Below are 72,089 nucleotides of genomic sequence, written 5' to 3' on the forward strand. Positions count from 1 at the left end.
CGTGGGAAGAGAAACCTCACCAGCTCTTTCCTCCAAATGTCGGGAGAATTGCCTTTTGGGGGGAGACAGGTTCAGGTCAGAGAAAGGTGCTGATTCCTTGGTTGGCCTTGGTTGGCGAGTGATGAGAAACCGAGCCAATGGTGTTAATAATTCTCTGGACCAGTGAGAGAGGGGATCTCAGTGAGACAACAGGTTCTGAGGGGGGGGGAATGGGGGTGTCAGCAGATTGGATACTGCCTCCCTCTGATGCTCCAACACCAGCTGGGGGGGATGTGGGGGGTAAGGTGGGGGAAGATCAGTTGCAGCATGAAGGGGCCGGACAGGCAGGACTGAGATGAAGACCGGCTCTGTCCTTCGTAGGTCTGGGAATCTTCGGAATTCTCTCCCGCCCTCCCACTCAGAGTTGCCCCGTTCCGGAGCACACTTCAGACTGGGATGGGCCAGGTTGTCAGTGTCTTGGAGATTGAAGGAGAGAAAGTTGGGGGAGGGGGGGTGAAGCCCAAGGGCACACCTGGTCGTATTCAGTGGCGGAACAGGCCCGACGGGCCGAATATTTGGAAGGCTCATGGAATGTTGTTCCTTATTTCAAGGATGTTGGGAATATAAGAGTTGGGAAGTCCGACTGCAGCTGTACAAGGTGTTGGGGAGACCACATCCGGAAACCTGGGAGCGGTTTTGGTCCCATTATTTAAGGAAAGATATTATTTCATTGGAGGCAGCTCAGAGAGATGGGGGGGGGGGGTCACTGGGAGGGAGGGATAGTCTCATGAGCAAAGGCTGAACAGGTTGGGACTCTACCCGCTGGGGGTTTAGAGAGAATGAGAGGGGGATCTGACTGGAACAAACAGGGGGATGGACAGGGTCAATGCTGAGAGGGTGTTACCCCCCTCCCCCCCCCCCCCGTTTCCCCCCCCGTTTCCCCCCCCCCCCCCCATAGGAGAGGCTAGGACCCAGGGGGCACCGTCTCTGAATAAAGGGGCACCAATTTCAGACGGAGATGGGGAGGAATCCCCTCTCTCTGAGGGTGGGTGGGTCTTTGGAACACCCTTACCACGGAGAGCCGGGGGTAGGGTCCTTGTGTATAGTTAAGGCTCAGATAGATTTCCGATCAGTCGGGGAATCATGGGGAAAGGGGAGGTGGGGAATGTCGGTTCAGCCACAATCATGTGGAATGGGGCACCAGGCTCGATGGGCCGATGGGTCTCCTCCTGCTAATATTTCAAAGAGTTTTGCAGAGTGAATGGGCAAAAGGGCAGGAGCAAGGCAAACTCAGTGAAATAGTGGCAGGTCATCCCTTTATACGTAGAGACCCTGGCATTAAAATAACGACCAGGACTTCATATCCCAGTCAGCAGGGGCCGAAACGGGCCCGTAACCATGGTTTCAGGATTTGGTGATATCTGTCTGAGGAAGTCATGAGGATGATCGGGGAATCAAAGGGTCCTTACACTAATTAACTATTCACCGCAGACTTCCTGTAATAATGAACGCTGATTGCATTGGAAAATCTGCATCAGAGCACAAATCACACACACTCGAATGTTTTCAACTCTGATTGAAGGCATTCACATGAGAACCGCAATACCACAGGGGTGGAGCTGCGCTGTCAGAGGGTCAGACTGAGGGAGCGCCGCACTGTCGGAGGGTCAGTGCTGAGGGAGTGCCGCACTGTCGGAGGGTCAGTGCTGAGGGAGTGCCGCACTGTCGGAGGGTCAGTGCTGAGGGAGCGCCGCACTGTCGGAGGGTCAGTGCTGAGGGAGTGCCGCACTGTCGGAGGGTCAGTGCTGAGGGAGCGCCGCACTGTCGGAGGGTCAGTGCTGAGGGAGTGCCGCACTGTCGGAGGGTCAATGCTGAGGGAGTGCTGCAGTGTCGGAGGGTCAGTGCTGAGGGAGTGCCGCACTGTCAGAGGGTCAGTGCTGAGGGAGTGCCGCACTGTCAGAGGGTCAGTGCTGAGGGAGTGCCGCACTGTCGGAGGGTCAGTGCTGAGGGAGTGCCGCACTGTCGGAGGGTCAATGCTGAGGGAGTGGGGCACTGTCAGAGGGTCAGTGCTGAGGGAGTGCCGCACTGTCAGAGGGTCAGTGCTGAGGGAGTGGGGCACTGTCAGAGGGTCAGTGCTGAGGGAGTGCTGCACTGTCGGAGGGTCAGTGCTGAGGGAGTGCCGCACTGTCAGAGGGTCAGTGCTGAGGGCGTGCCGCACTGTCGGAGGGTCAGTGCTGAGGGAGTGCTGCACTGTCGGAGGGTCAGTGCTGAGGGAGCGCCGCACTGTCGGAGGGTCAGTGCTGAGGGAGTGCTGCACTGTCGGAGGGTCAGTGCTGAGGGAGTGCCGCACTGTCAGAGGGTCAGTGCTGAGGGAGTGCCGCACTGTCGGAGGGTCAGTGCTGAGGGAGTGCCTCACTGTCGGAGGGGCAGTGCTGAGGGAGTCGGCACTGTCAGAGGGTCAGTGCTGAGGGAGTGCCGCAATGTCGGAGGGGCAGTGCTGAGGGAGCGCTGCACTATCAGAGGGTCAGTGCTGAGGGAGTGCCGCACTGTCGGAGGGTCAGTGTTGATGGAAACTGACTCCCTGTCCTGGGAGTGTTTGATGGGGGACAGTGTAGAGAGAGCTTTACTGTGTATCTCACCCCGTGCTGTCCCTGTCCTGGGAGTGTTTGATGGGGGGACAGTATAGAGGGAGCTTTACTCTGTATCTAACCCCGTGCTGTCCCTGTCTTGGGAGTGTTTGACGGGGGACAGTGTAGAGGGAGCTTTACTCTGTATCTAACCCCGTGCTGTCCCTGTCTTGGGAGTGTTTGACGGGGGACAGTGTAGAGGGAGCTTTACTCTGTATCTAACCCCATGCTGTCCCTGTCCTGGGAGTATTTGATGGGGGACAGTGTAGAGGGAACTTTACTCTGTATCTAACCCCGTGCTGTCCCTGTCCTGGGAGTATTTGATGGGGGACAGTGTAGAGGGAACTTTACTCTGTATCTAACCCCGTGCTGTCCCTGTCCTGGGAGTGTTTGACGGCGGACAGTGTAGAGGGAGCTTTACTCTGTATCTAACCCCGTGCTGTCACTGTCCTGGGAGTGTTTGACGGCGGACAGTGTAGAGGAAACTTTACTCTGTATCTAACCACGTGTTGTCCCTGTCCTGGGAGTGTTTGACGGGGGACAGTGTAGAGGAAGCTTTACTCTGTATCTAACCCCGTGCTGTCCCTGTCCTGGGAGTGTTTGATGGGGGACAGTGAAGAGGGAGCTTTACTCTGTATCTAACCCCGTGCTGTCCCTGTCCTGGGAGTATTGATGGGGGACAGTGTAGAGGGAACTTTACTCTGTACCTATCCCCGTGCTGTCCCTGTCCTGGGAGTGTTTGATGGGGGACAGTGTAGAAGGAGCTTTACTCTGTATCTAACCCTGTGCTGTCCCTGTCCTGGGAGTATTTGACGGGGGACAGTGTAGAGGGAACTTTACTCTGTATCTAACCCTGTGCTGTCCCTGTCCTGGGAGTGTTTGATGGGGGACAGTGTAGAGGAAGCTTTACTCTGTATCTAACCCTGTGCTGTCCCTGTCCTGGGAGTGTTTGATGGGGGACAGTTTAGAGGGAACTTTACTCTGTATCTAACCCCGTGCTGTGCTCCAATGCTGCTGAAATGTAATAAAAGATGATTCATTTTGAGTCCATTTAATAATGAAATGATTTCTTTATTACACCTGGTGGCACCATTGTTCAATGTTTTATTGTGACTTCAATAATATTTCGACACACATTGCCTTCGCTGAGTATTAATGTACAAATTCACCTTGCTTCAGATCACTGGGCAATTAATGTCTTCGTGTTAATTATTGTCGAACACGGAGAACGTGCAGTGCAGACTTACTGGGGACATCCCAGAGATAAGAGTCTTCAGCTCATGATGCGAGAGACTAGGAGAGCTTGGGATAATTCCCGTCGGAGCGGGGAACGTTAAGGGGGGAGATTGAATCGGGGTGTTCAGAATCCCGGGGGCTTTTCGATGGAGTTGATGGGGGGGGAGATGCTGTTCCCTGGGGCCGGAATGTCAGTCACTTGGGGGGACATGGATTGGAGAGAATCCTACTTCCTTCAAGAAATGCTTTCCACAATCCGACTTGCGGCCTGCGATGGTGAAGACAATTATGTCAGTGCAGAAACAAACCATTCAGTGGGTGTCAGAGGCCATTGGGTCCATCGTTTCCATGCCAGCCCACTGCTCAAGCAGTTCCTAATCAACCTCTTTGCTCTGCCCTTCCCCCGCACTCCTAAACCGAGCCGTTAATCCATTTTCCCAATAGTTATCACCTTTACTGTTTCTCCTCTGCGCTGGGAGGGTAAAGAATTCCAAACTTCTCTCCTCACATTCCATCAGTGAGGCATATTACTCCATAACACCAACCAACGCTCCTTCCTCCCACACCCAGCCTCTCTGAGACAGTTATGTTTTTCCAAGTTCAATGCAGGTAGTTCTATTATAACGCTGGAGTTGGGTTCCAGTGAAAACTTGCTTAATAGATGTAACAGGAAAAGTGGGGCTAGGGACAGACCAGCAAGAAAATAACACTCATGATCGCTCAAACAAATCACCCAAAATGCCTAACACAAAGACTGGAATCCCTACAGTGTGGAAACAGGCCCATCGGCCCAGCAAGTCCACACTGAACCTCCGAGGAGTAACCCACCCAAACCCATTCTCCGACACAATTACAGCACATTTTACCCCTGACTAATGCACCCTAACCTGCACATCCCTGGGCACTATGGGACAATTTAGCACGGCCAATCCACCCTAACCTACACATCCCTGGGCACTATGGGACAATTTAGCATGGCCAATCCACCCTAACCTACACATCCCTGGGCACTATGGGACAATTTAGCATGGCCAATCCACCCTAACCTGCACATCCCTGGACACTATGGGACAATTTAGCATGGCCAATCCACCCTAACCTGCACATCCCTGGACACTATGGGACAATTTAGCATGGCCAATCCACCCTAACCTGCACATCTTTGTGACTGTGGGAGGAAACCCACCCAGACACGGGGAGAACGTGCAAACACCACACAGTCAGTCGGCCTGAGGCTGGGATCGAACCCAGGTCCCTCGCGCTGTGAGGCTGCTGTGCTAACCACTGAGCTACTGTGCCACACCAATAGCACTGCTTGAATGAAGGTTTAAATCATATGTATTAACGACATGAAAGTAAGTTTAACACATGATGTTGAAAAGATATTGTTAATGCAGGGACAGAGAGTCATCATCAGCACCTTGAGGTGTAGATGTGGTTTGCACAAGTAGAAGGCTGGAGGTGGCTGTCTTCTGACTGTTTCTTGGGGGTTGGTTCAGATTGTGTGACATGCAGATCCAAGAATAAGTTGGAGAGGTAAATGGTGTGTGTAAAAGTAATACAGAACTGCAGGGATTCTACAGGAACTATACAAGAAAATTCTTGTCTCAGAGAGAGAGCAATGAACGTTCATTCGTTTAACTTCTGCAATGAAACTGCTTCATGTATAGTGACATCACTCTCACATGCTCTGACTAACATCGCAACATGCACAGGGCAGCGTGTGCAAAAACGGTCGCTGTTGGAATCGTGCTACTGCAAAGAGAGGTAAGCCCTCTCGAAAATAACACTCCCTAATTCATTGTAAGAGCAGAACCTCGCTGGCTGAAACACGCTTTACATGAGAACTGCCTGTATACATTTGTAATTAAATAAACTCCACTCGATTTCCCTCTTAGCCTGTTTTAAAAATGAAAAAGTCGGATTCTAACACTTGGGAAGGGAAAATCCCGGAAGGAAAGAATTGGAACTTCTGAGTTTGCAGGGGACGACTTCATCATTTCAGAAAAAAAGAGAGCTCCAGTCATTCCTAAAAGATGGATGCCCAGTCAGTCCCCATCGAGTGTCAGCGAGACAGTCCGACAAGTCCTATTTTTTTTCAGCCAGAGAAGGGGGGATGTTGAACATTCTGTCGCGATCGGATTAAGTGGGTCATCACGGCTGACCCCTCCCGCGGAGTGCAGCAGGTCAAACCCACGAAGGTGCTTCAATTTTAGACGAAGGTGGCACCGTCGCGGTCAGTCGATGTCTTCTGTTGAACATTTCACCACTTTCCCGTCGTTCCTGACCAGCCAGAGGTTCCCCAGATCCCAGGACGCGTGGTTGAACCGTAGGTTTCCGATCTGTATCTTGGTCCAACCCCAGCCTGTGGGTCTCTCAGCGGTGATTCCCTTTCTGAGGAGGAGGAGGTAAGGATACAGTGAGAATTTCGAGTCATTTCCAACATGCACTCCGAACCGCGACCCCCCCCTGCAATGCAAGCAAAACCCCTGGGACATCTCGGCATTATCAACTGTTCCAACCACCCTGTAAAGATCCTTGACTGCTTTGTCTAACATCTCTAATCTCACTTGCGGGACTAGGTCAGAAATAGCACAGGCTATGAGTGAGTAGTCAAGTTTATTTAATTATAAAATTGCATTAAGTAGAATCCCGACAGGGTGGAAACAGGCCCTTCGGCCCAACAAGTCCACACCGACCCTCCAAAGAGTAACTCACCCAGATCCTTTCCCCCCTACCCCATTACTCTACATTTTATCCTAACTAATTCACCTAACCCACACCTCCCTGGACACTATGGGACAATTTAGCATGGCCAATCCACCCTAACCTGCACATCCCTGGACACGAAGGGACAATTTCCCATGGCCAATCCACCCTAACCTACACATCCCTGGACACGAAGGGACAATTTCCCATGGCCAATCCACCCTAACCTGCACATCCCTGGGCACTATGGGACAATTTAGCATGGCCAATCCACCCTAACCTACACATCCCTGGACACTATGGGACAATTTAGCATGGCCAATCCACCCTAACCTACACATCCCTGGGCACTATGGGGCAATTTCCCATGGCCAATCCACCCTAACCTGTACATCCCTGGGCACTATGGGGCAATTTCCCATGGCCAATCCACCCTAACCTACACATCCCTGGACACTATGGGACAATTTCCCATGGCCAATCCACCCTAACCTACACATCCCTGGGCACTATGGGACAATTTCCCATGGCCAATCCACACTAACCTACACATCCCTGGACACTATGGGACAATTTAGCATGGCCAATCCACCCTAACCTACACATCCCTGGGCACTATGGGACAATTTAGCATGGCCATTCCACCCTAACCTACACATCCCTGGACACTATGGGACAATTTAGCATGGCCAATCCACCCTAACCTACACATCCCTGGGCACTATGGGGCAATTTCCCATGGCCAATCCACCCTAACCTACACATCCCTGGGCACTATGGGGCAATTTCCCATGGCCAATCCACCCTAACCTGTACATCCCTGGGCACTATGGGGCAATTTCCCATGGCCAATCCACCCTAACCTGCACATCCCTGGGCACTATGGGACAATTTAGCATGGCCAATCCACCCTAACCTGCACATCCCTGGGCACTATGGGACAATTTAGCATGGCCAATCCACCCTAACCTACACATCCCTGGACACTATGGGACAATTTCCCATGGCCAATCCACCCTAACCTACACATCCCTGGGCACTATGGGACAATTTCCCATGGCCAATCCACACTAACCTACACATCCCTGGGCACTATGGGACAATTTAGCATGGCCAATCCATCCTAACCTGCACATCCCTGGGCACTATGGGACAATTTCCCATGGCCAATCCACCCTAACCTGCACATCCCTGGGCACTATGGGACAATTTCCCATGGCCAATCCACCCTAACCTGCACATCCCTGGGCACTATGGGACAATTTCCCATGGCCAATCCACCCTAACCTACACATCCCTGGGCACTATGGGACAATTTCCCATGGCCAATCCACCCTAACCTGCACATGTTGGAATTTGGGAGGAAACCCACACAGACATAGGGAGTACATGCAATCTCCACACAGACAGTCACCCGAGGCAGGAATTGAACCTAGGTCACTGCCACTGTGAGGCAGCAGTGCTAACCACTGGGCCAACGTGTCACCCCATAGAATAGCAAATCTCCTCAGTTGAGGGTATTGAGTCCCAGCTGGCTGGCCACACCAGTGTACTGTGCACAAGGGTGGCATGGTGGCTCAGTGGTTAGCACTGCTACCTCACAGCGCCAGGGACCAAGGTTCAATTCCCACCTCAGGCGACTGTCTGTGTGGAGTTTGTACATTCTCCCCGTGACTGTGTGGGTTTCCTCCGGGTCTCTGGTTTCTTCCCACGGTCCAAAGATGTGCAAGTCAGGGTGGATTGGCCATGCTAAATTGTCCCATAGTGACCAGGGATGTGTAGGTTAGGGTGGATTGGCCATGGGAAATTGTCCCATAGTGCCCAGGGATGTGTAGGTTAGGGTGGATTGGCCATGGGAAATTGTCCCATAGTGCCCAGGGATGTGTAGGTTAGGGTGGATTGGCCATGCTAAATTGTCCCATAGTGCTCAGGGATGTGTAGGTTAGGGTGGATTGGCCATGCTAAATTGTCCCATAGTGCCCAGGGGTGTGCAGGTTAGGGTGGATTGGCCATGCTAAATTGTCCCATAGTGACCAGGGATGTGTAGGTTAGGGTGGATTGGCCATGCGCAATTGTCCCATAGTGCCCAGGGATGTGCAGGTTCGGGTGGATTGGTCATGCTAAATTGTCCCACAGTGCCCGGGGATGTGTGGGTTAGGGTGGATTGGCCATGCTAAATTGTCCCAGAGATGTGTAGGTCAGGTGCACTAGTCAGAGGTAAATGTAGAGTAACAGGGTAGGGTGTGGGTCTGGGTGGGTCACTCTTTGGAGGGTCAGTGTGGACTTGTTGGGCCGAAGGGCCTGTTTCCACACTGTAGGGATTCCAGGATTCAGGTAAATAAAGGGGGACTTGGTGACCGAGTACTGGTCTCTGTGCAGTTACTTTGTTGGATTAATGATTTGGAGTATAGGGTTCAATTTCTAAGGATGGCAGATGGTGAAGCTGTTGTTGAGTTTAAAGCGACATTATAAAGCTAACCTAATGGGGACCGTGTTACCGCGTTTAACACAGAAATCCATCTGGTTCACCAAGTGCTCAGCTCCAGGGAAGGGAATTTGCCATCCTCACCCAGTCAGGCCTGCGTGTGACTCCAGACTGGTGGCAATGGGACTCACATTTAAATGCCCTCTGGGCCGTGGGCGGTCTAAAAATTCAGAATCAATGCCGGTGAACGTGAGAGGAGAGAGAGATCTTATCAGGATTACTGTTGTATCGAGCACAACCCCCACCGCCCCCCTCCCAATAATAGAAACATCGAAAGTAGGTGCGGGAGTAGGCCTTTTGGCCTTCTGAACCTAGCCCCTGACCTATGATCATGGCTGATCATCCAAGCAATCAGCCTTTCCTCCATATTCTCTGTCCTGTTCAGCCCCGAGTGCTAATCTAATTCCTTCCTGTGAGCATTCAATGTTTTAGCCTCCAGTCAGTTCGGTGTCAAATAATTCCACAGGCTGCCCACTCCCTGGGTAACGACATTTCTCCCCATCTCTGTCCTATCCTGTACCCTTACATTGCCTCATGCCCTCCTGGGAACATCCCTCCTGTGTTTACCCTGTCTAACCCTGGTCGGGTTTCACAGATTGAGACCCTCCCCTTGTTCCTCTGAAACCCCAGTGAACATAATCCGAACGGATCCGGTACCTCTCGGCACGTCAGTGCTGCCATCCCGAGGATCAGTCTGGGAAAGCCTGGCTGCTCTCCCTCTATCGCCAGAACAGTCCTTCCCCAGAGACGGAGACCTCCCCTCACACTGCACACACAATACCCCAGGGGGTGGTCTCACCCTGTCCAACTGCAGCAAGACATCCCTGTTCCCATCCTCCCATCCTCCCACACTGAAGGCCAAAAAAAACCCCATTTCCCTGCTTTAGCGCCTGCTGCCCCTGCACGTTTACCTTCAGCGACTGGTGCACCCAGGTCCCTCTGCACACTCCCCTCTCCCAATTTATCCCCATTCATATCACAGGTTGCCTTCCTGGTTTTGATTGCTCTCAAAGCAGGGAACCACACATCTTTGTTTAAATTCATTCCTTCATTCATTCCCGGGATGAGGGGGGTCACTTGCTGGGCCAGCATTTGTGGGTCATCCCTAATTGCCCTGAGGGTACAGTCATAGAGATGTACAGCATGGAAACAGACCCTTCGGTCCAACCAGTCCACGCCAACCAGATATCCCAACCCAATCTCGTCCCACCTGCCAGCACCTGGTCCATATCCCTCCAAACCCTTCCTATTCATATACCCATCCAAATGCCTCTGAAATGTTGTCATTGTACCAGCCTCTACCACTTCCTCTGGCAGCTCATTCCATACACGTACCACCCTCTGGGTGAAAAAGTTGCCCCTTAGGTCTCTTTTATATCTTTCCCCTCTCACCCTAAACCTATGCCCTCTAGTTCTGGACTCCCCCACCCCAGGGAAAAGACTTTGTCTATTTACCCTATCCATGCCCCTCATGATTTTATAAACCTCTATAAGGTCACCCCTCAGCCTCCGACGCTCCAGGGAAAACAGCCCCAGCCTGTTCAGCCTCTCCCTGTAGCTCAGATCCTCCAACCCTGGCAACATCCTTGGAAATCTTTTCTGAACCCTTTCAAGTTTCACAACATCTTTCCGATAGGAAGGAGACCAGAATTGTACGCAATATTCCAACAGTGGCCTCACCAATGTCCTGTACAGCTGCAACATGACCTCCCAACTCCTGTACTCAATACTCTGACCAATAAAGGAAAGCATACCAAACGCCTTCTTCACTATCCTATCTACCTGTGACTCCACTTTCAAGGAGCTATGAACCTGCACTCCAAGGTCTCTTTGTTCAGCAACAATCCCTAGGACCTTACCATTAAGTATCTAAGTCCTGCTAAGATTTGCTTTCCCAAAATGCAGCACCTCGCATTTATCTGAATTAAACTCCATCTGCCACTTCTCAGCCCATTGGCCCATCTGGTCCAGATCCTGTTGTAATCTGAGGTAACCCTCTTCGCTGTCCACTACACCTCCAATTTCGGTGTCATCTGCAAACTTACTAACTGTACCTCTTGTGCTCGCATCCAAATCATTTATGTAAATTACAAAAAGTAGAGGGCCCAGCACCGATCCTTGTGGCACTCCACTGGTCACAGCCCTCCAGTCTGAAAAACAACCCTCCACCCCCACCCTCTGTCTTCTTTTTTGAGCCAGTTTCTGTCTCCAAATGGCTAGTTCTCCCTGTATTCCATGAGATCTAACCTTGTCAGAGGTAGTTTCTTTCCTCAGAGAGTAGTAAGGGTATGGAATGCTTTGCCTGCAACGGTAATAGATTCGCCAACTTTAAGTTGTCATTGGACAAGCCTATGGACGTACATGGAATAGTGTAGGTTAGATGGGCTTCAGATTGGTATGACAGGTTGGCGCAACATCGAGGGCCGAAGGGCCTGTACTGCACTGTCATGTTCTATCATGTATATAGTCTTTTGAACTGTGGGAGGAAATCAGAACACACTGCTGAAGGCACACAGACAGTCACCTGAGACTGGAATCGAACCTGGGTCCCTGGCGCTGTGAGGCAGCATTGCTAACCACTGAGTCACCATGATTTTTTGTTTGGGACGATGAAGACGTTCCTCATCTCTGTCCGAAACGACCCTCTGCAATGGCGGAAATGGAACCCAGGTCCCCAGGACATTACCTGGGTCTCTGGGTGAGGTGTCCAATGATCGGACCAGCAAGACCATCGCTCCCCCGTCATCAGATGCACCATCCCACATCTGCCACAAACGCTCAACCTGACCCAATCACAAATGGCGGGCCCCAATATTAATCGTGTCGTAGTTTGTACTGATGGGACGTTTCCCCCTCCTTCCCCCCCCACCTCCACAGACTCAGGGTTTACCTCATGTAGAGCTGTTTGGTGACACTGATCCCGAAGACCCGGCCGTCGCTGCCCACCTCGATGTTCTGGAACTTTCCGAAGACGCGGGTCCAGCTGGTGCCGATGCAGGCGGTGGGCTTGACGTTGAGGCGGTGGTAGACATCTTTGGCCAGGGTCACCCCCCAGCAGCCCAGGGGCCCACAGGAGTAGTAGCGCATCCGACTGCCCACGCTGCTGAAGGGGATGGAGCGATTGGCGACAGCGTTCTCCACCTCTCGCTTATTGATGCAGAACGTGGCCCCAAACTGGTCCACACCGGCTACAAACTGGTCACCGCCGGCGTCGAGCTGCATCAATTCACCGTCTGGGGTGGGTTGGTGGGGGGGAATGGAGAGAGAGAGAGAGAGAGATAGAGATAACGGGGTCAGTGAACATCCAATTGTCTCCGCCCACACCCTCCCCCAGTCGCCCCGCCAAAACTCCCGGCAGGCTTCACTTCCAGGCCTGGCAGCCTAGGCCGAAGTTACCATGGCAACCCACTTTGGTCAACTCACCCTCTGGTTCCAGCATCTGTCCCCCTCTCCAACACCCCTCCCCCCCCCCCAACAACTCCATTCCCGCTCCCCTCATCCCCCCCATTCCCCCTCTCCAACACCCCTCTCCCGCCTCCAACTCCCTCCCCACTCCCCTCCCCCTCTCCATTCCCCCCCTCCAAATCCCTCTTCCCCCTCTCCTTTCACCCTTTCCCATCCCTCTCTCCAAACTCCCACCCCCAACTCCCCTCACGCTCTCCAACTTCACCCCCCACTCCTGCTCGCTCCCCTCCCCTCCCCTATCCACCCTCTTGCCGCACTCGCCTCACCCTCTCCATTCCCCCTCTCCAACACCCCCCTCCTCTGGCCTCCCTGCCCCTCACCAAACCCCCACCCTAACTCCCCTCACGCTCTCCATTCCCATCATCCTCTCCATTCCCCCCTCCAACCACCTGCCCCCACTCCTTCACCTTCCCAACAAACCCCAACTCCCTCCCTATATCCCTCCCCTCCACTCCCTCTCCAACCACCCACCCCCAACCACCTCACCCTCTCTAATTCCCTGCCCCACTCCCCCTCCCACCCTCCATTCCCTCTCTCCAAGCTCCCCCACTCCACTCACTCTCTCTAATACCCCCTTTCCTTCCTGCTCCCCACCCCCTCTCCAACCCCGCTCCCACTCCCCTCATTCTCTCCAATGACCGTCTACTGCCACACCCCCACCACTCCCCTTTCCCCTTTCCCCCCTCCCCTCACCCCTCTCACACACTCCCCTCTCCTGCACTCCCCTCTCCCCTCTCCACTCTCCCCACTCCCCTCTCCCCCACTCCCCTCTCCCCAATCCCTCACTCCCCTCTCCCCCCACTCCCCTCTCCTCTCCCCCCACTCCCCTCTCCCCCACTCCCCTCTCCCCAATCCCTCACTCCCCTCTCCCCCCCACTCCCCTCTCCTCTCCCCCCCACTCCCCTCTCCCCACTCCCCCACTCCCCTATCCCTCTCCCCACTCCCCTCTCCCCAATCCCTCACTCCCCTCTCCCCCCCACTCCCCTCTCCTCTCCCCCCACTCCCCTCTCCCCACTCCCCCACTCCCCTATCCCCTCTCCCCCACTCCCCTCTCCCCAATCCCTCACTCCCCTCTCCCCCCCACTCCCCTCTCCTCTCCCCCCCTCTCCCCTCTCCCACTCCCCCACTCCCCTCTCCCCACTCCCCTCTCGCCCTCTCCCCCACTCCCCCTCTCCCGTCTCCCCTCACCCCTCTACCCTCTCCTGTCTCCCCTCTCCCCTCTCCCCACTCCACTCTCCCCTCTCCCGTCTCCCCTCTCCCCTCTCCCCACTCCCCACTCCCCTCTCCCGTTCCCCTCTCCCCTCTCCTGACTCCCCTCTCCCCTCTCCACTCTCCCCTCTCCCCCACTCCCCTCTCCCCTCTCCCCTCTCCCGTCTCCCCTCTCCCGTCTCCCCACTCCCCTCTCCCTCTCCCTTGACCCCTCTCCCTCTCCCCACTCCCCTCTCCCACTCCCCTCTCCCCTCTCCCCACTCCCCTCTCCCCTCTCCCCACTCCCCCTCTCCCCTCTCCCTTGACCCTCTCCCCTCTCCCCACTCCCCTCTCCCCTCTCCCCCTCTCCCCACTCCCCCTCCCCTCTCCCTTGACCCCCTCTCCCCTCTCCCCACTCCCCTCTCCCCTCTCCCTCTCCCCCTCATCCATGCTGACCCAGATATCCCAACCCAATCTAGTCCCACCTGCCAGCACCCGGCCCATATCCCGACTCACTCTCCGCTCTCTCTCACTCTCTCTCCCCACTCCCCTCTCCCCTCTCCCCTCTCCCTTGTCCCCTCTCCCCTCTCCCCTCTCCCCTCTCCCTTGTCCCCTCACCCCTCTCCCCTCTCCCCTCTCCCCACTCCCCACTCCCCACTCCCCCCTCCCCACCCCCCACTCCCCACCCCCCCCACCCCACACCCCCCACCCCACCCCCACCCCCCACCCCACACCCCACACCCCCCACCCCACTCCCCTCACCCCACACCCCACCCCCTCACCCCTCACCCCTCACCCCCACCCCTCTCCCACTCCCCTCTCCCCACTCCTCACACCCACTCCCCACTCCCCTCTCCCCTCTCCCCTCCCCCCACTCCTCTCTCCCCCCCCCCACTCCCACACCCCACTCCCCTCTCCCCTCTCCCCTCTCCCCACTCCTCTCCCCACACCCCTCCCTTTCCCTCACCCCACTCCCCACTCCCCCACCCCCTCCCACTCCCCACTCCCACACCCCTCTCCCCACACCCCACACCCCTCTCCCCACTCCCCACTCCCCTCACCCCTCTCCCACTCCCCACTCCCACACCCCACACCCCCCCACTCCCCACTCCCCTCTCCCACTCCCCACTCCCCTCTCCCCTCTCCCCTCTCCCCTATCCCCACTCCCCACTCCCCACACCCCTCTCCCCTCTCCCACTCCCCTCTCCCCTCTCCCCTCTCCCCTCTCCCCACACCCCACTCCCCTCTCCCCTCTCCCCTCTCCCCTCTCCCCACTCCCCTCTCCCCTCTCCCTCTCCCCACTCCCCTCTCCCCTCTCCCCTCACCCACTCCCCTCTCCCTCTCCCTCTCCCCTCTCCCACTCCCCACTCCCCACTCCCCTCTCCCCTCTCCCACTCCCCTCTCCCCACTCCTCTCTCCCACTCCCCTCTCCCACTCCCCACTCCCCTCTCCCCTCTCCCCTCTCCCCTCTCCCCACTCCCCACTCCCACTCCCCTCTCCCCTCTCCCACTCCCCTCTCCCTCTCCCCTCTCCCCTCTCCCCTCTCCCACTCCCCTCTCCCCACTCCCCTCTCCCCTCTCCCCTCTCCCCACTCCCCTCTCCCTCTCCCCTCTCCCCACTCCCTCTCCCTCTCCCCTCTCCCCACTCCCCACTCCCCACTCCCCTCTCCCCTCTCCCACTCCCCTCTCCCCACTCCTCTCTCCCACTCCCCTCTCCCACTCCCCACTCCCCTCTCCCCACTCCACTCTCCCCTCTCCCACTCCCCTCTCCCCTCTCCCTCTCCCCTCTCCCCACTCCTCTCTCCCACTCCCCTCTCCCACTCCCCACTCCCCTCTCCCCTCTCCCCTCTCCCCTCTCCCCTCTCCCCACTCCCCACTCCCCACTCCCCACTCCCCTCTCCCCTCTCCCACTCCCCTCTCCCCTCTCCCCTCTCCCCTCTCCCCTCTCCCACTCCCCTCTCCCCACTCCTCTCTCCCACTCCCTCTCCCCTCTCCCACTCCCCTCTCCCACTCCCCACTCCCCTCTCCCCTCTGCCCACTCCCCTCTCCCCTCTCCCCTCCCCCCACTCCCCTCTCCCCTCTCCCACTCCCCTCTCCCCACTCCTCTCTCCACTCCCTCTCCCCTCTCCCACTCCCCTCTCCCCACTCCTCTCTCCCACTCCCCTCTCCCTCTCCCACTCCCCTCTCCCCTCTCCCACTCCCCACTCCCCCTCTCCCTCTCCCCACTCCCCTCTCCCCTCTCCCCTCTCCCTTCTCCCTCTCCCCTCTCCCGTTCTCTCCCTCCTGATCTCTGCGATGGAAGCCGCCCCTGGATATCTTCCTTCTCAGCCTCCCCTCTCCATCACGGCCCTCACCCACATCTCCACCCTCTCACTGCCCCTTCCCTCTCTCCCATTTCTCCTCCCCTCTCCTCCTCCTCTTTCCCTCACATCTCCCCTCTCCTCTCTTCCTCTTTCTTTGCCTTGACCCCTCACCCCATCCCTCTCTCCCCTCTCCTCCTCCCTATTTCCCTCACACCATCCTCCTCCCCTCCCCATCTCTCCTTGCCTTCGGCCCCTCCCAACCCCTCCCCCGCTCCTTCCCCCTTCCCTCGCACCACCCCCTTCCCTCATCTAACCACCTCCCCATCCCCTTCCCCTCTCCCTTCACCCTTCCCCTCGCTTCCTCCCCCTGTCTCCTTTTCCCCTTCCCTTCCCCCCCTCACACCTCCTCCCTCTCCCCTCCCTCTCTCGCTCTCCCCGTCTCACCCAGCCCCACACCCCCTTCCCTTCTGCCCTCTCCACTGTCCCCTCCCCACTGTCCCAGTCCCCTCTCCCTCTTCCCACCTCCGTCTCCCATCCCCACCCTCCTCCTCGATCCGTTTCCCCAGTCCCCCCTCTCTCCCCATTGCTCCAGTCCCTCCCCTTCTGGGATTTTGCTGTGCACACCTTTCCCGCCTTCACACTTCCCACACTTCAAACGGGAACTGTGAGGAGCTTGTAAGTGGCGCTAGTGCAATGCAATTTCCTCAGAGAGCTGTTGTTGCACTCCTGACTTACTGAAAATGGAAATCCAGGATCCTCCAACAAACCGGAAGATTTTTTTGTAGGGGTCAACCCCCCAGATTCCCGCTGGACCCACAGTGACGTGTCGGAAGGATCCGGGGACCTTCACCCAGGAATCTCCGATCCTGGTGTAAACGGATCCCGTCGTGTTCACTCCGAAAACCATTCCAATTCCTGCATCAATTTGCTTCAGTGTTCCCCCAATGTCGGAACATCTCGGAGCTGCAAACAGAAAACACAACGTGCTGAACGTGGAAAACCCAAGTCCTCAACTCAACTCATATCCCAGGCCTCACTCACACTCATCCTCCACCTGACTGCCTCACTCCCTCTCTCATTCCCTCTCTCTCTCTCTCACTCTATCCAACTCTCTCACTCTCTCCATCTCTCTCACCCTCTCACTCTTTTCATCTCACTATCTCCATCTCACTCTCTCCCTCTCTCTCTCTCCATCTCTCTCTCTCCATCTTTCTCTCTACATGTTTCTCTCTCCCTCTTCATCGTTCTTTCCACCTCCCTCCCTCTCCCTCTCACTCTCTCCATCTCTCTCTCTCTCTCTCACTCTCCATCTCACTCTCTCCCTCTCACTCTCTCCATCTCTCTCTCTCTCTCACACACACACATTCTCTTCATCTCACTCTCTCCATCTCTCTCTCTCTCACTCTCCATCTCACTCTCTCCCTCTCACTCTCTCCATCTCTCTCCCTCTTCATCTCTCTCTTTCCGTAACTGTCCCTCACTATCCTTCACTGTCCCTCACCATCCTTCACCGTCCCTCACCATCCTTCACCGTCCCTAACCATCCTTCACCGTCCCACACCATCCTTCACCGTCCCTCACCATCCTTCACCGTCCCTCACCATCCTTCACCGTCCCTCACCATCCTTCACCCTCCCTCACCATCCTCGTCCCTCACCATCCTTCACCGTCCCTCACCATCCTTCACCCTCCCTCACCATCCTTCACCCTCCCTCACCATCCTTCACCCTCCCTCACCATCCTTCACCGTCCCTCACCATCCTTCACCCTCCCTCACCATCCTTCACCGTCCCTCACCATCCTTCACCGTCCCTCACCATCCTTCACCGTCCCTCACCATCCTTCACCCTCCCTCACCATCCTTCACCGTCCCTCACCATCCTTCACTGTCCCTCACCGTCCTTCACCGTCCCTCACCATCCTTCACTGTCCCTCACCATCCTTCACCCTCTCTCACCATCCTTCACCCTCCCTCACCATCCTTCACCGTCCCTCACCATCCTTCACCCTCCCTCACCATCCTTCACTGTCCCTCACCATCCTTCACCGTCCCTCACCATCCTTCACTGTCCCTCACCATCCTTCACCCTCCCTCACCATCTTTCACCGTCCCTCACCATCCTTCACCCTCCCTCACCATCCTTCACCGTCTCTCACCATCCTTCACACTCCCTCACCATCCTTCACTGTCCCTCACCATCCTTCACCCTCCCTCACCATCCTTCACTGTCCCTCACCATCCTTCACCCTCCCTCACCATCCTTCACTGTCCCTCACCATCCTTCACCGTCCCTCACCATCCTTCACTGTCCCTGACCATCCTTCACCGTCCCTCACCATCCTTCACCCTCTCTCACCATCCTTCACCGTCCCTCACCATCCTTCACCGTCCCTCACCATCCTTCACCGTCCCTCACCATCCTTCACCCTCCCTCACCATCCTTCACCGTCCCTCACCATCCTTCACCGTCCCTCACCATCCTTCACCGTCCCTCACCAGCCTTCACCGTCCCTCACCCCTCACCATCCTTCACCGTCCCTCACCATCCTTCACCGTCCCTCACCATCCTTCACCGTCTCTCACCATCCTTCACCGTCCCTCACCATCCTTCACCGTCCCTCACCATCCTTCACTGTCCCTCACCATCCTTCACTGTCTCTCACCATCCTTCACCGTCTCTCACCATCCTTCACCGTCCCTCACCATCCTTCACCGTCCCTCACCATCCTTCACTGTCCCTCACCATCCTTCACCGTCTCTCACCATCCTTCACCCTCTCTCACCATCCTTCACCGTCCCTCACCATCCTTCACCGTCCCTCACCATCCTTCACTGTCCCTCACCATCCTTCACCGTCCCTCACCATCCTTCACCATCTCTCACCATCCTTCACCGTCTCTCACCATCCTTCACCGTCCCTCACCATCCTTCACCGTCCCTCACCATCCTTCACCGTCTCTCACCATCCTTCACCCTCCCTCACCATACTTCACCCACCCTCACCATCCTTCACCATCTCTCACCATCCTTCACCGTCTCTCACCATCCTTCACTGTCCCTCACCATCCTTCACTGTCCCTCACCGTCCTTCACCGTCCCTCACCATCCTTCACCGTCTCTCACCATCCTTCACACTCCCTCACCATCCTTCACCCTCCCTCACCATCCTTCACCATCTCTCACCATCCTTCACCGTCTCTCACCATCCTTCACTGTCCCTCACCATCCTTCACTGTCCCTCACCATCCTTCACCCTCCCTCACCATCCTTCACCGTCCCTCACCATCCTTCACCCTCCCTCACCATCCTTCACTGTCCCTCACCGTCCTTCACCATCCCTCACCATCCTTCACTGTCCCTCACCATCCTTCACCTTCTCTCACCATCCTTCACCGTCCCTCACCATCCTTCACCGTCTCTCACCATCCTTCACTGTCTCTCACCATCCTTCACCGTCCCTCACCATCCTTCACCCTCCCTCACCATCCTTCACCGTCCCTCACCATCCTTCACCCTCCCTCACCATCCTTCACCCTCCCTCACCATCCTTCACCCTCCCTCACCATCCTTCACCGTCCCTCACCATCCTTCACCGTCCCTCACCATTCTTCACCCTCCCTCACCATCCTTCACCGTCCCTCACCATCCTTCACCGTCCCTCACCATCCTTCACCGTCCCTCACCATCCTTCACCCTCCCTCACCATCCTTCACCGTCCCTCACCATCCTTCACTGTCCCTCACCGTCCCTCACCATCCTTCACCTTCTCTCACCATCCTTCACCGTCCCTCACCATCCTTCACCGTCCCTCACCATCCTTCACCCTCCCTCACCATCCTTCACCCTCCCTCACCATCCTTCACCCTCCCTCACCATCCTTCACCGTCCCTCACCATCCTTCACCCTCCCTCACCATCCTTCACCGTCTCTCACCATCCTTCACTGTCCCTCACCATCCTTCACCGTCTCTCACCATCCTTCACCCTCCCTCACCATCCTTCACCCTCCCTCACCATCCTTCACTGTCCCTCACCATCCTTCACCGTCCCTCACCATCTTTCACCGTCCTTCACCATCCTTCACCGTCCCTCACCATCCTTCACCGTCCTTCACCATCCTTCACCGTCCCTCACCATCCTTCACCCTCCCTCGCCATCCTTCACCGTCCCTCACCATCCTTCACCGTCCCTCACCATCCTTCACCGTCCCTCACCATCCTTCACCGTCCTTCACCATCCTTCACCGTCCCTCACCATCCTTCACCGTCCCTCACCATCCTTCACCGTCCCTCACCATCCTTCACCGTCCTTCACCATCCTTCACCGTCCCTCACCATCCTTCACCGTCCCTCACCATCCTTCACCGTCCTTCACCATCCCTCACCGTCCCTTACCATCCTTCACCGTCCCTCACCATCCTTCACCCTCTCTCACCATCCTTCACCGTCTCTCACCATCCTTCACCCTCCCTCACCATCCTTCACCGTCCCTCACCATCCTTCACTGTCCCTCACCATCCTTCACCGTCCCTCACCATCCTTCACCGTCTCTCACCATCCTTCACCGTCTCTCACCATCCTTCACCCTCCCTCACCATCCTTCACCGTCCCACACCATCCTTCACCGTCCCTCACCATCCTTCACCGTCCTTCACCATCCTTCACCGTCCCTCACCATCCTTCACCGTCTCTCACCATCCTTCACCGTCTCTCACCATCCTTCACCGTCCCTCACCATCCTTCACCGTCTCTCACCATCCTTCACCCTCTCTCACCATCCTTCACCGTCCCACACCATCCTTCACCGTCTCTCACCATCCTTCACCGTCCCTCACCATCCTTCACCGTCCCTCACCATCCTTCACCCTCTTTCACCATCCTTCACCGTCCCTCACCATCCTTCACCGTCTCTCACCATCCTTCACCCTCTCTCACCATCCTTCACCGTCCCTCACCATCCTTCACCCTCTCTCACCATCCTTCACCGTCCCTCACCATCCTTCACTGTCCCTCACCATCCTTCACCGTCCCTCACCATCCTTCACCGTCCCTCACCATCCTTCACCCTCCCTCACCATCCTTCACCCTCCCTCACCATCCTTCACTGTCCCACACCATCCTTCACCGTCCCTCACCATCCTTCACCGTCCCTCACCATCCTTCACCGTCCCTCACCATCCTTCACTGTCTCTCACCGTCCTTCACCCTCCCTCACCATCCTTCACCATCCCTCACCATCCTTTACCGTCCCTCACCATCCTTCACCGTCCTTCACCATCCTTCACCGTCTCTCACCATCCTTCACTGTCCCTCACCATCCTTCACCCTCCCTCACCATCCTTCACCCTCCCTCACCATCCTTCACCGTCCCTCACCATCCTTCACCGTCCCTCACCATCCTTCACCCTCCCTCACCATCCCTCACTGTCCCTCACCGTCCTTCACCGTCCCTCACCGTCCTTCACCGTCCCTCACCATCCTTCACCCTCCCTCACCATCCTTCACCGTCCCTCACCATCCTTCACCGTCCCTCACCATCCTTCACTGTCCCTCACCATCCTTCACCCTCTCTCACCATCCTTCACCCTCTCTCACCATCCTTCACCGTCCTTTACCGTCTCTCACCGTCCCACACCATCTCTCGCTGTCTCTCACCGTTCCTGCCTCAGTCTCTCTCTTCTTTCACTTTCCCAGTCTCTCTATCTTGCCTGTCTCCCTCTCTCCTCTCCTTTTGTCTCTCTATCTGCTTTTACATCTTTGTCTCCCTCTCAGACTCTGTCTCTTTCTCTCTTGCCACTCTCCCTCCCTCCGTGTCTCTGTCTCACCCTCTGCGTTTCTCTCACTCTCTCTCCCTCAGGCATTCCCTCTGCCTTTCTTTCCCTCGCTCTCTCTCGTTCGAACAATCTCCCTCCCCATGTCTCTCTCTCCCTCTCTCCATCTCTCACTCACGGTCTATCTCTCACAATCCCTCTCAAGTCGCTCTCATCAGAATAGAGAAGGCGACAACTGCTTTGGTAGCAGGTCTGGGGACACAGGGGAGACGGGATGAGGTGGAAAAACAGGAGCAATTTCAGGAAAGGCCAGACAAGCGGCTAGGGAATGCTGCTGCGACCGGGAGAGAGACACTGGAATCCAGGAGGGGAGTCACTTTGGGAAGCGGATTAGCAGCAGAGTAGGGCAGCAAGGAATTCTGGGAGATTAAGACTGGCCGCAAATGTCCGATATTATCCACTTACCCAAACCGAGGGCAAAGTGAGGCAAGAAAATGATCAAGAGAAGTTTCATCCCCCGTCTCTCCCCTTCAGTCTCTCCGCGATTCATGAAGTCGGCTGAATTAGTGACCTACCCAGAGAAAAACACAATGATTAGGAAGAACAGCCTTCAACAGTGCCGCACTCCCTCAGCACTGACCCTCCGACAGTGCGGCACTCCCTCAGCACTGACCCTCCGACAGTGCGGCACTCCCTCAGCACTGACCCTCCGACAGTGCGGCCCTCCCTCAGCACTGACCCTCTGACAGTGCGGCACTCGCTCAGCACTGACCCTCCGACAGTGCGGCACTCCCTCAGCACTGACCCTCCGACAGTGCGGCACTCCCTCAGCACTGACCCTCCGACAGTGCGGCACTCCCTCAGCACTGACCCTCCGACAGTGCGGCACTCCCTCAGCACTGACCCTCCGACAGTGCCCACTCCCTCAGCACTGACCCTCTGACAGTGCGGCACTCCCTCAGCACTGACCCCCCGACAGTGCAGCACTCCCTCAGCACTGACCCTCCGACAGTGCGGCACTCCCTCAGCACTGACCCTCTGACAGTGCAGCACTCCCTCAGCACTGACCCTCCGACAGTGCGGCACTCCCTCAGCACTGACCCTCCCACAGTACGGCGCTCCCTCAGCACTGACCCTCTGACAGTGCGGCACTCCCTCAGCACTGACCCTCTGACAGTGCAGCACTCCCTCAGCACTGACCCCCCGACAGTGCAGCACTCCCTCAGCACTGACCCCCCGACAGTGCAGCACTCCCTCAGCACTGACCCTCTGACAGTGCGGCACCCCCTCAGCACTGACCCTCCGACAGTGCGGCACTCCCTCAGCACTGACCCTCCGACAGTGCGGCGCTCCCTCAGCACTGACCCTCCGACAGTGCGGCACTCCCTCAGCACTGACCCTTCGACAGTGCGGCACCCCCCTCAGCACTGACCCTCCGACAGTGCCCACTCCCTCAGCACTGACCCCCCGACAGTGCAGCACTCCCTCAGCACTGACCCCCCGACAGTGCAGCACTCCCTCAGCACTGACCCCCCGACACTGCAGCACTCCCTCAGCACTGACCCTCTGACAGTGCGGCACCCCCTCAGCACTGACCCTCCGACAGTGCGGCACTCCCTCAGCACTGACCCTTCGACAGTGCGGCACCCCCTCAGCACTGACCCTCCGACAGTGCGGCACCCCCTCAGCACTGACCCTCCGACAGTGCGGCACTCCCTCAGCACTGACCCTCCGACAGTGCGGCACTCCCTCAGCACTGACCCTCCGACAGTGCGGCACTCCCTCAGCACTGACCCTCCGACAGTGCCCACTCCCTCAGTGCTGACCCTCCGACAGTGCGGCACTCCCTCAGCACTGACCCTCCGACAGTGCGGCACTCCCTCAGTGCTGACCCTCCGACAGTGCGGCGCTCCCTCAGTGCTGACCCTCCGACAGTGCGGCGCTCCCTCAGTGCTGATCCTCCGACAGTGCGGCACTCCCTCAGCACTGACCCTCCGACAGTGCGGCGCTCCCTCAGCACTGACCCTCCAAAAGTGCAGTACTCCCTCAGCACTGACCCTCCGACAGTGCGGCACTCCCTCAGCACTGACCCTCCGACAGTGCGGCACTCCCTCAGCACTGACCCTCCGACAGTGCGGCACTCCCTCAGCACTGATCCTCCGACAGTGCGGCACTCCCTCAGCACTGACCCTCCGACAGTGCGGCACTCCCTCAGCACTGACCCTCTGACAGTGCGGCACTCCCTCAGCACTGACCCTCCGACAGTGCGGCACTCCCTCAGCACTGACCTTCTGACAGTGCCCACTCCCTCAGCACTGACCCTCTGACAGTGCCCACTCCCTCAGCACTGACCCTCTGACAGTGCCCACTCCCTCAGCACTGACCCTCTGACAGTGCCCACTCCCTCAGAACTGACCCTCCGACAGTGCGGCACTCCCTCAGCACTGACCCTCCGACAGTGCGGCATTCCCTCAGCACTGACCCTCTGACAGTGCCCACTCCCTCAGCACTGACCCTCCAACAGTGCGGCACTCCCTCAGCACTGACCCTCCGACAGTGCGGCGCTCCCTCAGCACTGACCCTCCGACAGTGCAGCACTGCCTCAGCACTGACCCTCTAACAGTGCCCACTCCCTCAGCACTGACCCTCCGACAGTGCGGCACTCCCTCAGCACTGACCCTCCGACAGTGCGGCGCTCCCTCAGCACTGACCCTCCGACAGTGCAGCACTGCCTCAGCACTGACCCTCTAACAGTGCCCACTCCCTCAGCACTGACCCTCCGACAGTGCGGCGCTCCCTCTGCACTGACCCTCCGACAGTGCCCACTCCCTCAGCACTGACCCTCCGACAGTGCAGCACTCCCTCAGCACTGACCCTCCGACAGTGCGGTACTCCCTCAGCACTGACCCTCTGACAGTGCAGCACTCCCTCAGCACTGACCCTCCGACAGTGCCCACTCCCTCAGCACTGACCCTCTGACAGTGCCCACTCCCTCAGCACTGACCCTCTGGCAGTGCCCACTCCCTCAGCAGTGACAGTAATTGACTGGGAAACGTCATTTGACAATTGTGTCTGACAGTATCACTTGAGACATAGAGAATTATAATCTTACAGCACGGAACATGGAACATTCCAGTGCAGTCCAGGCCCTTCACCCCTCGATGTTGCACTGTCCTGTGAAATCATTTCGGAAGCCCATCTAACCTATACCATTCCATTCTCATCCATATGTTTATCCAATGACCATTTAAATGCCCTTAATGTCGGTGAGTCTACTCCTGTTGCAGGCAGCGCATTCCATACCCCTACTACTCCCTGAGTAAAGAACCTCCCTCTGACATCTGTCCTATATCCATCACCCCCTCAATTTAAAGCCATGTCCCCTCGTGCTAGCCATCACCATCCTGAGGAAAAAGCCTCTCCCTGTCCATCCGATCTAACCCTCTGATTATCTTATATGTCTCAATTAAGTCACCCCTCAACCATTTTCTCTTTAACGAAAACAGCCTCAAGTCCCTCAGCCTTTCCTTGTAAGACCTTCCCCCCATACCAGGCAGTATCCTGGTAAATCTCCTCTGAACCCTTTCCAAAGCTTCCACATCCTTCCTATAATGCGGTGACCAGAACTATACACAATACTCCAAGTGCGGCCGCACCAGAGTTTTGTACATGGCCTCATGGCTCCGGAACTCAATCCCTCTCTCAATAAAAACCAACACACTGTATGCCTTCTTAACAGCCTTATCACCCTGGGTGGGAACCTTCAAGGACCTTCTATGTACCTGGACACCGAGATCTCTCTGCTCATCTACACTACCAAGAATCTTCCCATTAGCCCAGTACTCTGCATTCCTGTTTCTCCTTCCAAAGTGAATCACCTCACACTTTTCCATATTAAACTCCATTTGCCACCTCTCAGCCCAGCTCTGCAGCTTATCCATGTCCCTCTGTAACCTTTGGCACTATCCAAACTCCACTGACCTTCGTGTCGTCTGTAAATTTACCAACCCATCCTTCTACACCCTCATCCAGATCATTTATTAAAATGACAAACAGCAGTGGCTCCAAAACAGATCCTTGCGGTACCCCACTAGTAACTGAGCTCCAAGATGAACATTTCCCATCAACCACCACCCTCTGTCTTCTTTCAGCTAGCCAATTTCTGATCCAAACCACTAAATCACCCTCAATCCCATACCTCTGTATTTTGTGCAATAGCCTACCATGTGGAACCTTATCAAACACCTTACTGAAATCCATATACACCACATCAACTGCTTTACCCTCATCTACCTGTTTGGTCACCTTCTCAAAGAACTCAGTAAGGTTTGTGAGACACGACCTACCCTTCACAAAACCGTGTTGACTATCCCTAATCAACTTATTCCTCTCTTGATGATTATAAATCCTATCTCTTATAACCTTTTCCAATACCTTACCCACAACCGAAGTAAAGCTCACTGGTCTGTAATTACCAGGGTTGGCTCGACTCCCCTTCTTGAACAAGGGAACAACATTTGCTGTCCTCCAGCCTTCTGGTACTATTCCTGTAGACAATAATGACATAAAGATCAAAGCCAAAAGCTTGGCAATCTCCTCCCTGACTTCCCAGAGAATTCTCGGATAAATCCCATCTGGCCCAGGGGACTTATCTATTTTCACCCTTACAGAATTGCTAACACCTCCTCCCTGTGAACCTCAATCCTGTCCAGTCTAGTAACCTGTATCTCAGTATTTTATCGACAACATTGTCTTTTTCCAGTATGAATATTCTTTTAGCGTTTCCCCTATCGCCTCAGACTCCACACTCAACTTCCCACGACAGTCCTTGACTGGCCCTAATCTTTCCCTAGTCATTCTTTTATTCCTGATGTACCTACAGAAAGCATCAGGGTTTACCTTGATCCTATCCACCAAAGATTTCTCATGTCCCCTCCTGGCTCTTCTTAGCTCTCTCTTTAGATCTTTCCTGGCTAACCTGTAACTCTCAAGCGCCCTAACTGAGCCATCACATCTCACCTTAACATTAGCCTCCTTCTTCCTTTGACAAGAAACTCAACTTCCTTACTAGATACAGTTCCCTCACTTAACCACTTCCTCCCTGCCTGACAATATCAAAAACCTGCAGTCGCTGTTCCTTAAATAAGCTCCACATTTCAATCGTGCCCATCCCTTGAGTTTCCTTCCCCATCCTTTGCATCCTAAATCTTGCCGAATCGCATCGTAATTTCCTTTCCCGCAGTTATAACTCTTGCCTTGCGGTATGTACCTATCCCTTTCCATCGTTAAAATAAACATAACCGAATTGTAGTCACAATCACCAAAGTGCTCACCTACCTCCAAATCTAACACCTGGCTGGGTCCATAACCCAGTACCAAATCCAATGTGGCCTTGCCTCTTATTGGTCTGTCTACATACTGTGTCAGGAAACCATCCTGCACACATTGGACAAAAACTGACCCATCGATAATACTCAAACTATAGCATTTCCAGTCAATATCCGTAAAGTTAAAGTTCCCCATAACAACTGCCCTGTTACTCTCACTCTTATCGAGAATCATCTTTGCTGTCCTTTCCTCGACATCTCTGGAACTATTCAGAGGCCTATAGAAAACTCCCAACAGGGTGACCTCTCCTTTCCTGTTTCTAACCTCAGACCGTACTACCTCAGTAGACAAGTCCTCATCAAACATCCTTTCCACCCAAATGGAGACAGAACTTCTCTGTGCTGACCAAACTGTCCATCCACGTTGACCCCATTTCCCTGCACTCGGCCTACATCCTTTCCGATCCGAATGCCTTTTAACTGTTGTTAATGGACCTACCCAACCACTTCCTCTGGCAGCTCATTCCATATGCGCGCCACCCTCTGTGTAAAAAGGTTGCCCCTCAGGTTCCCTTTTATTCTTTCTCCTCTAAGCTGAAACTGATGTCCTCTAGTCCTCGATTCCCCAACCCTGAGGAAAAGACTGAATGCGTTCACCCTATCCATGTCTCTCATGATCTTACTCACTGCTAGATCCCCCCCCACCCCAACCAGCTCTCCTACGCTTTAAAGAAATAAGTCCAATCTTGTCCAACCTCTCTCCCTATAACTCAGACCCTTGAGTCCCAACGACATCCTTGATAATTTCCTCTTTCCAGTTTACTAACATCCTTCCTGTAGCAAGGTGACCAAAACTGAACACAATACTCCAAGTGCAGTTCAATAATTTGGAATTAATTACTGTAATGAAGGAATGTTTTCTGGTAGACTGTACCTTGCCGTTTCTTTGGAGAGTGTGTTTTGGAGTGAGTTTTCAGTAGAAACATTGAAATCAGGGACAAGAGTAGACCAGTCTGCCCAACTATTGTTCTCCATCCCTCAGTAAGATCATGCCTGGCTAATTACTCCATGGTTATACTTATTCCCCAGTACCCTTTCCAGTTCAAACTATCATCCTCCAGGTAGCATCTGAGGAGCAGGAGAATCGACATTTCGGGCCTAAGCCCTTCATTATGCCTGAGACGTCCATTCTCCCGCTCCTCGGATGCTGCCTGACCTGCTGTGCTTTTCCAGCGCCGCTCTCTCGACTCTGATCCCCAGCCTCTGCAGTCCTCACTTTCACCTGTTACTCTTCGAAATGTCAGTGGTTACAAACCCTGGTGTTGGTCTGGCTACCCATCTCAAAATGGCAACCCATCTCAAAATGGCAACCCATCTCAAAATGGCTACCCATCTCAAAATGGCAACCCATTTCAAAATGGCAACCCATCTCAAAATGGCAAACCATTTCAAAATGGCAACCCATCTCAAAATGGCAACCCATTTCAAAATGGCTACCCATCTCAAAATGGCAACCCATTTCAAAATGGCAACCCATCTCAAACTGGCAACCCATCTCAAACTGGCAACCCATTTCAAAATGGCAACCCATCTCAAAATGGCAACCCATCTCAAAATGGCAAACCATTTCAAAATGGCAACCCATTTCAAAATGGCAACCCATCTCAAAATGGCAAACCATTTCAAAATGGCAACCCATCTCAAACTGGCAACCCATCTCAAAAGGACAACCCATCTCAAAAGGACAACCCATCTCAAACTTGCCTCAATCACATTGATGTCCTTCTCTCAGGACAGTGAGTAAATGTCACTCCAGATGCAGTTTCACCAGTGCCCTTATGAACTGACGCATCACCTCCCTATTCCTGTTCCCCTCACAATAAACCGTTCAATTCTATAAGCTTTCCTAATCACTTGTGTTACCTGCACCATAACCTTCTGTGACTCATGTACCATGTCACCCAGATCTCTCTGTGTCTCAGAGCTCTGCAATCCCTCAGGGAATGATCTCCCTTTCTTATTCTTCCTGCCAAAATGGACAATTTCACATTTTCCCCCATGTTACTCCATTCACCATCCCTTTGCCCACTTGCCTAACCTATCTCTACCCCTTTGTTATCCTCCTGGATCTGCTTCTGTTTGCCATATTTAAAATTCATTTTAAAAAAAAATTCATTCACAGGATGAGGACGTCTCTGGCTAGGCCCAGCATTTATTGCCCATCCCTAATTACCCAGAAGGCAGTTAAACATCAACCACATTGCTGTGGGTCTGGAGTCACATGTAGGCCAGACCAGGTAAGGATAGCAGTTTCCTTCCTTAAAGGACTTTAGTGAACCAGAGGGGCTTTTCCAACAATCAACAGTGGCTTCATGGTCATCATTGGACCCTTAATTCCACATGTTTATTGAATTCAATTATTTAGTTATTGGTCAGAGTATTGAGTATAGGAGTTGGGAGGTCACATTGCGGCTGTACAGGACATTGGTTAAGCCACTGTTGGAATATTGCGTGCAATTCTGTTCTCCTTCCTATCGGAAAGATGTTGTGAAACTTGAAAGGGTTCAGAAAAGATTTACAAGGATGTTGCCAGGGTTGGAGGATCTGAGCTACAGGGAGAGGCTGAACAGGCCGGGGCTGTTTTCCCTGGAGCGTCAGAGGCTGAGGGGTGACCTTATAGAGGTTTATAAAATCATGAGGGCCATAGATAGGATAAATAGATAAAGTCTTTTCCCTGGGGTGGGGGAGTCCAGAACTAGAGGGGCATAGGTTTAGGGTGAGAGGGGAAAGATATAAAAGAGACCTAAGAGACAACTTTTTCACTCAGAGGGTGGTACGTGTATGGAATGAGCTGCCAGAGGAAGTGGTGGAGGCTGGTACAATTACAACATTTAAGAGGCATTTGGATGGGTATATGAATAGGAAGGGTTTGGAGGGATATGGGCTGGGTGCTGGCAGGTGGGACTAGATTGGGTTGGGATATCTGGCTCGGCATGGACGGGTTGGACCGAAGGGTCTGTTTCCGTGCTGTCCATCTCTATGACTCTAAACGATTTTGTTGAGAATAAAGAAGGTGTGGTTAGTGAGTTTGTGGATGACACCAGGATTGGTGATACAGTGGGTAGTGAAGAAAGTTATCTCCATAGGGATCAGATGGGCCAATGGGCTGAGGAGTGGCAGATGGAGTTTAATTTGGATACATATGAAGGATTGCATTTTTAGTAAAAGAAACGGGGGCGAGATTTACACAATTAATGGTAGAACCTTAGGTAGCGTTGTAGAACAGAGGAAACTAGGCATTCAGGTACATAAACCTTTGATGTTTTCATCACATATAGACAGGATGGTTCAGAAGGGGTTTAACACACTTCCCTTCATTGCTCAGCCCTTTGAGTGTAGGAGTTGGCGACGTCAAGTTGAGGTTGTACAGGACATTGGTGAGGCCTCATCTGGAATACTGTGTCCAGTTCCGGTCACCCTGTTATAGGAAGGATATTATTAAACTGGAGAGGGTTCCGAAGGGATTTACCGGGATGTTAACAGGTATGGAGGGTTTGAGTTATAAGGAAAGACTGGGGCTGTTTTCCCTGGAGCGTCGGAGGCTGAAGGGTGACCTTATAGAGGTTTATAAAATCCTGAGGGGTATAGACAAGGTGAATGGCTGGTGTCTTTTCCCTAGGGTGGGGGATTTAAAGACAGGGAACATATCTTTAAGGTGAGAGGGGAAAGGTTTAAAAAGGATATTAGGGGCAATTTTTTTTACACACAGTGTGGTTCATGTGGGGAATGGCCTTCCTGAGGAAGTGGGGGGTGTGGGGACAGTTACAACGTTTAAAGGTCATGTGGATAAGGACATGGACAGGAAAGGGTTGGAGGGAGATGAGGCAGGAGCAGGCAGGTGTGGGATTAGTTTAGTTTGGGATTAGGGCCGGCATGGACTGGTTGGGCCGAAGGGTCTGTTTCCGTGCTGTCGGACTTCTCCCATCCCCCTCCCAATTTCCTCCCCTACCGTTATAAAAGCAAAAGGCCGCGGATGCTGGAAATCTGAAACCAACGCTGAGAGTGCTGGAGAAACTCAGCAGGTCTGGCAGCATCTGCAGAGAGAGAAACAGACTGGACGTTTTGAATCGAGTATGACCTTCCTTCACGCCCACTCGTTTCTCCGTGTGTTGCTTACTCTCATGTCATTCATACATTTAGCCACTAAGCCTTCAGTCCCAACATCCAAATCCAAATGATGTCAACAGGAAAAAAATTGAGGCTGTAAATTCTGACCCCTCTGGCACACCACATGCTCCATCTTCCCAGCTTGGAGAAGACTCACTTATTCCTCCTCCCTCCTTCCCTTATTATCTATCCACACCAACATCTTACCCCTTACACAATGAGCTTTGATCTTCCACACTAACCCTCCACGCGGCACACCTTATGAAACACGTGTGCTGGAAATCTCAGTACGGTACATCGACTGGTTTCCCCTTGTCCACACACGTACTCCCTCCTCAGAGAACCACAAGAGACTGGTCAAACACAATCCCCTTTCATCAAACCATGTGGACTCAGCCCAATGACCTTCAATTTACCCTGTTACAGAGTCATAGAGATGTACAGCACGGAAACAGACCCTTCGGTCCAAACAATCCATGCTGACCCAGATATCCCAACCCAATCTAGTCCCACCTGCCAGCACCCGGCCCATATCCCTCCCAAACCCTTCCTATTCATATACCCATCCAAATGCCTTTTAAATGTTGCAATTGTACCAGCCTCCACCACATCCTCTGGCAGCTTATTCCATACACGTACCACCCTCTGTGTGAAAAAGTTGCCCCTTAGGTCACTTTTATATCTTTCCCCTCTCACCCTAAATCTATGCCCTCTAGTTCTGGACTCCCCAACCCCAGGGAAAAGACTTTGTCTATTTATCCTATCCATGCCCCTCATAATTTTATAAACCTCTATAAGGTCACCCCTCAGCCTCCGACGCTCCAGGGAAAACAGCCCCAGCCTGTTCAGCCTCTCCCTGTAGCTCAGATCCTCCAACCCTGGCAACATCCTTGTAAATCTTTTCTGAACCCTTTCAAGTTTCACAACATCTTTCCGATAGGAAGGAGACCAGAATTGCACGCAATATTCCAACAGTGGCCTAACCAATGTCCTGTACAGCCGCAACATGAATTCCCAACTCCTGTACTCAATACTCTGACCAATAAAGGGCCTGGCACAGTAGCTCAGTAGTTAGCACCGCAGCCTCACAGCACCAGGGACCCGGGTTCGATTCCTGACTTGGGCCACTGTCTGTGTAGAGTTTGCACATTCTTCCTTGTGTCTGTGTGGGTTTCCTTCCACAGTCCAAAGATGTGTGGGTTAGGGTGGATTGGCCGTGCTAAATTGCCCATAGTGTTAGGGGCATTAGTCAGGGGTAAATATAGGGTAGGGGAATGGGCTACTCCTCAGAGGGTCAGTGTGGACCTGTTGGGCCGAAGGGCCTGTTCCTATCCTGTAGGGCATCTCAGCTAAAGCATACCAAACACCTTCTTCACTATCCTATCTACCTGTGACTCCACTTTCAAGGAGCTATGAACCTACACTCCAAGGTCTGTTTGTTCAGCAACACTCCCCAGGGCCTTACCATTAAGTGTATAAGTCCTGCTGAGATTTGCTTTCCCAAAATGCAGCACCTCATATTTATCTGAATTAAACTCCATCTGCCACTTCTCAGCCCATTGGCCCATCTGGTCCAGATCCTGTTGTAATCTGAGGTAACCCTCTTCACTGTCCATTATACCCCAGTATTTGGACAAATTGTGTTTTGCTTAACATCAAGTTGGTTGAGCAGTCGAATTGCATCTGGATCATCCACTTCACATCTGCGTTCAAAATAAGAAAGGTTAGTGTCTAGGCTTCCTCCTTAAAATATTTTGAGGGGGTCTAGCCTGTGTCCATAACTGTGTCTTCCCGACTGGAAGTGTTTCGTTCCCTTATTTTCCATCTCCCTCCCCTCACGAAGGAAGGAGATACATTCAGCTTATCTCTGCTTGTGCTGTTCACTTATCTACGTTGTTCCAAGTGCTTTCTGAATTCCGATAAAATGTCTTTAATCTCCTGCTACTTTTCCACGACGTTGACCTTATTCCCCGAAGGTGTGTCACAATTCGAACTCCTTATCAGGTTCCGCGAATCTCGCTCGGGAATGTTACACCGTCCTGCTGCATGGACCAATGCCCTCCGCACCTTCCTTCCCTTCAAATTCATCACAATCACCACACCTCCCCCCAGCTCCCCCACCGTCCCCCCCCCCCCATTGTCCAGAAATCGTCCCCCTCTCTCTCTCTCTCTCTCCTTCCAGTTCTCATTCCCCAACATCTGTTCCGAACAGACCTCACCCCGAAACGATATTGTTTCAAATCTCAAGAGCTGAGATCTAATGGTTAAAAAAAAAACTTGGAAAGCAAACAGTTTTGAACTTTAAGGCATCTCCATGATCCTTGGCATTGGGACTAAATGTTTTGTGACTTAATATTCCAATCAAGGAATACTCTCGGGCCTCCATCTCTCTGGCTTTGCATTACCCTACCCTGCGGTACAATACATAGTCTGACCAAGTTAAAGTATGTCCCTCACAGAGTCCTGTTCCTTTCCCAGGAAACATACCTTTCCATTCAGTGCTTATCATTCCCAGCCTCTGGATCCCTGCTTGGATTCCCACCGTGTTTTTCTGAAGGGATGTTCAGTATTCCATAGAATCCCTACAGTGTGGCCCTACGGCCCAACAAGTCCATACTGAATCTCGGAAGAGTATCCCACCCAGACCCATTCCCCTATCCGATATTTACCCCTGACTCATGCACTGATCCCTGGACACTATGGGACAATTTAGCATGGCCAATCCACCCTAACCTGCACATCTTTGGACTGTGGGAGGGAACCGGAGCACCCGGAGGAAGCCCACGCAGACACAGGGAGAATGTGCAAACTCCACACAGACAGTTGCCTGAGGCTGGAGTCGAACCTGGGACCCTGGTGCTGTGAGGTAGCAGTGCTAACCACTGAGCCACTGTGCTGCCCCAAATCCCACTGGTCTGAAGGATAAAAACATGTCTACTGTGATGGCATAAGAGGATCAAAAAACAGCTCCAGAGACCTGTCAACAATTCTCAGTCACCTGAGACTGTCCATGGCTCAAAGGGCAGGTCAGAGGCTGGGAATCCCGCAGCGAGTAACTCCCCTCCTGACTCCCCCCAAAGCCTGTCCCACCATCAACAAGGCCCAAGTCAGGAGAGTGAGGGAATACTCCCCACTTGACCCTGGATGGGGGCAGCTCCAACAACACTCAAGAAGCTCAACACCATCCAGGGACAGAGCAGCCCCCGCTGGATTGGCCCCTCACCCACAAACATCCCCTCCCTCCCCCACCGACCCTCAGTAACAGCAGTGTGTACCATCCTCTCCCTCCCCCCCACTGACCCTCAGTAACAGCAGTGTGTACCATCCCCTCCCTCCCCCCACCGACCCTCAGTAACAGCAGTGTGTACCATCCCCTCCCTCCCCCCCACCGACCCTCAGTAACAGCAGTGTGTACCATCCCCTCCCTCCCCCCCACCGACCCTCAGTAACAGCAGTGTGTACCATCCCCTCCCTCCCCCACCGACCCTCAGTAACAGCAGTGTGTACCATCCCCTCCCTCCCCCCACCGACCCTCAGTAACAGCAGTGTGTACCATCCCCTCCCTCCCCACACCGACCCTCAGTAACAGCAGTGTGTACCATCCCCTCCCTCCCCACACCGACGCTCAGTAACAGCAGTGTGTACCATCCCCTCCCTCCCCCCACCGACCCTCAGTAACAGCAGTGTGTACCATCCCCTCCCTCCCCCCACCGACCCTCAGTAACAGCAGTGTGTACCATCCCCTCCCTCCCCCACCGACCCTCAGTAACAGCAGTGTGTACCATCCCCTCCCTCCCCACACCGACCCTCAGTAACAGCAGTGTGTACCATCCCCTCCCTCCCCCACCGACCCTCAGTAACAGCAGTGTGTACCATCCCCTCCCTCCCCCACCGACACTCAGTAACAGCAGTGTGTACCATCCCCTCCCTCTCACCCACCGACGCTCAGTAACAGCAGTGTGTACCATCCCCTCCCTCCCCCCACTGACCCTCAGTAACAGCAGTGTGTACCATCCCCTCCCTCCCCCCACCGACCCTCAGTAACAGCAGTGTGTACCATCCCCTCCGTCCCCCCACCGACGCTCAGTAACAACAGTGTGTACCATCCCCTCCCTCCCCACACCGACGCTCAGTAACAGCAGTGTGTACCATCCCCTCCCTCCCCACACCGACCCTCAGTAACAGCAGTGTGTACCATCCCCTCCCTCCCCCCACCGACGCTCAGTAACAGCAGTGTGTACCATCCCCTCCCTCCCCCACCGACGCTCAGTAACAGCAGTGTGTACCATCCCCTCCCTCCCCCCACCGACCCTCAGTAACAGCAGTGTGTACCATCCCCTCCCTCCCCCACCGACGCTCAGTAACAGCAGTGTGTACCATCCCCTCCCTCCCCCACCGACCCTCAGTAACAGCAGTGTGTACCATCCCCTCCCTCCCCCACCGACGCTCAGTAACAGCAGTGTGTACCATCCCCTCCCTCTCCCCCACCGACCCTCAGTAACAGCAGTGTGTACCATCCCCTCCCTCCCCCCACCGACCCTCAGTAACAGCAGTGTGTACCATCCTCTCCCTCCCCCCACCGACCCTCAGTAACAGCAGTGTGTACCATCCCCTCCCTCCCCCACCGACCCTCAGTAACAGCAGTGTGTACCATCCCCTCCCTCCCCCCACCGACCCTCAGTAACAGCAGTGTGTACCATCCCCTCCCTCCCCCACTGACCCTCAGTAACAGCAGTGTGTACCATCCCCTCCCTCCCCCACCGACCCTCAGTAACAGCAGTGTGTACCATCCCCTCCCTCCCCACCGACCCTCAGTAACAGCAGTGTGTACCATCCCCTCCCTCCCCCCACCGACCCTCAGTAACAGCAGTGTGTACCATCTACAAGACCCACTGCAGAAACTCACCAAAGACCCTCAGGTAGCACCTTCCAAACCCACGGCCACTTCCATCTGGAAGGACAAGGGGCAGCAGGTACATGGAAACACCCTCCCCCTGCAACTTCCCCTCTGAGCCCCTCAGCCTCCTGCCTTGGAAATATATCGGCCGTTCCTTCCTGGGTCCGAATCCTGGAATTCCCTCCCTCAGGGACATTGTGGGTCTACCCACAGCACATGGACTGCAGAGGTTCAAGAAGGCAGCTCACCCCCACCTTCTCAAAGTGGGGGGGGGGGGGCAATTAGGGACGGGGCAATAAATACTGGGTCCACCCAGTGACCCCCACGTCCTGTGAATAAATGAAGTAAAACTTCAGCGTGTGGTCTGGTCTGATCCGACTCCTTGAGGTTGTCAGAACTTTTTGCTTTGTGCCCAGTCTCTGACCCCCCCCCACCACCACCCCAACCCCGACAACCCCCCCACTCCCCAAACCGTCAAGTCTCTCTCTGTCCTGAATCCTCTACGTGGACAGAGGTGCGGCTGACAAACTCCCAGCATCAGCTGGGGAGCCATCGAGGGGAATTACTGTTGTGCAATGATAAATGGCTCAAGCTCCTTAAAGGGGGGGGTGGGAGGGGGAGGGGAAGTTGGAGGAGTGGGCGGAGGGGCTGGTGGGGAAGTTTGCGGTTCCAAATGAGAAATCGTCGGATGGAGGTCCGGTTGACGGAGGCGATAACGGGCCCCTGAGCTCACTCGCAACACCCGTCCTCCCCTCACACATCTTCAGGTCTGTCACACTCCCTCCATCCCTTCCTGCTTCGCTTTAAGAGACTTGGTGCCAGCTGTGACAGGCACGGTCCCACCATCTGAACAGGGAGGGTGGAGGGGGGGTTGGCAGCGGAGGCCATTCAGCCCCTCATTCCTGCAGCAGCACCCTTCCCCACACTTACCCCCCCTCCGCTCCCTGGGATGCTCTGCTGTCCTCCGATGCTGCGCGTCTGTCTGTCTTCCTGCCCCCTTTTCCGGGTACATATAAACCCTGGGGGTGGGCAAGAGCGATGGGTTCTGTCCAATCACTGGCCTCAGCTCGCAGGCACCCCCCCACCCCCCCACTGTAGCTGCGTAAGGCTGACCTGAGTCTGGATGGCACAGAGAGTCACTCTGACTAACATCGTCACGCCGACAATCTCTGGCGTCAGCAACGGCTCCGGGCATTTTAACTTTGTGTCTGGTGGAAGGTTCAACCCTCAGCAGAAACTTGGCGAGATAGGCACAGTGCCCTGTGACTGCCCGGTCTCATGGCGCGGGGTTGGGGGGTGGGGGGGGGTGGTGGGAGGAGGAAGGGTGGGGGGAGGCAGGCGGTTTCAGGAAATGCCAGCAGTGACCTTGTTGAGGTGTCTGTGTGTGTTAGAGCGAGAGTGTTTGTGAGAGAGACACAGAGAGAGAGAGAGAGTGTGAGAGAGACACAGAGAGAAAGAGTGTGTGTGAGAGAGCGAGAGTGTGTGTGAGAGAGACACAGAGAGAGAGTGTGAGAGAGCGAGAGTGTGTGTGTTAGGGCGAGAGTGTGTGTGAGAGAGACACAGAGAGAGAGAGTGAGAGAGACACAGAGAGAAAGAGTGTGTGTGAGAGAGCGAGAGTGTGTGTGAGAGAGACACAGAGAGAGAGTGTGAGAGAGCGAGAGTGTGTGTGTTAGGGCGAGAGTGTGTGAGAGAGACAGAGAGAGAGAGTGTGAGAGAGACAAAGAGAAGAAAGAGTGTGTGTGTAAGAGAGCGAGAGTGTGTGTGAGAGAGTATGTGTGTGCGTGTGTGTGAGCATGTTATGTGAGTGTGAGTGTGTGTGTGCGAGTGAATGTATGTGTGTTGTGTGTGTGTGTTGCGTGTGTAGGTGTGTGTTTTGTATGTGTCCGATTGAGTGTGTGTATGTTGTGTGTGAGTGAGTGTGTGTGTTGTGTGTGTAAGTGTGTGTGTGTGTGTAAGTGTGTTGTGTGTGAGTGTGTATCTGTGTGAGTAGTGAATGTGTGTATGTTGTGTGTGTGAGTGAGCGTGTGTGAGTCTGTGTACATGTGACTGTGAGTGAGTGTGTGTGGTGTGTGTTTTGTGTGTGTGTGTGAGCATGTGAGTGTATGTGTGACTGTGTATGTGTGAGTGTGTATGTACGTGCGTGCGTGTATGAGTGTGTGTGCTTGAGTGTGTGTGTGTTGTGTATGTGTGTGAATATGTGTGTGTGAGTGAGTGTGTTTTATGTGTGTGTGTGAGTGTGTATGTGTGTGAATGAGTGTGTTGTGTGCGTGCGTCTGTGTGTGTGAGTGCATGTGTGTCTGTGTGTGTGTGAGTGTGTGTGTTGTGTGTGTTGTGTGTGTGAGTGAGTGTGTATGTGTTTGAGTGAGTGAGTGTGTTGTGTGTGCGTGTGTGTGTGAGTGAGTATGTGTGTGTGAGTGAGTGAGTGTGTTTTGTGTATGTGTGAGTGAGTGTGTTTTGTGTGTGTGTATGTGACTGCGTGTGTGCATGTCTGTGAGTGTGTGTGTGAGTGCGTGCGTGTGTGTCTGTGTGTGTGAGTGTGTGTGCCTGTGAGAGAGAGTGTATGTGTGTGTATGGGTGAGTGTGTGTGTGTATGTGTGTGAGTGAGTGTGTGAGTGAGTGTGTATGTGTGTGTCTGTGTGCGTGAGTGAGGGTGTGAGTGAGGGTGTGTGTGAGGGTGTGTGTGTGAGTGAGGGTGTATGTGTGCGAGTGAGGGTGTGTGTGAGTGAGGGTGTGTGTGAGTGAGTGAGGGTGTGTGTGTGTGTGAGTGAGGGTGTGTGTGAGTGAGGGTGTGTGTGTGAGTGAGGGCGTGTGTGAGTGAGGGTGTGTGTGTGTGAGTGAGGGTGTGTGTGTGTGTGAGTGAGGGTGTGTGTGAGTGAGGGTGTGTGTGTGAGTGAGGGCGTGTGTGAGTGAGGGTGTGTGTGTGAGTGAGGGTGTGTGTGTGAGTGAGGGTGTGTGTGAGTGAGGGTATGTGTGTGAGTGAGGGTGTGTGTGTGTGAGTGATGGTGTGTGTGTGTGAGTGATGGTGTGTGTGTGAGTGAGGGTGTGTGTGAGTGAGGGTATGTGTGTGAGTGAGGGTGTGTGTGTGAGTGAGGGTGTGTGTGTGTGTGTGAGTGAGGGTGTGTGTGTGAGGGTGTGTGTGAGTGAGGGTGTGTGTGTGTGTTGTGTGTGAGGGTGTATGTGTTGTGAGTGAGGGTGTGTGTGTGAGTGTGTGTGTGTGAGTGTGTGTGAGTGTGTGTTTGTGTGAGTGTGTGTGTGTGAGTGTGTGAGTGTGTGTGAGTGTGTGTGTGTGTGAGTGTGTGTGTGTGTGTATATGTGTGTGTGTGTGAGTGTGTGAGTGTGTGTGTGTGAGTGTGTGAGTGTGTGTGTGTGAGTGTGTGAGTGTGTGCGAGTGTGTGTGTGTGTGAGTGTGTGTGTGTGTGTGAGTGTGTGAGTGTGTGTGAGTGTGTGTTTGTGTGTGTGTGTGTATGTGTGAGTGTGTGAGTGTGTGTGTGTGAGTGTGCAGTGCAGAGTGATGTGAGAGTGTAACAATGTCCGACCTCGGAACTAGCGTTGGAATGTGATGAGCTATTGGAAATGTAGCAGGACACACTCCCTCATATCCACGCTCACACTCAAACACTCATATTCAAACTTATGTGCCGACAGACACACACTCACTCACACCCAGCCCCATACTCTCAAACACTCAGATACACTCACAAAAGATGCCCATTTACACTCACTCATTCTCACACAGAGACACACAGACAGGGATATGGGTCCACAGGGAGTACGAGAGAGGGATCGCCTGTCTGTAGATCATTACTGTCCCTCTGTAGGGACAGTGTAGAGGGAGCTTTACTCTGTATCTAACCCCGTGCTGTCCCTGTCCTGGGAGGGTTTGATGGGGCGACAGTGTAGAGGGAGCTTTACTCTTTATCTCACCTCGATTCTGTTTGCCCAGTTCCCCCTCCGTGTAATAACAGCTGGTACCCTCGATCTCTCCAACTGTTTAATCATGTCAATCACCTTGATGTGGTGTCCCTCCCTGAGTGTCTGAGCTCAGGGAGTTTGGGAGGGGTTCGGAGAGCAGCCGTGGGGTACGGTGAGGGATGGTACTACGGTTGGGGGGGGGGAGGGGTGTGTGGTTAGTCAAGGCAGTCTTTGGGACTGTCCTGGGATTTTAACAATTCAATCCTCTTACCTCCAACTACACTCCCTCTCACGGTTTCTGGTTGGTGTGGGGTTTGGAGTGTCGGGGTGTAGGGGTTGGAGTTGGGGGTCTGTTATCAGACAGCCACAGTGACATACAGCACAGAAACCTCCCCTTCGGTCCAACCCGTCCATGCTGACCCAGATATCCCAACCCAATCTAGTCCCACCTGCCAGCACCCGGCCCATATCCCTCCAAACCCTTCCTATCCATATACCCATCCAAATGCCTCTTAAATGTTGTCATTGTACCAGCCTCCACCACATCCTCTGGCAGCTCATTCCATACACGTACCACCCTCTGGGTGAAAAAGTTGCCCCTTAGGTCTCTTTTATATCTTTTCCCTTCTCACCCTGAACCTATGCCCCTCCAGTTCTGGACTCCCCAACCCCAGGGAGTTTACCCTATCCATGCCCCTCACAATTTTATAAGCCTCTATAAGGTCACCCCTCAGCCTCCGACGCTCCAGGGAAAACAGCCCCAGCCTGTTCAGCCTCTCCCTGTAGCTCAGATCCTCCAACCCTGGCAACATCCTTGTAAATCTCTTCTGAACCCTTTCAAGTTTCACAACATCTTTCCAATAGGAAGGAGACCAGAATTGCACACAATATTCCAACAGTGGCCTAACCAATGTCCTGTACAGTCGCAATGTGACCTCCCAACTCCTGTACTCAATACTCTGACCAATAAGGGAAAGCATACCAAACGCTACCTTCACTATCCTATCTACCTGCGACTCCACTTTCAAGGAGCTATGAATCTGCACTCCAAGGTCTCTATGTTCAGCAACACTCCCTAGGACCTTACCATTAAGTGTATAAGTCCTGCTAAGATTTGCTTTCCCAAAATGCAGCACCTCACATTTATCTGAATTAAACTCTATCTGCCACTTCTCAGCCCATTGGCCCATCTGATCCAGATCCTGTTGTAATCTGAGTTAACCCTCTTCGCTGTCCACTACACCTCCAATTTTGGTGTCATCTGCAAACTTACTAACTGTACCTCTTATGCTCACATCCAAATCATTTATGTAAATGACAAAAAGCATTGAACCCTGCACCTCAACCAGCTTTGTTATCGATGAATTACTGAGGTAAATATCCTTTCCCAGCCCATGTGAATGGATTGTGTGAAAGGAGCTTTCCCTAGTGACTGTACAGATGGCTTTGTAGGAGCAAGAGGAGGCCATTCAGCCCTTCCAGCCTGTCCTTCCATCCAAGGAGATCTGTGACCCAACTCCCTACACGTCTTTGCTTCAGAAAAATGGATTGCCCTCAGATTCGAAACGAAACAACTGATCCTGCGCCCACTGCTGTTTCTACAAGAGACGTCCAAACATCTCCTAACCTTTGTGGGTCAAAGTTCGTTCTAACATCTCCCCTGACCATTCTGGGCACGAATTCCCAGACTCTGCTCCCTCGTTCTAGAATCGAGGTGTACAAAATAATGAGAGGAATAGATAGAGTCAGTGGCCAGAGACTTTTCCCCAGGGCAGGATGGACTGGTACGAGGGGTCATAGTTTGAGGATATTAGCAGGAAGGTATCGAGGAGACGTCAGAGGAAGGTTCTTTATACAGAGAGTTGTGAATGTATGGAATGCGTTGCCAGCGGTGGTGGGGGAAGCAGAGTCATTGGGAACATTTAAGCGACTGTTGGACATGAACATGGAGAGCAGTGGGTTGAGGGGTGCGTAGGTTAGGTTACTGTATTTTACATTAGGAGTAAATCTCGGCACAACATTGTGGGCCCAAGGGCCTGTTCTGTGCTGTACATTTCTATGTTCTACGTCCAATGTAATCTACAATCAGTGGAGATAGTTCACTGTGATCTACCCTGTCTTATCCTGCTCAGATCTTGAAGATTTTAAACTCCCTAATTTCGAGAGAAAACAGTCCTCATTTGTACGAATTCTCCGTCCTGTCGACCGACATTGTAACACCGCCAAGGTTTTGTTTGCTATTGAAACACATGCAATGGATACAATGAAATATGACGCAGATTAGACATAGAGATAATACATAACTGTTCAAAAGATACACGTGGGGTTTCGTGAGGAATGAAACACTGTGGCTGTAACGTTGGACGTTCTTGCTAAATCTGATGTCAGAGTTGAAGCCTGTGATTTCCTGGGCGGTTCTCACACTCCTCCCACTTCAGACTCGATCTCACTGGTTTACCTGGGTCCGAGCGGTCAGAGCGAGTGCATGGCACTCTCCACCAGAAACGCAGGGGTGCGTAACGCTCCCCACAAGCTGCGACCTTCAACACACACTCATTCGCCACCTCTCGAACCCAGGAATTTGGTTTGTAACCCACTTTCTCTGTGCTCCCGGAAGGGGAAAACATAACGTCTCCAATGTTTCGGGCCCACCGGCAGATGGAAAAGGAGGCTTTATGTTTATCTCAGGCATGGGGTGTGGGGGTATCACTGGCCCGGCATTTTTCGCCCCGTCCCTAGTTGGCCCCCCTACTTGAGAAGGTGGGGGTGAGCCGCCTTCTTGAACAGCTGCAGTCCATGTGCTGTGGGTAGACCCACAATGTCCCTGAGGGAGGGAATCCCAGGATTCGGACCCAGGAAGGAACGGCCGATATATTTCCAGGTCAGAGGTGCATTTTGAGACATTTTGCCACATTTATAGGGCTAGGATAAATAAAGTATGAGAAAGTGAGGACTGCAGATGCTGGAGATCAGAGCTGAAAAATGTGTTGCTGGAAAAGCACAGCAGGTCAGGCAGCATCCAAGGAGCAGGAGAATCGACACTCCTGAAGAAGGGCTTATCCCGAAACGTCGATTCTCCTGCTCCTTGGATGCTGCCTGAACTGCTGCGCTTTTCCAGCAACACATTTTTCAGCCAGGATAAATAAAGTTGACTTCAGCTCAAAGCCCAGGGATGTCAGATAAAATTCAGACAAACGCAGGTTCAGAGTTTTTGAGGAAAAACAATTCACTGCAGCTGCTGGTCAGAGACGGAGTTCCAAAGGGAAGCAGGATTCATGGACTTCAGAGCAATGAGAGACAGTTTTTACAGTGCTGCATCACTGGGTAAAGCCACCAGGGGGTGGTGTTGCTACATGTACCTGCACAAACCACAATTCCATGTGAAATGAATGGGAGATTCACCAAAATGACAGAATATACCCTCTGACAGTGCCCACTCCGTCAGCACTGACCCCCTGACAGTGCCCACTCCCTCAGCACTGACCCTCCGACAGTGCCCACTCCCTCAGCACTGACCCTCCGACAGTGCCCACTCCCTCAGCACTGACCCTCCAACAGTGCCCACTCCCTCAGCACTGACCCTCCGACAGTGCGGCCCTCCCTCAGCACTGACCCTCCGACAGTGCCCACTCCCTCAGCACTGACCCTCCGACAGTGCCCACTCCCTCAGCACTGACCCTCCGACAGTGCGGCCCTCCCTCAGCACTGACCCTCCGACAGTGCGGCACTCCCTCAGCACTGACCCTCCGACAGTGCGGCACTCCCTCAGCACTGACCCTCCGACAGTGCGGCGCTCCCTCAGCACTGACCCTCCGACAGTGCGGCACTCCCTCAGCACTGACCCTCCGACAGTGCGGCACTCCCTCAGCACTGACCCTCCGACAGTGCGGCACTCCCTCAGCACTGACCCTCCGACAGTGCGGCGCTCCCTCAGCACTGACCCTCCGACAGTGCCCACTCCCTCAGCACTGACCCTCCGACAGTGCGGCCCTCCCTCAGCACTGACCCTCCGACAGTGCGGCCCTCCCTCAGCACTGACCCTCCGACAGTGCGGCACTCCCTCAGCACTGACCCTCCGACAGTGCGGCGCTCCCTCAGCACTGACCCTCCGACAGTGCGGCACTCCCTCAGCACTGACCCTCTGACAGTGCGGCACTCCCTCAGCACTGACCCTCCGATAGTGCCCACTCCCTCAGCACTGACCCTCCGACAGTGCGGCACTCCCTCAGCACTGACCCACCGACAGTGCGGCACTCCCTCAGCACTGACCCTCCGACAGTGCGGCACTCCCTCAGCACTGACCCTCCGACAGTGCGGCACTCCCTCAGCACTGACCCTCCGACAGTGCGGCACTCCCTCAGCACTGACCCTCCGACAGTGCGACACTCCCTCAGCACTGACCCTCCGACAGTGCGACACTCCCTCAGCACTGACCCTCCGACAGTGTGGCACTCCCTCAGCACTGACCCTCCGACAGTGCGGCGCTCCCTCAGCACTGACCCTCCGACAGTGCGGCACTCCCTCAGCACTGACCGTCCGACAGTGCCCGCTCCCTCAGCACCAACCCTCCAACAGCATGGCAATCCCTCAGTACTGACCCTTCAATATCGTGACGCTCCTTCAGCACTGACCCTTATATATTGCAGCACTCCCTCATGTTGTGTAGTTGAAGGTGTGCACTGTCCCTTTAAGAGAACGTGAATGCTATTCTGAACTGAGAGATTACAAGCCCCTGTGTATATGATGTGATTATATTCCGAGAGCGCACTGGAAAATTGAAAATATGTAACATTTGATTGTTAAATGGATACCTGAGTTCTGCTTGCTGTTTTGACATCAATTCGAATTTAACCAATCAGTTTAAATTACTCCCCAGAATACTAAAACCTCATTGAGTTTGAATGTATTGTTCTTGCCACCATTGAACCAATGAGACGATCCAATTTTGGGGATATAAAAATGCAGGCAGTTTGAAAATTGGAGCGAAAGCAACTGCCATCAAAACAGAAATGCTTGGAGAGCTAACACCCTGCTATCCAAGAAATTAGGAAACACTCTCTATCAAAGGCAGGTTTTCAGATGAAACATACTCGTAGTAAAACATACTCGATGACCCAGGGAGATCTTCAGCCAGAAGGGGAAAGACAGAAGACAATAGTGGCTGTGTGGTTTTGAAATTAAGTTATCGTAATTTTAATAAGTGTTTTATTGGAACAGCATCTTGTTATAGAGTCAGAGACAGGTAATAAGCAGTTAAGACAAAGTGGGTGCTTAGAGATGTGAATAGCTGTTGCTGAATGTTCAGTTTTTGAGTTAAAAATAAATTGATGGTATTTTCTTTAAATAGTGGAATTCTCTGTGGGCTCATATTTAACAGGTTACAAGGTGGGGTGAGTTTTTCTGAGTGTTTGGTTTAATTAACAGAGGAGTTCACTGTCGTGTCGCAACAGTTTGGGGAGCTCGGGTCTGAGATTGGACTTAGACAGATCGAGTCTGAGCTTCAGATCAATTTGAACTGATTTGAAAGATCCCAAACCCCTTGCCGGTTAATGTCCGAGATCTTTCAATAAAACGTGGCTGAAACGATTTGTTTAACTTCAATTACTTGTGGTGAGTTCAATTCAAAGAGAGGGAAATGGCTCTTAACATTGTGCAAGATGTTCTGAGGTTCAAAAGGTGCTTCCCCAAATTTGCCAAGAAAATTTAGAAAGATTGAGGGAGGACATACTTTTAGAATTAGCAAATAGATTCGAATTGGCCCACCTCCAACACACCCCATCCACCTGGACATCCCGTGTTGGCCTCTTACCCACCCTCGATCTCTTCATTGCCAACTGCAGCCGTGACATTAACCGCCTCAACTTCTCCATCCCCTCACCCACTCCAACCTCTCACCCTCGGAACGTGCAGCCCTCCACTCCCTCCGTTCTAACCCCAAACTCACCATCAAACCAGCAGACGAGGGAGACGCGGTAGTAGTTTGGCGCACCGACCTTTACACCGCTGAGGCTAAAGGCCAGCTCGCGGACACCTCCTCCTACTGCCCCCTTGACCATGACCCCACCTCCCACCACCAAACCATCATCTCCCAGACCATCCATAACCTCATCACCTCAGGGGATCTCCCATCCACTGCCTCCAACCTCATAGTCCCACAACCCTGCACTGCCCGTTTCTACCTCCTGCCCAAAATCCACAAACCTGACTGCCCCGGCTGACCCATTGTCTCAGCCTGCTCCTGTCCCACCAAACTCATCTCTGCATACCTCGACACGGTCCTTTCCCCCTTAGTCCAAGAACTCCCCACCTACGTTCGGGACACCACCAACGCCCTCCACCTCCTCCATGATTTTCACTTCCCCAGTCCCCAACGCCTTGTCTTCACCATGAACATCCAGTCCCTGTACACCTCCATCCCCCATCACGAAGGACTCAAAGCTCTCTGCTTCTTCCTTTCCCACCGTACCAACCAGTACCCTTCCACTGACACCCTCCTTCGACTGACTGAACTGGTCCTCACTCTGAACAACTTCTCTTTCCAATCCTCCCACTTCTTCCAAACCAAAGGAGTAGCCATGGGCACCCGCATGGGCCCCAGCTATGCCTGCCTCTTCGTCGGATATGTGGAACAGTCCATCTTCCGCAGCTACACTGGCACCATCCTCCACCTTTTCCTCCGCTACATCGATGACTGTATCGGCGCTGCCTCGTGCTCCCATGAGGAGGTTGAACAGTTCATCCACTTTACCAACACCTTCCACCCTGACCTCAAATTCACCTGAACCGTCTCAGACTCCTCCCTCCCCTTCTTAGACCTCTCCATTTCTATCTCGAGCGACCGAATCAACACGGACATTTACTATAAACCGACCGACTCCCACAGCTACCTAGACTACACCTCCTCCCACCCTGCCCCCTGTAAAAATGCCATCCCATATTCCCAATTCCTTCGTCTCCGCCGCATCTGCTCCCAGGAGGACCAGTTCCAATACCATACAACCCAGATGGCCTCCTTCTTCAAAGACTGCAACTTCCCCCTAGACGTGATCGACGATGCTCTCCACCACATCTCCTCCACTTCCTGCTCCTCCGCCCTTGAACCCCGCCCCTCCAATCACCACCAAGACAGAACACCTCACCTACCACCTCACCAACCTCCATATACATCGTATCATCCTCCGTCATTTCCGCCACCTCCAAACGGACCCCACCACCAGGGATATATCTCCCTCCCCTCTCCTGTCAGCGTTCCGGAGAGACCACTCCCTCCGTGACTCCCTCGTCAGGTCCACACCCCCCACCAACCCAACCTCCACTCCCGGCACCTTCCCCTGCAACCGCAAGAAATGCAAAACTTGCGCCCACACCTCCCCCCTCACTTCCCTCCAAGGCCCCAAGGGATCCTTCCATATCCGCCACAAATTCACCTGCACCTCCACACACATCATTTACTGCATCCGCTGCACCCGATGTGGCCTCCTCTATATTGGGGAGACAGGCCGCCTACTTGCGGAACGTTTCAGAGAACCCCTCTGGGACACCCGGACCAACCAACCCAACCACCCCGTAGCTCAACACTTTAACTTCCCCTCCCACTCCGCCAAGGGCATGCAGGACCTTGGCCTCCTCCTTCACCAAACCCTGGCCACACAACAGTTGGAGGAAGAGCGCCTCATCTTCCGCCTAGGAACCCTCCAACCACAAGGGATGAACTCAGATTTCTCCAGTTTCCTCATTTCCCCTCCCCCCACCTTTTCTCAGTCCCAACCCTCGAACTCAGCACCGCCTTCTTGACCTGCAATCTTCTTCCTGACCTCTCCGCACCCCCCCCTCTCTGGCCTATCACCCTCACCTTAACCTCCTTCCACCTATCGCATTCCCAACGCCCCTCCCCCAAGTCCCTCCTCCCTACCTTTTATCTTAGCCTGCTGGACACACTCTCCTCATTCCTGAAGAAGGGCTCATGCCCGAAACGTTGAATCTCCTGCTCCTCGGATGCTGCCTGACCTGCTGCGCTTTTCCAGCAACACATTTTCAGCTCCGATCTCCAACATCTGCAGTCCTCACTCTCTCCTAGAATTGGGTCGAACCAGGGACAAAGGGAAAGCTGAAATTGTAACGGCATTGCTCAAACACTTAGGTGTGTCAGAGAAACAGACAAGTGCAGTAGAGTTAGAAAAACTTAAATTGCAATTGAGGCAAATAGAGTTAGAACAGAGAGAGTTCGAAAGAGAGAGAAGAAAGAAAGAGAGAGAGAGAGGGAAAAGAAACAGAGAGAAGGTTGTTAGCTGAGCAGGAACAAAGAGCGAGCGGGTTTGAACTTCTGGAGATGCAAATTCGGAAGGTCAAGTTAACAGGATGGAGATGAAGAGAGAAATTAGCGATATTAGATTAGATTAGATTACTTACAGTGTGGAAACAGGCCCTTCGGCCCAACAAGTCCACACCGCCCCGCCGAAGCGCAACCTACCCATACCCCTACATTTACCCCTTACCTAACACTATGGGCAATTTAGCACGGCCAATTCACCTGACCTGCACATCTTTGGACTGTGGGAGGAAACCGGAGCACCCGGAGGAAACCCACGCAGACACGGGGAGAACGTGCAAACTCCACACAGTCAGTCGCCTGAGGCGGGAATTGAACCTGGATCTCTGGCGCTGTGAGGCAGCAGTACTAACCACTGTGCCACCGTGCTGCCCACGATATATACAAATATGTTAAAACTTGGCTGTATTTCAATGAGAAATTGGCTAGACAGATGGACTATGGGTAATGCAAGTTCAGACTACACTGGTAGGCAGAGCTAGTGAGATATTTGCCGCGCTGTCAGATGAGGGGGTCAAGAGATTATGAAGAGGTTAAACAGGTTATTTTAAGTGCTTATGAATTGGTACCAGAAGCATATAGACAGCGGTTCAGAAACACAAAGAAGGAACCAAGTCAGACTTATGTTGAGTTCAAAAGAATTAAACAGTCATTTTGATCGATGGGCATGTGCTTTAAAAATAGATAAGACCTTTGATACTCTACGAGAGATTATTCTGCTGGAGGAGTTTGAAAACTCCCTTCCAGAGATGGTAAGAGTTCATGTGGAAGAACAGAAAGTTCAGGAAGTGAGAAGGGCAGCAGGGAGGGCAGATGATTACACGCTGGTGCATAAGACAAGCTTCAGGCCAGAATTCCATCCTGTGAGGGATAGAAGTTGGGAGAAGGGAAGATCCTACACTATAAGACTAAGAGTCGAGTGCGCTGGTAAGAATTTACCACAGGATAAAAAAGAAGGTGGAAATAGGGTAAAAGGCCTCAGGTGTTTCCTCTGTAATGGAGTGGGACACATAAAGTCCCAGTGCTGGTCATTAAAGCAAGGCATTGTGGGAAAAGGTGTGGTAAAAGGAGCTAAGCCAGTGGCATTAGTGAAGGTTGTGAAGGAGACCCCAAGAAGGGTCGAGGAGCTGCAGGTGAGTGCACAGCCCAGGCAGGGACTGGGTATGAAGTTAGTACCTGACCTCTCCAAAGAATTTGCATCTGTGGGTAAAGCTTACTCTGAAAGAATGGGGGGAGAAGGATAAGAAGTTATAGTTTTGAGAGATACAGGATCTAACTGATAGTAAGGGATGAGTGAATATGCCCTCTTTCTGATCTGTGACTCGAGAGTGTGGTCATGTGTGGGATAGATGGACTGAAATCCCGCCTTCCCCTCTGTAAGACCAGGTTGGAGTGCCAACTCCAGACTGGGGAGGTTACAGTGGGACTGATTGACAGAGTGTCAGTCCCAGGAATACAGTTTGTTCTTGGGAATCATTTGGCAGGATCCAAGGTGGGAGTGACCACCCCTTGTTGTGGAGAAGCCCAAGGAAGTCCAAGAAACTGAGGGGGTTAAAACAGAAATATGCTGGTATTTACCCAGACTGTGCGGTAACCAGATCCCACCGTCATGAGTCACAGCACGAAGCAAAAACTAAAAGGAGAGATGAAGGAGTTGAGGTTCAGTTAGTGGATGCACTTGCAGAGTCACATTGTACTTTTCTCAAAAACTGCCTGAATCTGTGAGCTCACTTTTTACATTAGAATCAGTCTAAACGTTATGGTACAGACAGGGAACACAGGGGGGGCTAACACCTTCAACATCGTCTCTGGTTGACACCAATTGTTCCAGTTAACCTGAGAATGTAACTTTTAAAACAAAAGGTTTTGTGATTGACACGTGAAAGAGGTGAAGCTATCACGGTATTCGAACAGATGAAAGTCTCAGCAGACAAACCAGGTACTTTTCAGTGTATAATTTCAGTTACATCACACTGTAAACTTTTTGCTCTCAATTCTGTGTCTTACAATGGTGCCTCCACTATCACCTGATGAAGGAGCAGCGCTCTGAAAGCTAGTGCTTCCAATTAAACCTGTTGGACTATAACCTGGTGTTGGGTGAGTTTTAAGATTGCTTTGTCGGACTCAGCAAGATGTTAACGATTCTGTAGGCCTTGCTGTGGACAGCTCTGCCTAATAGCCAAGGCCTACTGGTGTTTTTTTTTAACCATCCCCGGCCAACTTATGTGGTGGAATTATTAGTTTAAAACCTTACAGAACACGTATTTGTTGATATTTGGGAGGGGGAAGGATGCCAAAGGGAAAAGGAGCGAGCAAACAGCAGGAGGGAGGACACTTCCCTGCAGCACCTACCCCACCAGAGACTGCAGCAGCAGCCGCCTCTCCTGAGCCCCCCCACCCCCCTACCCCCGGGGACCTGACAGACTCTCAGGACTTGGCTGCGGCAATAGAGAGACTTAGCTTGAATGTTGCGGCTGCGATTGAGGAGATCCGTGGGGAGATTCGTGCCCAGCTCCCACCTATCGCGTCCACGCTGCAGGAGCACGAGCAGGAGATCCAGGGCCTGGGGGGAGAGGCTGGAGGAGGTGGAGGGTCGGGCTAAGGCCTCAGAAACTGCGATGGCGCCCTCATCCAGTCGGATCCAGGTGCTGGAGCCAGAGGTGCGGGCCTTGTGAGACCATATGGACAACCTCGAAAAGTGTCGGGCTCCCTGAAGCTGAGGAAGGTGAGCAGCCCAGTCAGCTCCTTTGAAAGCTGGCTGCTGAAGGTTTTGGGCCTTCACGTGGAGTCCAGCAGGCTGCAGATTGAAAGGGCGTATCGGGTCACAGTGCATAGGTCAGGGCTGGTGCAGCGTCCCCGCACGGTCCTAGTGCATTTCCACTCATATCAGGACGAGCAAAAAGTCATAGAAGCTTCCAGATCCCTGGGAAAAGATCTGCAGGCACTGCTGAACAAGGGGTCAAAAATCACGTTTTTCCAAGATTTCTCTGCCACTGTAATTCGAAAGAGGAAATCCTTCGATGAAGTTAAAAAGCGGCCGAGGAACCTGGGCATCCACTACTCCATGAAGTACCCCGCAGCCCCCCATTTCAGCCACGAGGACTCAGTTTACTCGGCAGATTAGGCTAAAAACTTTGTGGACATTTTAAAATAGACAGATTGGCCTGAAGAATACGGTTAATGTTTGTTCCCTTTTCTATCTTTCCCCATGTTTTCCCTTCCTTTTTTAAAAAGTTCCTTTCTTTCTCCCAAATAATTCTCCTTTTTGGAAAGGGGGGGGGGGAAAACACCTTGGAATAAGGTATTCCTATTTTTTTTAATACCTGGATTTTCTGGGAAATTTTGTGGAAGGTCTTTGTTGTCTTTCTCGATCTTTTTTTTGTTTGTTCTGTTTCTCTTTCAGTCAGAAGTCGGAGTGACACGAAGCCAGGGTTGGGTGGAGTGCTCATCCTGACTTGGTCTTTTTTTTTCTGTTGATTTAAGGAGCATCTCCTTGGTTTTTTTTCCTGGCCTAAGGCCGGGGCACAGTCCAGGTTTGAAGGAGCTGTGAAGGAGGGGATGGGTAAGGCGAGTGCCCCCTATGGGCAGGGGGAAGAGTCATCCATTCAAGGTTCTATGTAGTTTTCTTTGTAGTTTTTTTGGTATAATAGTTGTTTATAGTTATGATAGAGCAGTTTCTGTGTATATAGTTCTTCGACTCTATGGCTCTTTATTTACTTATGCTCGGCGCTTTGTAAGCAGGGTTCTCCCTCCCAGGGGTTCAAGGGTGTCTGAAAGGGGATATGGCTAAGTGTCTTATTAAATGGTGCACTTGGAACATTAAGGGAAGTCATTCGCCTGTTAAAAGGAAAAAAGTTCTTTTTAGCCTTAAGAGGGAAAGGGATGATATCGCTTTGTGGCAGGAAAACCATCTTGATGATGGGGAATGCCTGAAATTACAACACGGGGGTTATGACCGGATATTTACTACTAAAAGTAGGGGAGTGCTGGTACTTATTCAGAAAAATCTTCCGTTCACATTACTAGAGCAGGTGAAAGATGAGCAGGGACTGTTTGTGATACTTAAAGCCCTGATACATGGGGAGGAATATGGCTTTTTAAATGTCTTCTGTCCTCCGGCGCTTCCCCTCAAATTTTTGATTAGTGCTTTCTCTAAGTTGAGTGCTTTTGGAACACGGCACGTTATTATTATGGGGGGGGGGGGTTAATTGTCTTTTGGATCCGACAGTGGACAGGATGCCTTGTGGGTCCCCAACTATTTCTTCATAGGCCAAGTAGGTGGTTGACGTATGCGAGGAGTTGGGGCTGGTGGATATTTGGAGATGTCTACACCCTACTGGCAGGGACTTCACCTTTTTTTCAAACCCACATAATTGTCACATGAGGATTGACCACTTTCTGGCTCCCTCGGCCCTTCTGGATTCGATTATGGGCAGTAAAATTGGGAATATAGCTATCTCTGATCACGCGACAGTATATCTGAAGGTTAAGGCCAAGAGTGAAGGGTTAGGTTTGCAGCACTGGCGTTTGGACCCTTTTCTCCTTAAGGATTCCAAATTTGTGGAATACCTTTTTGAAGGAGTTTCAGGAACTCTTGACTATCAACTCAGGCACAGCTAGTAGTCCGTCCATGCTATGGGAGACCGCTAAGGCCTTTACTAGGGGATTCGCTATTTCCCATTCGGCTAGCCGGAAACGACAGAAGGAGGAACAGCAGCGTCTACTTGAGACGCGTTTGAAAGCCGCGGATGCAGCACATTTTGCGCGGCCTTCGGTGACTAAGTTACAGCAGATCATGGCCCTCAGGGCTGCCTTGAATTCAATTTTGACACAAAACACAAAGAACGAACTTGCTTTTGCTGGACAGAGGCTGTTCGAATATGGGGATAGGCCAGGGAAGTATTTAGCGTACCCGATTAGGAAAAAAGCGTGCTCCCCAATCCATTGCTGCAATCAGAGACAGCGCCAGGGTCCTTACACACGATGCTAAAAAGATTAATGAGGCTTTTCAGAGCTTTTACTCTGAGTTGTATCGGTCTGAAGGTTGCGAGGACAGGAGGGCTAAAATGGAGCCCTTTTTTAAGAACCTGGACCTCCCAGGGGTAACCTTGGAACAGGCCTCTCTCCTTAATGCCCCCTTGATAGTTCAGGAAATACAGGAGGCTGCTAGGCACCTTCAGACTGGGAAAGCACCTGGCCCTGATGGTCTCCCGGGTGAGTTTTATAAGGAGTTTATAGGGATTCTGTCAGAGCCGATGTTGGAGATGTACAATCACTCCGATATGCATGAATGCCTGCCACCATCTTTGAGAGAAGTTAATGTTTCCTTAATTCTTAAGAAGGGGAAGGTTCCTGAGGATTGTGCCTCATACAGGCCCATCTCTCTGTTAAATTCAGATTTCAAGATTCTGTCCAAGATCCTGGCCCTGAGATTGGAAAGGGTGTTACCCCATATTATTAAAGAGGACCAGACAGGCTTTATAAGGGGCCGTAGGCTTCCTTAGATGCAGAGAAAGTGTTTGATCAGGTGGAATAGCTGTATCTTTTTTATGTCTTAGAACAGTTTGGGTTGGGTGGGGTCTTTGCTCGGTGGGTGGAGGTTTTATATTACCACCCTCTGACCGCGGTCATCACTAACGGGGTGAACTCTGGGAATTTTATGATTGGTCGGGGTAGTCGGCAAGGCTGCCCCCTCTCACCGTTGTTGTTTACGTTGGTGATAGAGTCGCTGGCAGAGGCCATTCGTCAGAACATCCACATAACCGCTCCGGAAGTAGGATCGAGGGCACTCAAGCTTACACTGTACGCGGATGATGTCCTTCTGTTTTTATCAAACCCGATCACTTCCGTCCCCCATTTGATACATTTGGGGCTATTTCAGGATAATAAGATTAACTTTGCAAAATCGGAGGCTATGCCTTTGGGGAACCTGAAGGATGTGCCAGAGGTTGAAGGTGGCCCTAAGTTCCCTTTGAAGTGGTCACGGGCAGGGTTCTGAAACCTGGGCATTTTTATTACCCCCCACGTTTGATCTGTTATTTCAGACTAAGTTTGCTCACTTGCTCGACAATATTAGGCGAGATCTCCAGAGATGGGAGGCTCTTCCAAGTTCATGGCTGGGCCGAATATCTCTCATTAAGATGAATGTCCTTCCTCGTTTGCTTGATCCCATGCGTATGTTCCCTATAATGTTTCCCAGGTCAACGCTGCGGAAGCTTATGGGATGGTTTGGTTCCTTTGTCTGGCATCGTGGGCGGCCCCTCATCAAACTTACGAAATTGGAGTTGCCTCAAGGAGTGGGAGGAGTTGATTTCCCAGACATCAGAAGGTATCAATTGAGTTTCCTGCTGTCTTTTGTCTGTGATTGGGTAGGTAACGATCCAAACTCAATATGGCTGGATATTGAGGCCTCCCAGGCAAAGTGCCCCCTTATTAACCTGTTGTTCATGGATAAGATGAGGTCAGTTATGGACCACTGCTGGAACCCCATTGTCATTCGTACAGTCAAGGCTTGGAGGGTGATGGGTCAGAGTGAGGGTTGTTTATCCAAGACTTCGCCACTTACACCTATAGTTGACATGCCAGGGTTCCGACCAGGGATGATGGACTCAGGGTTCAAACTATGGGCAGTGAGCGGCGTTTCTAGTTTGGGAGACTTGTTTGAGGGGGAGGTTATGATGTTTTTTGAGCAACTGAGCTGCAAAAAACGGGTTGCCCAGCAGAGATCTTTTCTGTTTTTCTCAGGTTAGGGATTTCACTCAGAAGAAGACTACACTTCTCACTAAGGCCTATCAGCCCCGATACAGAGAGGTTGTTGCTACGCTCCACAAGCACCCTTTCGGTTAGTGCCCTCTATCGCCTGCTGGGTGGCTGGGCCTGGCAGGATATTAACTGGTTATGTGAGGTCTGGGAGCAAGAGCTGGGAGTGGAGATCTCTTCTGAAACATGGGAGAACACATGGGAGAATGCTCCAAAGATCTCAATCTGTAATAGGACATGCGCTGTGCAGTTAAAAGTTTTGCACAGGGCTCATGTGGCACCAGACCATCTGGTGAAGTTTAAAAAAGGGGCATCTTCAGTGTGCCCCAAATGTAAAATAAGTGTGGGTACTCTTACCCATTGCTTCTGGACATGCCCCAGGCTTCGTGCTTATTGGAGCACTGTGGCGGGAGAGATAGGGAGGGTATTGAGGACTGAAGTCAAAGTAGACCCGATATCTCTCCTCTTAGGTCTACCGAATTTACCATCTTTAGACGGGCATGGGAAGAAACTATTGAATATTCTCTCACACTGTGCACAGAAGAATATTCTGATGAACTGGGTGTCTGAGAACCCGCCGAACTTGCTGGGATGGCAGACATTAATTATGGATCACATTCCCTGGGACCTTTTTTTGCAAACGTGGTGCACCACACAACAGACAATTTTTATAAGACTTGAGTTATTTGGATCTAGATTTGTCGGTTGTCTTAACTAGGGCGTTTGTTTAACCAGGATGGTTAGGTTTATCAAGCCCTGGGCGCTGGAGGGGGACCTCCCAAGTTAATACGGGGTATTTATACAATGCTCCCATTCCTTTGTTTGGGATCTTTGCGCCGAGCATAACTGTTCTGTATTTTCTGGTTTTTTTTGCTTCTCTTTCTATTTTTTTTGGTGTTGCTTTGCACAGTGTTAGGGTTTGCTTTGCATTAGAGGGTAGGTTAGTAGTTAGCAGATAGCAGTTGTATTGTAATTTGTGTTTTTTTTCTTAATATTATACTGATATTTGTTTTTATTCCCCCCAATAATATTATATGTTTGTAAAGTTAAAAAAATTTGCTAATAAATATATTTGCAAAGAAAAAAGATTGTGTTGCCGGTAGCATACAGACAGGAAGTGTTACGGCTAGCACATGAACAACCTGTAAGAGATCATCTAGGGGTACAAAATATTCAGGCTAAGGTATAGAAACAGTTTTATTGGCCTGGGGTGCACAAGGATGGGGTTAACTTGTGCCATACACGCCCTACATGCCAACTGGTAAGTAGGCCACAGGCGGTAATAAAACCAGCCCCTTTGACGCCAGTCCCCACATTTGAAGAACCTTTCATGGGGGTTATAATTGACTGTGTAGCCCCCCCCTCCTGAGAACTAAAAGTGGGGACCAGCACTTGTTAGCCATACTGGATGTATCTCCCAGCTTTCCAGAGGCAATTCCGTCACGGAGTATCAAAGCGAAAAGGGCAATGGAGCAGTTAGTAGCTTTCTTCGCACGGTATGGGCTACTCAGAGACATTCAGTCAGGTCAAGGGTCAAACGTTACCATTAGGCTGCTTAAGGAGGTGATTGATAGCTTAGGTATACAGCACTTGAACCCAGTGTGTATCATCCTGAATCCCAGAAGGGTGGCAGAATCAGAAAGGTAGCATCAGAACCTTGGAGACCAGGTTGAGAGCGTACTGTCGGGATTACACAAATGATTGGGATAAAGGAATCCCATTCCAATTTGTTTGCCATTAGAGATGCCCCAAACGAATCTACTCAGTTCACTCCCTTTGAGTTAATATTCGGACATGAAGCGAGAGTCCCTTTGAAATTAATTAAAGAGAAATTGCTGGGACCAAAGTCGGAGGTTTCACACTGAGATTATGTAGCAGAGGTGAGGGAGAGACTAAATCGAGGAGGTGAGTTAGCTCAACAGCGCCTGAAGAGGGCACAATGTAGAATGAAGCTGTTGGGAGATAAAAACTCTAAATTTCAGATGTTTTCCCATGGGGAATGATGTATTAGTATGACTACCAGTGGTAGGAGATCCATTTAAAAAACAGGTTTTAGTGATTCCTGTCAAATTGAGAAAGGGTTGAGTCAGGTAAACTATCTAATACAGATGCCAGATAGAAAGAAACTATCTCGGGTATGTCATGTGAACATGTTGAAACCTTACTATAATAGAGACAGGAAGCTGGAGAAACAGGGGTTTTGATGTGCATCACAATACAATAAACAATGAGGAAATCCTTGCGGAGTGGGATAGGATCATGAACTAACTGTCTCAGGAGCAAAGAACCCAGCTGAAAGGTTTGTTACAGCAATATGAGGGCATTTACAGGAATAAAATGGGGAGGACGAATACGATTGTGCATGAGGTGGAATGCTGTTCCAATAAAACAACACCCTTACAGGCTTAATCCTCTCAAAGCCACATCGGTCGAACAGGAAGTGGATGCAATGCTCAACGAAGAAATCGAGTCAGAGCGAGTGGGGTTCGCCAATTGTCTTAGTTCCCAAACATGACTGGACTCAAAGGTTTTGTGTGGACTATTGGAAGGTCAACACCATAACAAAATTGGACCCATACCCAATGCCAAGATTGGAGAACTGTATAGAGAAAGTTGGACAAGCCAGTTACATTTACCAAGTTGGACTTACTGTGTGATTATTAGCTGGTACCTTTATCAGAGACAGTGAAAGAAGTTCCTGCATTTGGAAACCCAAATGGGCGATGTCAATTCCAAGTGATGCCCTTTGGAATGAAGAACGCACCCACCACATTCCAAAGCCTCCTGAACAGAGTTGCGGCTGGGTTAACAAACTGTGCAGTCTATTTGGATGATGTCGCGATCTTTTAGTAACTCCCCGGAAAGATCACATGATACAGTTGGCAGATCTTTTTGAATGACGACGAGAAGCAAAACTGGTGATAAACTTAGATAATACAGAATTCGCAAAAGCAAAGGTGACGTTCTTGGGACGTAACATCAGTCTGGAAGATTGACCCCACGGGATATGTAGATGAATGCCATTGAGGAATTTTCCACGACCAACCTCAAAGAAAGAGGTGCTTCAATTCTTGGGACTAAGCGGATTCTCCTGAAAGTTTGTTGGAAACCTCAGCAGTGTGGTGGAACCACTAACGGATTGACTGAAAAGACAAACACCAAATTTCGGCTGAAAGAATAATGCCAGGAGATTTTAAAAGCCATATTAACCACTGCACCAGTTTTAGCTACACCAGTTTCTTTGAAATCCTTCAAACTTGCATTCAATGGGGGGTGGCATGGTGGCACAGTGGTTAGCACTGCTGCCTCACAGCGCCAGAGACCCGGGTTCAATTCCCACCTCAGGCGACTCTCTGTGTGGAGTTTGCACGTTCTCCCCGTGTCTGCGTGGGTTTCCTCCGGGTGCTCCGGTTTCCTCCCACAGTCCAAAAAGGTGAATTGACCATGCTAAAAATTGTCCTAGTATTAGGTGAAGGAGTGTGGGTCTGGGTGGTATGAGGGTCGGTGTGGACTTGTTGGGCCGAAGGGCCTGTTTCCACACTGTAAGCAATCTAATCTAATCTGATATATGAGTTGGATCTGTACACTGTTGTAGAGCAGACCAGACCCCTCAAAACATTTCAACAAGAATAACTTTGTTCGTTGTATTAAGCAGGTGTAAGGCAGATATTTCAGAAGGAATGCCGCTGGTCAAACCATTCAAATTATGCCCCAGGATACCAAAACACAGTTGAGTTTGAATTTATTGTTTTGCCAACATCAAACCAATGAGACAGTCCGATGTTGGGGTTATATAAAAACAGCTATTTTGAAACTTGAAGAGGGAGCAATTGCTGTCGAGATAGAAATGCACAATGAGTGAACACCTTGCTCTCCAAGAAATGAGGAAACACACTCTGCCACAAATAGCTCTTCGTGTGAAAGATACTCACCATAAAAAGAAAGATGATGATCCAGAGGGATCCTCAGCGGGGAGAGTGCAGACACAAAAGAAGACAGCAACTGTCTGGTTTCGAAATTAAGTTCATGTAATTTTAATACGTATTTTATTGGAACAGCATAATGTTATCGAGTTGGAGGCAGGTAATAAGCAGATATGAGAAAGGGGGGCTTACAGTTGGGAATAGATGTTTAATGTGCACTTTTTCAGTTTAAGAATAAATTGATATTATTCTCTTTAAAAAGTGGACATTAGGAGTTCTTTGTCACTTATATTTTTACATATTATGAGGTGAGGTGACCTTTTCTGGGTGTTTGGTTTCATTAACAGAAGGTTTAACCGCTGACAGTGCGACACTCCCTCAGCACTGACCCTCCGACAGTGCGGCGCTCCCTCAGCACTGACCCTCCAACAGTGCGGCGCTCCCTCAGCACTGACCCTCCGACAATGCGGCACTCCCTCAGCACTGACCCTCCGACAGTGCAGCACTCCCTCAGCACTGACCCTCCGACAGTGCGGCGCTCCCTCAGCACTGACCCTCTGACAGAGCGGCGCTCCCTCAGCACTGACCCTCCGACAGTGCGGCGCTCCCTCAGCACTGACCCTCCGACAGTGCGGCGCTCCCTCAGCACTGACCCTCCGACAGTGAAGCACTCCCTCAGCACTGACCCTTCGACAGTGCGGCGCTCCCTCAGCACTGACCCTCTGACAGAGCGGCGCTCCCTCAGCACTGACCCTCCGACAGTGCGGCGCTCCCTCAGCACTGACCCTTCGACAGTGCGGCACTCCCTCAGCACTGACCCTCCGACAGTGCGGCACTCCCTCAGCACTGACCCTCCGACAGTGCGGCACTCCCTCAGCACTGACCCTCCGACAGTGCCCACTCCCTCAGCACTGACCCTCCGACAGTGCGGCGTTCCCTCAGCATTGACCCTCCGAAAGTGCGGCACTCCCTCAGCACTGACCCTCCGACAGTGCGGCACTCCCTCAGCACTGACCCTCCGACAGTGCGGCACTCCCTCAGCACTGCCCTCCGACAGTGCGGCACTCCCTCACCACTGACCCTTCGACAGTGCGGCACTCCCTCAGCACTGACCCTCCGACAGTGCGGCACTCCCTCAGCACTGACCCTCTGACAGTGCGGCACTCCCTCAGCACGGACCCTCCGACAGTGCGGCACTCCCTCAGCACTGACCCTCCGACAGTGCCCACTCCCACAGCACTGACCATCTGACAGTGCGGCACTCACTCAGCACTGACCCCCCGACAGTGCGGCACTCCCTCAGCACTGACCCTCCGACAGTGCCCACTCCCACAGCACTGACCCTCTAACAGTGCGGCACTCCCTCAGCACGGACCCTCCGACAGTGCGGCACTCCCTCAGCACTGACCCTCCGACAGTGCCCACTCCCACAGCACTGACCATCTGACAGTGCCCCACTCCCTCAGCACTGACCCTCCGACAGTGCGGCACTCCCTCAGCACTGACCCTCTGACAGTGCGGTGCTCCCTCAGCACTGACCCTCCGACAGTGCGGCACTCCCTCAACACTGACCTTCCCGCAGTGCGGCACTCCCTCAGCACTGACCCTCCGACAGTGCGGCGCTCCCTCAGCACTGACCCTCCGACAGTGCGGCACCCCCTCAGCACTGACCCTCCGACAGTGAAGCACTCCCTCAGCACTGACCCTCCGACAGTGCGGCACTCCCTCAGCACTGACCCTCCGACAGTGCGGCACTCCCTCAGCACTGACCCTTCGACAGTGCGGCACTCCCTCAGCACTGACCCTCCCGACAGTGCGGCGCTCCCTCAGCACGGACCCTCCGACAGTGCGGCACTCCCTCAGCACTGACCCTCCGACAGTGCGGCACTCCCTCAGCACTGACCCTCCGACAGTGCGGCACTCCCTCAGCACTGACCCTCCGACAGTGCGGCGCTCCCTCAGCACTGACCCTCCGACAGTGCCCACTCCCACAGCACTGACCATCTGACAGTGCGGCACTCCCTCAGCACTGACCCTCCGACAGTACGGCACTCCCTCAGCACTGACCCTCCCGACAGTGCCCACTCCCTCAGCACAGACCCTCCGACAGTGCGGCGCTCCCTCAGCACTGACCCTCCGACAGTGCGGCACTCCCTCAGCACTGACCCTCCGACAGTGCGGCACTCCCTCAGCACTGACCCTCCGACAGTGCGGCACTCCCTCAGCACTGACCCTCCGACAGTGCGGCACTCCCTCAGCACTGACCCTCCGACAGTGCCCACTCCCTCAGCACAGACCCTCCGACAGTGCGGCGCTCCCTCAGCACTGACCCTCCGACAGTGCGGCACTCCCTCAGCACTGACCCTCCGACAGTGCAGCACTCCCTCAGCACTGACCCTCCGACAGTGCGGCACTCCCTCAGCACTGACCCTCCGACAGTGCGGCACTCCCTCAGCACTGACCCTCCGACAGTGCCCACTCCCTCAGCACAGACCCTCCGACAGTGCGGCGCTCCCTCAGCACTGACCCTCCGACAGTGCGGCACCCCCTCAGCACTGACCCTCCGACAGTGAAGCACTCCCTCAGCACTGACCCTTCGACAGTGCGGCACTCCCTCAGCACTGACTCTCCGACAGTGCGGCACTCCCTCAGTGGTGACCCTCCGACATTGCGGCACTCCCTCAGCACTGACCCTCCGACAGTGCAGCACTCCCGCAGCACTGACCCTCCGACAGTGCGGCACTCCCTCAGCACTGACCCTTCGACAGTGCGGCACTCCCTCAGCACTGCCCCTCCCGACAGTGCGGCACTCCCTCAGCACTGACCCTCCGACAGTGCGGCACTCCCTCAGCACTGACCCTCCGACAGTGCGGCACTCCCTCAGCACTGACCCTCCGACAATGCGGCACTCCCTCAGCATTGACCCTCCGACAGTACGGCGCTCCCTCAGCACTGACCCTCCGACGGTGCGGCACTCCCTCAGCACTGACCCTCCGACAGTGCGGCACTCCCTCAGCACTGACCCTCCAACAGTGCGGCACTCCCTCAGCGGTGACCCTCCGACATTGCGGCACTCCCTCAGCACTGACCCTCCGACAGTGCGGCGCTCCCTCAGCACTGACCCTCTGACAGTGCAGCACTCCCTCAGCACTGACCCTTCGACAGTGCGGTACTCCCTCAGCACTGACCCTCCGACAGTGCAGCACTCCCTCAGCACTGACCCTTCGACAGTGCGGCACTCCCTCAGCACTGACCCTCCGACAGTGCGGCACTCCCTCAGCACTGACCCTCCGACAGTGCGGCACTCCCTCAGCACTGACCCTCCGACAGTGCGGCACTCCCTCAGCATTGACCCTCCGACAGTGAGGCACTCCCTCAGCACTGATCCTCCGACAGTGCGGCACCCCCTCAGCACTGACCCTCCGACAGTGCGGCACTCCCTCAGCACTGACCCTCCGACAGTGCGGCACTCCCTCAGCACTGACCCTCCGACAGTGCGGCACTCCCTCAGCACTGACCCTCCGACAGTGCGGCACTCCCTCAGCACTGACCCTCCGACGGTGCGGCACTCCCTCAGCACTGACCCTCCGACAGTGCGGCGCTCCCTCAGCACTGACCCTCCGACAGTGCGGCGCTCCCTCAGCACTGACCCTCCGACAGTGCGGCACTCCCTCAGCACTGACCCTCCGACAGTGCGGCACTCCCTCAGCACTGACCCTCCGACAGTGCGGCACTCCCTCAGCACTGACCCTCCGACAGTGCGGCGTTCCCTCAGCATTGACCCTCCGACAGTGCGGCACTCCCTCAGCACTGACCCTCCGACAGTGCGGCGTTCCCTCAGCATTGACCCTCCGACAGTACGGCACTCCCTCAGCACTGACCCTCCGACAGTGCGGCACTCCCTCAGTGGTGACCCTCCGACATTGTGGCACTCCCTCAGCACTGACCCTCCGACAGTGCAGCACTCCCTCAGCACTGACCCTCTGACAGTGCGGCCCTCCCTCAGCACTGACCCTCCGACAGTGCGGCACTCCCTCAGCACTGACCCTCCGACAGTGCGGCACTCCCTCAGCACTGACCCTCCGACAATGCGGCACTCCCTCAGCACTGACCCTCCGACAGTGCCCCACTCCCTCAGCACTGACCCTCCGACAGTGCGGCACTCCCTCAGCACTGACCCTCCGACAGTGCGGCACTCCCTCAGCACTGACCCTCCGACAGTGCGGCGCTCCCTCAGCACTGACCCTCCGACAGTGCGGCACTCCCTCAGCACTGACCCTCCGACAGTGCCCACTCCCTCAGCACTGACCCTCCGACAGTGCAGCACTCCCTCAGCACTGACCATCCCGACAGTGCGGCACTCCCTCAGCACTGACCCTCCGACAGTGCCCACTCCCTCAGCACAGATCCTCCGACAGTGCGGCGCTCCCTCAGCACTGACCCTCCGACAGTGCGGCACCCCCTCAGCACTGACCCTCCGACAGTGAAGCACTCCCTCAGCACTGACCCTCCGACAGTGCGGCGTTCCCTCAGCATTGACCCTCCGACAGTGCGGCACTCCCTCAGCACTGACCCTCCGACAGTGCGGCACTCCCTCAGCACTGACCCTCCGACAGTGCGGCACTCCCTCAGCACTGACCCTCCCGACAGTGCCCACTCCCTCAGCACAGACCCTCCGACAGTGCGGCGCTCCCTCAGCACTGACCCTCCGACAGTGCGGCACTCCCTCAGCACTGACCCTCCGAGAGTGCGGCACTCCCTCAGCACTGGCCCTCCGACAGTGCAGCACTCCCTCAGCACTGACCCTCCGACAGTGCAGCACTCCCTCAGCACTGACCCTCCGACAGTGCGGCACTCCCTTAGCACTGACCCTCTAACAGTGCGGCGCTCCCTCAGCACTGACCCTCCGACAGTGCGGCACTCCCTCAGCACTGACCCTCCGACAGTGCGGCACTCCCTCAGCACTGACCCTCCGACAGTGCGGCGCTCCCTCAGCACTGACCCTCCGACAGTGCGGCGCTCCCTCAGCACTGACCCTCCGACAGTGCGGCACTCCCTCAGCACTGACCCTCCGACAGTGCGGCGCTCCCTCAGCACTGACCCTCCGACAGTGCGGCGCTCCCTCAGCACTGACCCTCTGACAGTGCGGCGCTCCCTCAGCACTGACCCTCTGACAGTGCGGCACTCCCTCAGCACTGACCCTCCGACAATGTAGCGCACCGTGTGATCGTCAATAAAATGCACTTGAACTTCATTTCCATTTAAATCTTTTTAATGTTTTGTTACAAGTCGTGCAAAAAGCAAAGCAGCTTTTAACTGGGCACTGCTTCCTTGAGAATTGCTTCATTGGTTCAGTTTTTGGACATCACAGGCTTTCGGCCTGCTGTAGGCCTCGCTTCCTGGACTGATGAACTGACATTAGTGAATGATTGAAGCTGTAGTAGCTGGCTGTCTGGTCTGCTGAGAGCTGGTGCTGGCATTGTCGGGAGAGGGGGTGTCGGTGCACAGGATTAAACCACCAGGCCTCTGTCTGGCCTCTCCCACAGGTCTCTGGCCTCTCACTGGGTCCTTGCTAGTACTCGTGGCTTCTGTTCCACCACAAGCCCCTTGCCTGTATCACAGGCCTCTGGGCTACCTTCAGCTTCTGCCAAAGGCAAATCAGAGCCAAGTCACCTTTTGGGAGGGGATTCCAGGGTTCTGACAGCCTTCCTGAAGGAATGGTGATATTTCCAAGTCGGGATGGTGAGGGGAGGGCAACTTGCAGGAGGGTGTGTGTTCCCATGTCTCTGCTGCCCCTTGTCCTTCGAGATGGAAGTGGCCGTGGGTTTGAAAGGTGCTGCCTGAGGGTCTTTGGTGAGTTTCTGCAGTGGGTCTTATAGATGGTACACACTGCAGTTACTGAGGGTCGGTGGGGGGAGGGAGGGGATGGTACACACTGCTGTTACTGAGGGTCGGTGGGGGAGGGAGGGGATGGTACACACTGCTGTTACTGAGGGTCGGTGGGGGGAGGGAGGGGATGGTACACACTGCTGTTACTGAGGGTCGGTGGGGGAGGGAGGGGATGGTACACACTGCTGTTACTGAGGATCGGTGGGGGGGAGGGAGGGGATGGTACACACTGCTGTTACTGAGGGTCGGTGGGGGGAGGGAGGGGATGGAACACACTGCTGTTACTGAGCGTCGGTGGGGGGAGGGAGGGGATTGTACACACTGCTGTTACTGAGGGTCGGTGGGAGAGGGAGGGGATGGTACACACTGCTGTTACTGAGTGTCGGTGGGGGGAGGGAGGGGATGGTACACACTGCTGTTACTGAGGGTCGGTGGGGGGGGGGGTTGGTACACACTGCTGTTACTGAGCGTCGGTGGGGGGGAGGGGATGGTACACACTGCTGTTACTGAGGGTCGGTGGGGGGAGGGAGGGGATGGTACACACTGCTGTTACTGAGGGTCGGTGGGGGGGAGGGGATGGTACACACTGCTGTTACTGAGGGTCGGTGGGGGGAGGGAGGGGATTGTACACACTGCTGTTACTGAGGGTCGGTGGGAGAGGGAGGGGATGGTACACACTGCTGTTACTGAGTGTCGGTGGGGGGAGGGAGGGGATGGTACACACTGCTGTTACTGAGGGTCGGTGGGGGGGGGGGTTGGTACACACTGCTGTTACTGAGCGTCGGTGGGGGGGAGGGGATGGTACACACTGCTGTTACTGAGGGTCGGTGGGGGGAGGGAGGGGATGGTACACACTGCTGTTACTGAGGGTCGGTGGGGGGGAGGGGATGGTACACACTGCTGTTACTGAGGGTCGGTGGGGGGAGGGAGGGGATTGTACACACTGCTGTTACTGAGGGTCGGTGGGAGAGGGAGGGGATGGTACACACTGCTGTTACTGAGGGTCGGTGGGGGGGGGGGGGGATGGTACACACTGCTGTTACTGAGCGTCGGTGGGGGGGAGGGGATGGTACACACTGCTGTTACTGAGGGTCGGTGGGGGGGAGGGGATGGTACACACTGCTGTTACTGAGGGTCGGTGGGGGAGGGAGGGGATGGTACACACTGCTGTTACTGAGGGTCGGTGGGGGGAGGGAGGGGATGGTACACACTGCTGTTACTGAGGGTCGGTGGGGGGAGGGAGGGGATGGTACACACTGCTGTTACTGAGCGTCAGTGGGGGGGAGGGAGGGGATGGTACACACTGCTGTTACTGAGGGTCGGTGGGGGGGGAGGGAGGGGATGGTACACACTGCTGTTACTGAGGGTCGGTGGGGGGAGGGAGGGGATGGTACACACTGCTGTTACTGAGGGTCGGTGGGGGGAGGGGGGGGATGTTTGTGGATGTTGGGCCAATTCATTTTCTGTGGTGATGTCATTCCCTGCTCTTTTTCTCAGGGGGTGGTAAATGGGATCCAAGTCGACGTGTTTGTTGATGATGTTCCAATTTGAATGCCAGGCCTTTCGGGATTCCCGTGCGTGTCTCTGTTTAGTCTGTCCCAGGATGGATGTGTTGTCCCAGTTGAGGTGGGAACCTCCTTTGTCTGTGTGGAATGATACAAGTGGTCGTGTCTTTTAGTGGCTCGTTGGTGGTTGTGTATCCTGGTGGCTAGTTTCCTGCCCGATGTCATATTTGTTCCTGTCCCAGTCAGGCATTTTGTAAATGGCACTCGTTTTGCTGGTTGTTTCTATTTTTGTTTAAGATTCCCTGCAGTGTGGAAACAGGCCCTTCGGCCCAACAAGTCCACACCGACCCTCTGAAGAGCAACCCACCCGGACCCAGTCCCCTACATTTACCCCTGACTAATGCACCTAACACTACAGGCAATTTAGCATGGCCATTTCACCTGACCTGCACACCTTTGGACTGTGGGAGGAAACCGGAGCAAACCCGGATCCTTTAGGTCACAAACTAGCCACCAGGAGGCACTAGCCACAAAACGACATGACCCTCTCTCACTCGTATCCTCACATACGGATGAGGAAGGAACACCACTTCGACTGGGACAACACACCCATCCCAGGGCAAGCCTAGGGCACGAGAATTCCTCGACGGCTGGCATTCCAACTGGAACTCTCCCACATCGAGTTGGATCCCGGAAATGATATCGCCCACCTTCACAGACCAAGACAGACGGCCGTAACCACCAGAGACTCACTGATGACGTTACCGAGCACGGTGAGGAGATGTCCAGCTCGGCGATGAAACTTACAGCAACCTCAACACGGTGCGATTTCAGTGGGGAGGGGGGGGTTGTGGTTTAAGAGTCGCTGAAGGTGGGCGTGCAGGGGCAGCAGGCGCTAAAGCAGGGAAACGGTTCGTTGGCCTTCACCGTGAGAGGTTTCGAGTCCAGGAGCAGGGGGTGTGTTGTTGCCGTTATACAGGGCCTTGGGGAGGCCCCACCGAGAGTATCGTGGGCAGGTTGGGTCTCCTTTTCTGAGGAAGGATACCCTTGCTCCCGAGGGAGTGCAGCGAGGGTTTACCCAGGATGGTTCTGGGGATGACGGGACTGATGTACGGAGAGAGACTGACCAGGTTAGGATTGTTTTCACTGGAGTTCAGACGGGTGAGGAGGGGGGGGGACGAGGGGATCTCATAGAGGCTTATAAAATGCTAACAGGACGGGACAGGGTAGATGGAGGGAGGAGGGTCCTGATGGTGGGTGGGTCCAGATCCGGGGGTGGGGAGGGGTCACACTCTGAGGGTTCGGGGTGGGCCATTTAGGACAGAGATGAGGAGACATTTCTTCACCCAGAGAATGGGGAGCCTGTGGGATTCATTCCCACAGGAAGGAGCTGATCAAAACAGTGAATATGTTCAAGAGGCGACTAGATACAGCACGTGGGGGCGAATGGGGTCAAAGGTTACAGGGAGAAAGCAGGATGAGGCTGTTGGGGTTGGAGGGTCAGCCATGATGGTGATGGATGGGGGAGCAGGGCCGAATGGCCTCCTCTTGCTCTGATCCTCTATGTTTCCCTGTTGCTAACAGCTGAAGGACAGAGGGAATTGCACTGGAATCCCGGGATAGTGTTATGGAACAGGGACTGAGCCAAGGCGCTGAGACCGAGTGGGTTTCTTTCAGAAGGACGGGCCGAACAGCCTCCTCTTCATTGGTCAGGTGCGACAGGCCCCCCCCCCCCACGAAGGGTCTGGTCAGAAGCCAATGAGGGTTAAAGGTCAGGAAGGGAGGTGGGGTGGCTGGGCGGAGTAGAGTTAAGGGCCCAGAGATTAGCAAAGCCTCAGGCCCAGTTGATGGGAAGGCCGAATGGCCTCATCCTGTTCCTAGCCTGCTCCTTTTCAGTGCGTCCACCCCATCATCAACACCCCCGTCGACATTCTCAGATGGAAACCAGCTAGATTCTCAGGGGAATACCAGACATTACTGTCATTGCACAACCTTCTGTTATCATGTGACAGTAGCCAGTTCAGGACTGTCCCACAGTTAATACAAAGTGCAATGAAGCTTTATTTCCAAAAGCTTCAACATTGAGTGTAGCCCTCATCAGGATTCTTCACAAGAATGCCAATTTGAGGGAGGGGGGGGGTGTGGATTCTGTCCGGGACGACACTGTTGATGGGTTGGCGGGCGGACTCTCACTGCGCCTGTCAGTGCGGATTGGCAGTTCGGGCCCACTCTGATTTGGCCCGAGAACCCCAAACCATCCAACGGTCGGCAGTGAACTGTCAATCAGCATCGATGGGTCCGTTCCCCACGGCAGCCCCGGCCAGATTTCCCTCACCGGCCAATCAGCGCTCTCCTCTCAGGGCATTTAAAAGGCAGCATTGCCCTGGAATATTGGCATTCTTGTGAAGTGTCCTGATGACAGCCAGCTGAGAATTTACAAAAGTAACACTTAAATAATAACATTTATAAAAAAATATAAAGTAGGCTTGGAATCATCCATCGAGGTAGCACTTGCATAGTCTATACTTTGCAGTGTCTTTGAGGGGTAGTGACTGTTCAGTAAGATGTACGAAGATAGTGTCTGAACTGACTCCATTTTTGAAAGTCCTCATAGTCTAGTGGAGCTGGGTTCTCTGATTCCTGGCAGGAGGCATGTATCTGGGGAGAGAAGGTTTCTCTGTCAGAGTGCGGTGGGGATTACCCAGCTTCCCTGAGTTAACCGTGAGCGATTCGAGCCAGCGAGATTTCAGCATATCCAGGAGGGCCCTAGTCACCCACACTCACTGTCACTGAATTCAAAAACCCACCTCTTCATAGGAAGGGAGTCTCCGTTCACAGGAAACCTCCTCCCATCGCGCCTCCCCCACTGTCTCGGCTTCCTTCCCCAGTCTGCTCCCCAAGTGAGGCAAAAGTGAGGACGGCAGATGCTGGAGACCAGAGTCTAGACTCGAGTGGTGCTGGAAAAGCACAGCAGGTCTGGCAGTGTTCGATTCCTGCTCCTCGGATGCTGCCTGACCTGCTGTGCTTTTCCAGCACCACCACTCTAATCTGACTCTGGTCTCCAAGTGGCTCCAGCCCCCATCTAATGTTCACACTTGGGTGGGTGAGTGAGCTCACAACTCACATACACTGACACACATACACACAGACACACACATAGACACACACATAGACATACACACACATACACACAGACACACACATCGACATACACACAGATACACACAGACACACACACATACACTGACACACACATACACTGACACACAGACAAACACACACTCACACACATACACTGACACACAGATACACACAGACACACACACAGACACACACACACATACACTGACACACACATACACTGACACACAGACAAACACACACTCACACACATACACTGACACACAAACACACACCCACACTCACTAATACACTCACATTCACTGACACACTTACTGACAGACTCACACACTCACTGACACACCCACACACTCACTGACAGGCTCACACACTCACTGACACACCAACACACCCACTGACAGACTCACACACTCACTGACACACCCACACACTCACTGACAGGCTCACACACTCACTGACACACCCATACACTCACTGACATACCCACACACTCACTGACACACTCACACACCCACTGACAGACTCACACATTCACTGACACACCCACACACTCACTGACACTCGCTGACAGACTCACACATTCACTGACACACCCACACACTCACTGACAGACTCACACACTCACTGACAGGCTCACACACTCACTGACAGACTCACACACTTACTGACAGACTCAAACACTCACTGACACACCCACACACTCACTGACACTCGCTGACAGGCTCACACACTCACTGACACACTCACTGACAGACTCACATGCTCACTGACACACCAACACACCCACTGACAGGCTCACACACTCACTGACACACCCACACACTCACTGACAGGCTCACACACTCACTGACAGACTCACACACTCACTGACACACCCACACACTCACTGACACTCGCTGACAGGCTCACACACTCACTGACACACCCACACACTCACTGACAGACTCACACACTCACTGACACTCGCTGACAGGCTCACACACTCACTGACACACTCACTGACAGACGCACATGCTCACTGACACACCAACATACCCACTGACAGGCTCACACACTCACTGACACACCCACACACTCACTGACAGACTCACACACTCACTGACAGACTCACACACTCACTGACACACCCACACACTCACTGACAGACTCACACACTCACTGACACTCGCTGACAGGCTCACACACTCACTGACACACTCACTGACAGACTCACACGCTCACTGATACACCAACACACCCACTGACAGGTTCAGACACTCACTGACACACTCACACACCCACTGACAGGCTCACACACTCACTGACACACTCACACACTCACTGACAGGCTCACACACTCACTGACACACTTACTTACAGCCTAACACACACTCACTCACTAATTCACACTGACACATACTCAATGACAGACTTACACACTCATTGACACACTCACACACTCACTGACACACTTACTTACAGCCTAACACACACTCACTCACTAATTCACACTGACACATACTCAATGACAGACTTACACACTCACTGACACACCCACACACTCACTGACATACTCACTGGCAAATTACACACTCACCGACAGATTCACTAATACACTCTCACACTCACTGACACACTTGCTGACATAATCACACACTCACTGACACACTCACTGACATAATCACACACTCACTGACACACACGCACACACTCACTGACATATTCACACACTCACTGACACACAACACTCACTGACACACTCACTGACACACACTCACTGACATAATCACACACTCACTGACACACACACACACTCACTGACATATTCACACACTCACTGACACACACACACTCACTGACACACTCACTGACATACACACTCACTGACATATTCACACACTCACTGACACACACACACTCACTGACACACTCACTGACACACACTCACTGACATAATCACACACTCACTGACACACACACACTCACTGACATATTCATACACTCACTGACACACACACACTCACTGACATAATCACACACTCACTGACACACACACACTCACTGACACACTCACTGACTCACTCACTGACATAATCACACACTCACTGACACACTCACTGACACACACACACTCACTGACATATTCACACACTCACTGACACACACACACACACTCACTGACATAATCACACACTCACTGACACACTCACTGACACACACACACTCACTGACATATTCACACACTCACTGACACACACACACACTCACTGACATAATCACACACTCACTGACACACTCACTGACACACACACTCACTGACATATTCACACACTCACTGACACACACACACTCACTGACACACTCACTGACACACACACACTCACTGACATAATCACACACTGACACACACACACACACTCACTGACATAATCACACACTCACTGACACACTCACTGACACACACACTCACTGACATATTCACACACTCACTGACACACAC

General features: G+C 53.3%; 1 protein-coding gene across 2 annotated transcripts; it reads right to left on the reverse strand.

Annotated features, from left to right (window-relative positions):
• Positions 1-3,690: 3,690 nt before the first annotated feature.
• On the reverse strand, positions 3,691-37,427 carry LOC140458866 (fish-egg lectin-like). Of its 2 annotated transcripts, none has more exons than XM_072553566.1 (5): positions 37,266-37,427; positions 22,227-22,332; positions 16,727-16,954; positions 11,927-12,269; positions 3,691-6,236 (listed from the first exon to the last, which is right to left on the reverse strand). In XM_072553566.1, exons 1-5 carry the CDS (start codon positions 37,302-37,304, stop codon positions 6,080-6,082), a joined length of 873 nt encoding a protein of 290 aa, XP_072409667.1. In that variant the 5' UTR covers positions 37,305-37,427; the 3' UTR covers positions 3,691-6,079. The 2 variants fall into 2 exon arrangements, with proteins under 2 accessions (XP_072409667.1, XP_072409666.1); XM_072553565.1 differs by lacking the exon at positions 37,266-37,427 and adding an exon at positions 26,237-26,309.
• Between the last annotated feature and the right edge of the window lie 34,662 nt (positions 37,428-72,089).

The sequence above is a fragment of the Chiloscyllium punctatum genome, chromosome 34 (assembly GCF_047496795.1).
Source record: "Chiloscyllium punctatum isolate Juve2018m chromosome 34, sChiPun1.3, whole genome shotgun sequence".
In the NCBI taxonomy this organism is placed as follows: domain Eukaryota; kingdom Metazoa; phylum Chordata; class Chondrichthyes; order Orectolobiformes; family Hemiscylliidae; genus Chiloscyllium; species Chiloscyllium punctatum.

Coding starts and splice junctions, on each gene's coding strand:
- LOC140458866 (XM_072553565.1), bottom strand. CDS start 26,278: ATGTTGTTCCCTTGTTCAAGAAGGGGAGTCGAGCCAACCCTG. Junction 22,333..26,236: donor GGGGAGTCGAGCCAACCCTG/GTAATTACAGAC, acceptor TTCTCTGGGTAG/GTCACTAATTCAGCCGACTT. Junction 16,955..22,226: donor TCACTTTGCCCTCGGTTTGG/GTAAGTGGATAA, acceptor TTCTGTTTGCAG/CTCCGAGATGTTCCGACATT.